The 72,089-nt window shown below is 43.5% G+C and overlaps 2 protein-coding genes and 1 long non-coding RNA gene across 3 annotated transcripts in view; 2 read left to right on the top strand and 1 right to left on the bottom strand.

The window, feature by feature from the left end:
• The window catches only part of tenm3 (teneurin transmembrane protein 3), a 380,000-nt gene extending 379,255 nt beyond the window's left edge, over positions 1-745 (top strand). The window contains exon 39 of the mRNA XM_031836697.1: positions 1-745. This exon is cut by the window's left edge and continues 4,665 nt beyond it. The gene's annotated coding sequence lies outside the window, so the exon portion shown is untranslated.
• Positions 746-30,611: 29,866 nt separating this feature from the next.
• Positions 30,612-65,389, bottom strand: LOC109901282 (deoxycytidylate deaminase). Its single transcript, XM_020497330.2, has 6 exons — positions 65,228-65,389; positions 60,900-61,017; positions 54,602-54,737; positions 47,485-47,601; positions 38,414-38,510; positions 30,612-31,139 (listed from the first exon to the last, which is right to left on the bottom strand). Exons 1-6 carry the CDS (start codon positions 65,293-65,295, stop codon positions 31,061-31,063), a joined length of 615 nt encoding a protein of 204 aa, XP_020352919.1. The 5' UTR covers positions 65,296-65,389; the 3' UTR covers positions 30,612-31,060.
• Positions 65,390-68,858: 3,469 nt separating this feature from the next.
• LOC109901283 (uncharacterized) lies at positions 68,859-71,589 on the top strand. Its single transcript, XR_002256710.2, has 4 exons — positions 68,859-68,970; positions 69,088-69,183; positions 70,732-70,847; positions 71,302-71,589. It is a non-coding gene; the product is annotated as an uncharacterized LOC109901283 (long non-coding RNA).
• Positions 71,590-72,089: the final 500 nt, after the last annotated feature.

The following is a 72,089-nucleotide window of genomic DNA, read 5'->3' as shown; positions in this document are numbered from 1 at the left end:
GTAACGCTGAGTTATGCACCAGCGTCGCTATAAATATTATATTACCGCCATTTTGGAGAATGATGTCTATAGTGATGTCACCACTAGCACCACCACAGCCACCTCTCTCACCCTATCACAAAAAACACACATCTGTTCTACGGTGTCACACAGTTTACAGACCTGAAGGGACAGCAAACACGGCGACGTTGAGACAACGTCGTGTGGTGGTTGTGTGTTAGCTGGAAGTCTTCTGTATTGTGTGGTGATGAGAATTTGAGCAAAGAAAATGTGTACTTTTATTTTTGTTAATTAAGACCCTGTTGTCCAGAGTCACAGGTTAGCTGATGTTTTGGGTTTGGAGATTGAGGGAATTTGATAAAGATTTTTCTATGTATTTTGTCATTTGTTTTCGTTCTCTGAAAATGGTACAGATGGGCGAAAAGGGATTTTAATTGTTGAGTCAGTCCTCTCTTTGTAAAGAAGGTACAACATATCTTTTTAATTTATTCAGAGATTTGTTCATTTTTTTCAATTCTTTTCACTTTCTTTCAATCGACATCCTCCGCGAAAGTTTCATCATAACGATGTTGTTTTTATATAAACAAACATTGCTGTTTTAGAGTGCAATTAAAGTGCAATTTTAATGTAAGTTCCCGAAAGGTCATTTCCGGGGATGCCATCCCTTTTATCTCCCAGATGTTAAAGATCCAACAGAGATCAATCATGATAACAATAAACATGTCATACTGTGAAGGTTTCTGAAGCTCGGCTTGAACTGCTCTTTATTTACTCTCAACGTACTGGATCGACACACACACACGCGCGCGCGCGCACCTATCCCACTCTGTTCCTCGTGCTTTTAGCACCTGCTAATCAATAGATGCAAATGCTTGCTCCATGAATCGCCTTCCCTATTACCGAACGTGATGGGCCGACCGGATCAATCTATCCAACTGAGTTTTAATGTATTTGTTGTAGGAAGATAAACATGTCCTCTCACCTGCTTGATTAGTATATCTCTTTGAAGGATGCTTTCAAAAAGAGAATTAGTGTATGACAGCGCAAACGTAATACATAAAGGTATGGCCATAGAAATTAAAAAGCAGAATGTATCTGACCTGTTCATTGGTTACATTGTAACGGCTTGGGATACACGGTGTGTGTTCTATTTTAACTTACTCACGAAATACACATACAGTGGCCAGTTTATTAGGTACATCTAGTAACCCTTTGCCTTCAAAACAGCCTGAATTCTTCAAGGTGTGGCGTTCAAACGTTGCTCAATTGGTATCAAGGGACCTAACGTGTCCCGGGAAAACCTTCCCCACGCCATTTTCCACTCCTCAGTTGTGCAGGGTTGGTGATCGCGTGCCCGCAGGAGCCACTTCTTTGTGTTTTTAGCTGATATGAGTGGAATCCGGTGTGGTCATCTGCTGCAATAGCCCATCCGAGACAAGGACCGGCGAGTTGTGCGTTCCGAGATGCCGTTCTGCCCACCACTGTTGTCCTGCACGGTTACAGTATTTGCCTGTTCGTGGCCCGCCTGTTAGCTTGCACGATTCTTGCCATTCTCCCTTCCACCTCTCTCATCAACAAGCAGTTTTGGCCCACAGGACTGCCGCTGACTGGGTGTTTTTTGTTTGCCGCATCATTCTCTGTAAAAAAAAAACTAGACACTGTCGTGCGTGAAGAGCCCAGGAGGCCGTGAAGAGCCCAGGAGGCCGTGAAGAGCCCAGGAGGCCGTGAAGAGCCCAGGAGGCCGTGAAGAGCCCAGGAGGCCGTGAAGAGCCCAGGAGGCCGTGAAGAGCCCAGGAGGCCGGACGTTTCTGAGGTACTGGAACTGCTTTATATAGCAAGCCACGGTCACGTGACTCAATGTCTGTAGGAGCGAACCATTTTAATGAACGGGAGGGTGTACCTAATAAACGGGCCACTGAGTATATATATTCATCAGTGTTATATCATTTACTGTTGGTTGCACATCATTTATTTCTAGTGTTGGTGGTACCACTGAGACAAAGCTCTTTCTCAATGGCGAACGTGCATAAAGATGGCAGAACTCAGATTTGACGTTTGGCACTATATCCACTGAGTTGTTAAAACTACAGCGTGTAATATGGTTCAATGTGCCAATTAATCAACAGAGTTTTATCAATTTTGGGGTGTTGAAGCTGAAATTTGAGTCTTGTATGCTGTGTTAAATACCGTACTAAAAAATTATAACAGAGAGCAATGTACAGTATGGTGAACTTAGCAGAACGAGGAATGGGGGCCGCCATCTTTATGCACCTCCTGTAATGGATCTCGTCCTCCTCTTCTGAGGAGGAGTAGCGAGAAGGATCGGAGGACCAATGTGCGGCGTGGTAAGTGTCCATAATGTTTAATCAAACAAAACAGAACACTGGAACAAAACAATAAACGTGAATAAACGAAACAGTCCCGTGTGGCAACAAACACTGACACGGAAGACAAACACCCACAACTCAAAAGTGAAACCAGGCTACCAAAGTATGATTCTCAATCAGGGACAACGATTGACAGCTGCCTCTGATTGAGAACCATACTAGGCCGAACACAGAAATCCCAAATGATAGAAAAACGAACATAGACAACCCACCCAACTCACGCCCTGACCATACTAAAACAAAGACATAACAAAGGAACTAAGGTCAGAACGTGACACCTCCGCTATTGCCTAAAAAGTCCTCTTCTGATTTTGAAAAACCAAAAATTGATCAGGTGAAAGCCAACCTAATGATGAGATTCCACCATTTTGTTTTCACCTGTCAAGTCTTTTTCAATCAGTGCAGATGAACTGAAGATGGGCGAAGAGGACATATTTTTAAGCAATTGAGCAGTGTCTGTGTCGTTCAGCAGGACCGACCGTTTCAAAACGTTCAGATAGAAAAATGCTATGTTGAGCAAATATGCCTCTCTGACATGTAGAATGAAAGGAATCACGTCGGCTCAACGTTCGACAACGTCTGGCTACTGAACGGGATCCTGAGCTGTGTAGCCCTGATAGGTGAAGATGCCTTGGATCAATCATACACTTTTAGAAAAAAGGTTATTCGGCTGTCTCCATAGGAAAAGTATGTTGGTTACAGGTAGAACCCTTTTGGAAAGGGTTCTTCATGGAACCCAAAAGGGTTCTACCTGGAACCAAAAAGGGTTCTCTATGGGGACAGCTTTAAAAAACGTTTTTAGGTTCTAGATAGCACCTTTTCTTTCCTAAGAGTGTACAGTATGCCTTGGGACCTCAAGAAGAAGAGAAAGCTGGACAACCCTACCAGGTAGGAAATCTTATGTCCAAGTAACTAAGGACTTTTTTGAAGGACTACGAAGGCCTAATGGTCTTGGAGGGATCATAATACAGAGTTGGAAGACAACCCTTCCAGGTAAGAGAGGGAACATTCTAGAAGATGAAACATAAATACTAGTTTCCCCATTGACAACCATACAACCACCAAAACTGACTTCACCCACTGCTATAGGTGAAGTTGTCTTGACTTGGGGCAGTCATATGCCTTGGGACCCCACTGCCATAGGTGAAGTTGTCTTGACTTGGAGCAGTCATATGCCTTGGGACCCCAAGAAGAAGGGAAAGAGTTTAGACAACTGCCAGGTAAGAGGGAAGACTGCAGATTGATTAGATGAATGATGAATATAGATTTTTCCCACTGTAGCTACTGAGGGAACCTGACAACCAAGGGACAAAAACTCTATAGCAACATACTCCTGGCAACTTCAGCCAGTAACTAAGCCAGCAACTTAGCCTCTCTGACAAGATCGTGTTTACTTGATAGCTACCTACACAAATAGCTAGAACAAAGTGTTAATAAGATTTAAAAAATTCATTTAAAAAAATAAAAGTTGTCAAGCTGTCTGTCAACTGATTTAACTTGTAATATATGCTGGCTCCTTTCCTGTTACCAAATGTGTTACGGGGAACGTATACATTTCCCAAATGGACCTTCTCCAGGAACACATGTAACCCTTTACTATTGCCCTTCCAGTTTGACAGCAGCTGTGTAGCTTTCTCTTTCGTTTCTCTTCCTGTTATTCGTATGCTAAAAGCTCTGACAAAGTGAACGCCTGTCTGTGAGAGAACCGCGGCCTACGACCTCTTAGCTCACGTCTGAGACAGAGCTAGGCTGAATCCCAAATGGCACCCTATTCCCTATAATAAAGGGCCTATATGGTGTACTACTTTTGACCAGATCTCTGTAGGTCCTGGTCTAAAGTGATGCACTAAATAGGATGCAGGCTCACAGCCCCAGGAGCTTCCAGTCCACATCACTAGCACGGTCTCTGGTTTCACGGGTGTTTTTATGTCGCGTAGCGGAGCGATGCGCTCCGGTGACTTTGTTTTCAAAAGGCGAAAGTAGAGACGCCAACCGAACGGCGTCCCCTGACCACCGTGAAGCAACCGGTTGTACTGTCCTAGAGAGACACAGTGGTGCAGTACAGGCCGCTGGTGTTGTAGTCACACACACTAGCTTTCCCGTGCACACACACACACACACACACACTGACACTCTCTCTCAGACATGCAAGTAAGAGAGGTACACGCTTGCTCTCTCTTACTCTCTCCCACTCATTATCTCTCGCAAAACACAACGCACGCACACACACACACACACGCACACATACTGTCCCTCTGTTGTAGTCTCTCAGTGCTGTAGAGAATATAATAGGTACTACTGGGAGGAAACAGACCCAACTCCAAGGCCGACGTGAACCTCATTAAACAATCCAACCCTGGTGAAATGGCTTTTCCAGACCTGGCCGTGTGTGTCATACCTCATAGTGCGCATCCCAATTGGCATCCTATTCCCTATTGTGACCAGAGCACTGTAGGCCCTGGTCTAAAGTAGTGTACTATAAGGGAATAGGGTGCCATTTGGGACACACCCATAGTGCAGCGATCCCCCAGCCATCATGTGAAACTACATCCATCTACCTTGTCATTTATTAGCCGGCTGTGAAGCATAAACCAAACCCACATGTTATTGTGTGTGTTAGACGCTTAGGGACGTTGGACGGGTTGGATGTTATGTTCCCCTCTCACCTGGTGTGTGTGCGTGTGTGTGTGTGTGTGTGTGTGTGTGCGTGTGTGTGTGTGTGTGTGTGTGTGTGTGTGTGTGTGTGTGTGTGTGTGTGTGTGTGTGTGTGTGTGTGTGTGTGTGTGTGTGTGTGTGTGTGTGTGTGTGTGTGTGTGTGTGTGTGTGTGTGTGTGTGTGTGTGTGTGTGTGTGTGTGTGTGTGTGTGTGTGTGTGTCTGACAGAAGAGCTTTATTGTATTGACGACATGTACGACATACTTTCTTTTGGGGCTGAGCATATGGCCTCAAGGCTTCATATCAGCCAGGTTCAAATGCCATTTGTTCTCTGTTTCTTTTCAAATAGTTTCCGCCCGTTTAATTGAGCTTATCACGAATACAAGATGTGCAGGGCTCGCACTTTAGGGGTTATTCCATTGGTTCTTTGAGACAGCACAGCGCAGTGAAACGGACGATCAATCTGTATCTGCATGGGAAGTAGAGTGTGACTGAAAGAAAGAAAGAGAAAGAAAGGGACTTTGCTGGCATGGTCTGGGGAGGGAGATGGAGGAAGGAGAGAAGGAGGGAGGTAGAGAGTCACAGACAGAAATAAAAGGATGAGGGAGAAAGGGAAGGAGAGACGGAGGGAGGGAGAAAGGGGAGAGAAAAGAAAACAGATTAGCATAATGCAGTCACAATTGTTTATTCCAGCTCAAGGGGACTGACTGGAGCCCAGCCAGGTACACTGAGTCAATAGGAAGAGACCTGACACACACACACACACACACACACACACACACACTAGGATGTAACTCAAAGATAGACACAAGCTAGCACAAACACACATACACGCTAGATTAGAATATTCAGTTTGAGAGGTATTCAGACACACACTAGTATTGACACTTAGAGAGATTATGTAAATCACAAATCAGCATATGTATGTCTGAGGATACTCACAGTCTGCCTCTGCACTGCATGGAGAAACGTGGGTACAGATACATTAACACCCATGGTAGCTCTCGAGGACTTCAGGTTAATAGTCCTGCTGTGACACACACACACACACACACGTTCTCTCACAAAGATAGGCGTACACACAAACACACACAGCACAAGCTTTATTTAGACTGTCAGACTGCTAGTGGGGCGTTTTGCTTGATCTCCATAATTCAATTTCACAAGTGTCACGTTGTGTCACTTTTATGTGGCTCTGCTACACACACACACACACACACACACGCACACATACACACACACACACAGGACCTGGTTGGGTTTAATCATTGTTGTGGACTGTCTGTGGCATTTTCTAAATCACAACCGTACTGTAGCGGAGAAGAGGAGGAGAGGAAGAGCAGGAAACAGGCATGTCTGATTCACCTCTGTGCTCTGAGCTGTAATTGATTAAATGTCACCGGTCTCTTTAGGTGATGCATATTTATTTTAATTTATGTGCAAAAACCACGACTGCTTCTTCTTCTACCTCAGTAATAATATTCTATCTCCTGTTCATCTCTCCAGGTGGGTGGTTCTGTGATGGAAATATTTATCTCTTGATATGTGCTCACATCAGCAGTTCATCAGAGGTCTGTTCAATACGGTTCCAGGTAGTTTTTTTTAATGAAATCATGAGTTACTTAAATCAATTCTGAGCGGGTGTTGAATAGGACTTAAACATAATGAATTATTTCGAGTCTAAGACGTTGGAGGAGAGGGGGGTTCTGAGCTGACATTTGGAAAGGTTTTAAGATGCTCATGTTATGGATCATTTAGCTATTTTATTTAGATTTTTAGGAATGTGTTTTGAAAATGTTTTTCAATAAATATTAAGTTTGACATTTACTACTAAACCCAATAGAAACATATTGAATAACACATTCATCAATGGCAAACAGGACAGTCAAAGAAATCAAACATGAGCAACAAGGATTTTATGTGTCTGTCCTAAATCTAGGACATGTAAAAAAAATAAACTCAGGAATTGTATATCTGTTTAAAAAAAAAACATATTTAACCACTTTTTTTATTTAAGCACAAACGTACCTTCATAGAACAAAACAGATAACACCTGTTCGTGGGAATTTCCTCTTTCCACATTGGGGTCTCATTAGTGTGTAGCCAAAATGGTTCAGTACTGTACCAAACAGAAGTTGGCACATCAACGGTAGCCGACTTCACACGTGTCTCCTGACACCTGTGGAGCAAAACAGAGAACACCACCATGTTCATGAGAGTCTCCCCTTTCATTAGAGTGGTCATAATAGTGGTATAACAAATACAGCTTTAGCTCTGCCACCTTTCACTGCAGATGCAGTGCGACACAGACGGATGCAGTGCGACACAGACGGATGCAGTGCGACACAGACAGATGCAGTGCGACACAGACGGATGCAGTGCGACACAGACGGATGCAGTGCGACACAGACGGATGCAGTGCGACACAGACGGATGCAGTGCGACACAGACGGATGCAGTGCGACACAGACGGATGCAGTGCGACACAGACAGATGCAGTGCGACACAGACGGATGCGGTGGATTGAGACGTGTCCATTGCAAAAAAACTGCTCTAGTTTAAACTGGCAGATTTTGATGTGGATATCTGTATTATGTAACTCAGATTGACGCAGCGGTGTGTCAATCGACTCTAGGAGGTTAAACCATCAAACCTTGGTATTGGGTATAAATAGATTAATTCTGAGAGGCAATATGCTGGCATTGGTTACTGTTCAACAACAAATCCATCAGCTCCCTGTTCTGGCTTTGAACCAAGCCAAGGAGGGACTTTGCTCGCATTTAGCTGAGACAAAGTCACTATATTTGTCACAGAAGAATACTTGTCCCCCTCTTTGTCACGTTTCGTCTACAGTTTTAATGTTTCGATAGCTTGGATAAGCTAGACTGAACGCTGTGCTCACAATGGCAGCACAATGGCTTGAGTCAAAATAGTTTAACCTGGCTAGCCTTTAACATCTCCATCGAGAAACTCGGCTCTCTTTGTCTATGAAGTGTTGCTGATAAATGCACCCTTGCTTGTGGAGGGAGACTGGGGAGAGTCGATCATTTAAAAAAGGCAAAGGTAATGACTCGGCAGTCCTTTTCATTCTCCTCCCCAGTCCCCTTGGAGTTGGCAACAAGCCAGAGTCGATGGGTGGCGGGTGGTGCTCTTGTCCAGAAACTCTTAGTTTGTGACACCAGGAAGATTAAAGTGTTTTTCTTGTAAGGCTCAGACCGGCTAAGCTTGATGATGTTTGCGCCGGCACGGACAACCCATTTCAGAGGCCTGGCAGTGAAGCTTGGGCTTTTTTGGCTGGCCGTAATGTTCTGTTCTCTTCTTCCATTCTTCCGTCTATCTCTCACTCTCCCCTTCTTTGGCCCTCTCTCTCGGTCTCTCTCTCTCTCTCTCTCTCTCGGTCCCTCTGTCTCTTTCTCTCAAAGTCCCCCTTGCGCTCTCTCTCTCTCTCTCTCGCTCTGTCCCTCTCTCTCAAATCCTGGTCATCGTTATATTGATGTATTTGTTTGGGCCTGTAGTTTAGATACATATAACCACATCTTGGGGGTGACAGGGGTGATTCTGTCTGTTCATGTGTGTTCATTGTCAGTCCGCACCTAACCTGCTTCCAATCAGCAACCTCAGCAACCTTTTAGTCTACACGTGGAGTAAATGGGCTGAGGCCTTCAAGGCCCAATAGATCTCTTTCGCTCGGAAACGGCCACAGCCACAGTAGCATCTAGCCATGACTTTGATTGAATTGACTAATTAAGTCGTAAAACACATACTTAGCAGTGATTTATCGATGCGTCTCACACTACATTGAGTAAACTGCCTGTCTGTGTGTGTGCGGGGGGGGGGGGGGGGTGGTAACGTTCTACATGGCTCATTCTAGAACCATTAGTTACCATGAGAAATTAGATCCCCAGAGCTACAGTATATAGGGGAGGACTGCTGAGTAAGGCTGTACTGCTGCTGCTACGGCTGCTGAGAATAGAGACACACGCAGGCACGTTCAAACACACCATTTGATCAGGTTATCATGTTAAAAGAGAGGGGCCACATTTGTCATAGTGTTAAAGCACTAGTTTAAAGCAAGTGGGGCATTAATAAAAGGAGAAATCTAAATGGCTGTACAATATATAGGCCTTTTTCCTCTCTGTCTCTCTCTCGCTCACAATTCAATTCAAGGGGCTTTATTGGCATGAGAAATATATGTTTACATTGGCAAAGCGAGTGAAATGGATCATAAACAATGAACAGTAAACATTACACTCACAAAAAGTTCCAAAATAATAAAGACATTTCAAATGTCTATATACAGTTGAAGTCAGAAGTTTACATACACCTTAGCCAAATACATTTAAACTCAGTTTTTTACAATTCCTGAATTTAATCCTAATAAAAATCCCCTGTCTTAGGTCAGTTAGGATCACCACTTTATTTTAAGAATGTGAAATGTCAGAATAATAGTGATTTATTTCAGCTTTTATTTCTTTCAAAACATTCACCGTGGGCCAGACATTTACATACACTCAATTAGTATTCGGTAGCATTGCCATTAAATTGTTTAACTTGGGTCAAACGTTTCGGGTAGCCTTGCACAAGCTTCCCACAATAAGTTGGGTGAATTTTGGCCCATTCCTCCTGACAGACCTGGTGTAACGAAGTCAGGTTTGTAGGCCTCCTTGCTAGCACACGCCTTTTCAGTTCTGCCCACAAATGTACTATGGGATTGAGGTCAGGGCTTTGTGATGGCCACTCCAATACCTTGACTTTGTTGTCCTTAAGCCATTTTGCAACAACTTTGGAAGTATGCGTGGGGTCATTGTCCATTTGGAAGAGCCATTTGCGACCAAGCTTCAACTTCCTGACTGATGTCTTGAGATGTTGCTTCAATATATCCACATAATTTTCCTACCTCATGTTGCCATCTATTTTGTGAAGTGTACTTGTCCCTCCTGCAGCAAAGCACCCCCACAACATGATGTTGCCACCACTGTGTTTCACGGTTGGGATGGTGTTCTTCGGCTTGCAGGCATCCCCCTTTTTCCTCCAAACATAATGATGGTCATTATGGCCAAACAGTTCGATTTTTGTTTCATCAGACCAGAGGACATTTCTCCAAAAAGTACGATCTTTGTCCCCATGTGCAGTTGCAAACCATAGTCTGGCTTTTTATGGCGGTTTGGAGCAGTGGCTTCTTCCTTGCTGAGCGGCCTTTCAGGTTATGTCGATATAAGACTCGTTTTACTGTGGATAAAGATACTTTTGTACCCGTTTCCTCCAGCATCTTCACAAGGTCCTTTGCTGTTGCTCTGGGATTGATTTGCACTTTTCGCACCAAGGTACGTTCATCTCTAGGAGACAGAACGCATCTCTTCCTGAGCGTTATGACGGCTGCGTGGTCCCATGGTGTTTATACTTGCATACTATTATCGTGTACAGATGAACGTGGTACCTTCAGGCATTTGGAAATTGCTCCCAAGGATGAACCAGATTTGTGGAGGTCTACAATTATCTTTCTGAGGTCTTGGCTGATTTCTTTAGATTTTCCCATGTCAAGCAAAGAGGCACTGAGTTTGAAGGTAGGCATTGAAATACCTCCACAGATACACCTCCAATTGACTCAAATGATGTCAATTAGCCTATCAGAAGCTTCTAAAGCCATGACATCATTTTCTGGAATTTTCCAAGCTGTTTAAAGGCAAAGTGAAATAATCTGTCTGTAAACAATTGTTGGAATAATTACTTGTCTCGTGGACAAAGTGTCCTAACCGACTTGCCAAAACTATAGTTTGTTAACAAGAAATGTGTGGAGTGGTTGAAAAACGAGTTTTAATGACTCCAACCTAAGTGTATGTAAACTTCTGACTTCAACTGTACTGTCGCTTTCTCTCTCTCACTCAGTCACTCTCACTTTTTCTCTGTCTTTCGCTCTCTCTTTCCCTCGATCTCTCTCTCTCTTTCTCGTTCTCCCCCCCCCTCTCTCTCTCTTTCTCATTCCCCCTGTCTCTCTCTTTCTCGTTCTCCCCCCCCCCTCTCTCTCTCTTTCTCATTCCCCCTGTCTCTCTCTTTCTGTTTTATTGACTATGCGTCTGGGCCTGCCAACTGGGATCTCTCACCATCACTCTCCCTTGTCAGGTCAATCTTAGCTGGTACAAATGTAGAACTTTCTCAGTTGTGTGTGTGTGTGTGTGTGTGTGTGTGTGTGTGTGTGTGTGTGTGTGTGTGTGTGTGTGTGTGTGTGTGTGTGTGTGTGTGTGTGTGTGTGTGTGTGTGTGTGTGTGTGTGTGTGTGTGTGTGTGTGTGTGTGTGTGTGTGTGTGGTGTGTGTGTGGTGTGTGTGTGTGTGTGTGTATCACTTTCATTAGGGAACCCAGAACGGGGAAAACAATCATAACACAAAAAACATCTTAAAGACTATGATTCCAGTCCGTAGGGGGAAATAGACTAACAACAATGACAAAAAGAACTATGGGATCTGACTGTATTGATGCATGATGTTTGCTCTTATTTCCCTGTAGGTTGTCCCGACTGGAAGTTTTGTAGTTTGAAGCAATTTTAAGGAAATCAATATGGTATATAACACTGGGTCCCAACTGTAACCCACAAAGTTCCATGGTTCCTTAGAATGTTCAGTACATGGCCAAAAGTATGTGGACACACCTTCAAATGAGTGGATTCTGCTATTTCAGCCACACCCGCTGCTGACAAGTGTATAAAATTGTTAACACAGTCATGCGATCTCCGTAGACAAAAATTGGCAGTAGAATGGCCAGTACTCAAGAGCTCAGTGATTTTTAACGTCATAGGATGCCACCTTTCCAACAAGTTAGTTCATCAAATATCTGCCCTGCTAGAGCTGCCCTGGTCAACTGTAAGTGCTGTTATTGTGAAGTGGAATCTAGGAGCAACAACAGCTCAGCCGCTTAATGGTAGGCCACACAAACTTACAGAACGGGACCGCTGAAGCGCGTAGTGCGTAAAAATGGTTTGTCCTCGGTTGCAACACTCACTTCCAAGTTCCAAACTGCCTCTGGAAGTAACGTCAGCACAATACCTATTTGTTGGGACCTTCATGAAATGGGTTTCCAAGGCCGAGCAGCTGCACACAAGCCTAAGATCACCATGAGCAATGCCAAGCATCAGCTCAGTGATGTAAAGCTTGCCGCCATTGGAGCAGTGGAAATGCGTTCTCTGGAGTGATGATTGAAGCTTCACCATTTGGCAGTCCGACGGACGAATCTGCGTTTGGCGGATGCCAGGAGGACGCTACCTGCCCCAATGCATAGTGCCAACTGTAAAGTTTGGTGGAGGAGGAATAATCATCTGGGGCTGTTTTTCATGATTCATGCTAGGCCTCTTAGTTCCAGTGAAGGGAAATCTTAACTCTACAGCATTCAATTACATTACAGACAATTCTGTGCTTCCAACTTTGTGGCGACAGTTCTGTTTCAGCATGACAATGCCGCCGTGGACAAAGCAAGGTCCATACAGAAATGGTTTGTCGAGGTCGGTGTGGAAAACTTGACTGGCCTGCACAGAGCCCTGACCTTAACCACATCGAACACCTTTGGGATGAATTGGAACCCCGACTGCGAGCCAGGCCTAATCGCCCAACATCACTACCCAACCTCACTAATGCTCTTGTAGCTGAATGGAAGCAAGTCCCCGCAGCAATGTTCCAACATCTAGTGGAAAGCCTTCCCAGAAGAGTGGAGGCTGTTATAGCAGCAAACGGGGGACCAATTCCATATTAATGCCCATGATTTTGGAATGAGATTTTCATTGAGCAGGTGTCCACATAATTTTGGCCATGTAGTGTATAATTAGGCTGTGGGCCCCAGTCACTCCCCAGCCAAAACCCTTAGTGGCTTCCTCGTTTACCTCGTCAGCGTCAAATAGGTAGTGGGGTGTGTCAGGAAGGAAGTGGGACAACTAGGAGAAATGCATCATAAATGCATGTGGTGTTATATTCATAGTTTATTCATCTGGACATCATGTTTAGACTCAGGCCATTTTATAAGGCTGACTGGATTACTTGGGGTATCTTTTTCAGATAACATCCCTCTGTCGTGAATTTACTTTCCTTTTGGGCTTATTTGTGCTTATTTGTGTGTGTGGGGGGGGGGGGTTAACGCTGAGAAACGGAGCCCCAAATCGGACATTGTCTCCATCAGAGGCCTCTGGTCTGGTCTTTAATGTCACCTACTGACACACCTCCTCAGTCTAGTGGGTAACTCTCAATTTAACGACAGATCACTGTTCTAGCCCTGTAGGGGCATGTAATACAGCTGTGTGTGTGTGTGTGTGTGTGTGTGTGTGTGTGTGTGTGTGTGTGTGTGTGTGTGTGTGTGTGTGTGTGTGTGTGTGTGTGTGTGTGTGTGTGTGTGTGTGTGTGTGTGTGTTATTGTATAAGTTCCATTAGGAAACCCAAACAATCATAACACAACCATTAGACTAAAAAACATCTTAAAGACTATGATTCCAGTCCATAGGGGGAAGTAGACAATGACAAAAAGAACTATGGGATCTGACTGTATTGATGCATGATGTTTGCTCTTATTTCCCCGTGGGTTGTCCCGACTGGAAGTTTTTTTATAGTTTGAAGCAATTTTAAGGGAATCAATATGATATACAACATTGGGTCCCTTGTTTTGTTTTTAACACCCCTGTGTCCCTCTGTGTGGTTTGGTTGCCTTGCTGGACGGGTGGAGGGGGAGTATAGGTACATTAGCATTGATTTCAGAGGATGAGAAGAAACTCTGTTACAGTTATCTGGGGATATTTTTTGCTGTGTTTGGTAGAGTTTAGGTTTGGCGTCCATCTTGCCTTGTTTGTTTACCATTCATTGATAGTTTACCATCCATGGGGTCTTGTCCTCTGAGGTGTTCTCTTTAATCTTTTAATGAGGGTGATGATTAGTAAAGCCAAGGCAACAGTGGAACACTGGACAATGTTTTTCCTGCGGCCAATTGGCAGGCCCTACTGATGTGTGAATTGATCCCAACATTGCCGTCTCATAATGAGCCGTTACTGGCATTGACCAAACAGGGTTCTAGGTTTGAGTGGCATGTCTTGATTTTTGTGACTAACTGTAACCCACAAATGTCCATGTTTCCTTAGAATGTTTAATTAGGCTGTGGGCCGCAGTCAATCCCCAGCCAAAACCCAGAGTGGCTTCCTCGTTTACCTCGTTAGAGTCAAATAGGTAATGGGGTGTGTCAGGAAGGAAGGGGGACAACTAGGAGAAATGCATCATAAATGCATGTGGTGTTATATTCACAGTTTATTCATCTGGACATCATGTTTAGACTCAGGCTGTTTTCTGAGGCTGACTGGATTACTTGGGGTATCTTTTTCAGATAACATCCCTCTGTCGTGAATTTACTTTTATTTTGATGACTTTACTGACTGAGTAGAACTAAACAGGTAAGATCAATCTTGTATGGTTCTTTGCTTCTGGTTTGTGCTTATTTGGGGGGAAACGGAGACCCAGATTTGGCATTGTCTCTATCAGAGGCCTCTGGTCTGGTCTTTAACTACAGCGTAATGTCACATACAGCACCTCCTCAGTCTAATGGGTAACTCTCAATGTAACGACAGACCACTGTTCTAGCCCTGTAGGGGCATGTAATACAGCTGTGTGTGTGTGTGTGTGTGTGTGTCTGTGTGTGTGTGTGTGTGTGTGTGTGTGTGTGTGTGTGTGTGTGTGTGTGTGTGTGTGTGTGTGTGTGTGTGTGTGTGTGTGTGTGTGTGTGTGTGTGTGTGTGTGTGTGTGTGTGTGTGTGTGTGTGTGTGTGTGTGTGAGATGACCAACGCACTAACCCTGTGAAGGCATGAAGTGCAGCGAGGCGATGATGGGTCTGGACAAACAGGTTTATCTTCAGTTTATCATCAAGTTTAGGAAGAGGGAAGTTCTAGGAGGGGACCATATTTCTACATTGTACTGTATGTGGCGGTGGTTCAGTGAAATGACCATTGAGTATGGATTCAATTGATGTACTCCATGTCTACTGCATTGCCTATGGAGTTGATATTATTAGAATAGAATCAACTGAGAGAAATGAATAGCTAGAAGAACCTTGGGACCACATCTCCATCTGTATCCTCTCACACATCCCACTGTGACATTAGAGCCAACATGGCCGCCACTCCACAGACAGACCATGTCCACTTAACTTCTAGTAGAGCAGATGAATGGTCACTGATGTCCATTGGCTGAACATGAGAGAGTCTCTGAGGCTCTGTGTTCATCCAACTGAGTGAGTGATCTCAGTGGCAAACATTAGAGACAAAATGGCCACCACAGACATGCCAAGGACTCATCCTACAGTCCAGCTGCCCAGTTTCACTACTGTAATCCTGCATCTGTCATTTCCTTCTGACTGAGCTTAGGCCAGAGCTGGAGTTCTAGTCCCACAGACGTTTCATAGAACTCCAGACACTGTTTTTATAGAACGTTGTCTGAGGTTGTGATTGATGGACTGATTGGTTGATTGATTTTATTTGAGATATGCCATAATGTGTTAGGGCCCAGGGGACATCAAAGCACTAAAACAAGTTTCCCTATGTGGTTCTCAGTTGTAAAGAATACAAAATCTCACATGATCATTACCTATGGACTCACTAGAATATATGGAGAGAATTTCAGAACATTGGGAATGAATGAAAGAAACCATGTAGGCCTACATTAGAAACAACAATATTTCATATTTTCTTTAACTAGGCAAGTCAGTAGACTATCCTACCGATCCTCGACTTCGGCGATGTCATCTACAAAATAGCTTCCAATACTCTACTCAGCAAACTGGATGCAGTTTATCACAGTGCCATCCGTTTTGTTACTAAATCACCTTATACCACCCACCACTGCGACCTGTATGCTCTAGTCGGCTGGCCCTCGCTACATATTCGTCGCCAGACCCACTGGCTCCAGGTCATCTACAAGTCCATGCTAGGTAAAGCTCCACCTTATCTCAGTTCACTGGTCACGATGGCAACACCCACCCGTAGCACGCGCTCCAGCAGGTGTATCTCACTGATCATCCCTAAAGCCAACACCTCATTTGGCCGCCTTTCCTTCCAGTTCCCTGCTGCCTGTGACTGGAACGAATTGCAAAAATCTCTGAAGTTGGAGACTTTTATCTCCCTCACCAACTTTAAACATCTGCTATCTGAGCAGCTAACCGATCGCTGCAGATGCACATAGTCCATCGGTAAATAGCCCACCCAATTCACCTACCTCATCCCCATACTGTTTTTATTTATTTACTTTTCTGCTCTTTTGCACACCAGTATCTCTACCTGCACATGACCATCTGTCCATTTATCACTCCAGTGTTAATCTGCTAAATTGTAATTTTGTCTACCTCCTCATGCCTTTTGCACACAATGTATATAGACACTTTCTTTTTTTTCTACTGTGTTATTGACTTGTTTATCGTTTACTCCATGTGTAACACTGTTGTTATCTGTTCACACTGCTATGCTTTATCTTGGCCAGGTCGCAGTTGTAAATGAGAACTTGTTCTCAACTAGCCTACCTGGTTAAATAAAGGTGAAATTTAATTTAAAAAAATTAAAGTTAAGAACAAATTCTTATTTACAATGACGGCCTACCCCGGCCAACGCTGGACGATTGTGCGCCGCTCTATGGGACTCCCAATCCCGGCTGGTTGTGATACAGCCTGGAATCTAACCAGGGTCTGTAGTGATGGGTTTCCAAATATCATCCTTGCAAGTTATAAGGCCAGCATTTCGTTAAGTCACTGTGGGAAAGGTGATATGTAGATATGCCTCAGTTTGCTGCCATGACTGGTTTTACATTTTTTTTTCTCCAGTAATCATAAGGTAAAAAAAATCTTGAACAATCGTCATTTATATTTACAATCCCCTTATCCAAACGGCATACTCATTTACCTTTCTTTTTTTTCTACTGTGTTATTGACTTGTTAATTGTTTACTCCATGTGTAACTCTGTGTTGTCTGTTCACACTGCTATGCTTTATCTTGGCCAGGTCGCAGTTGCAAATGAGAACTTGTTCTCAACTAGCCTACCTGGTTAAATAAAGGTGAAATAAAAATTAAAATAAATAAAAATTCTCTTATCAATAACTCTTTATCAATTTGTAAATTACAGAGCATGGAGAATGGCGCTATTTCTATTGGGGCAAACGGAAGTAGATGTTGTTTCACTAGGAACTGACAGGCTGCTTGACCTTGTTCGTGATGTCATCGCGCCTAAAGGTGGTAGAAGTAGGATGGAACTAAGCCGAGGTCAAAATACTGCAAATCTGTAGACACACCACCTCCACACCTTCATACAGTATCTTTGATCTCCATCCCAAATGAATAGTGGGTGTATAACATGCTATTCTCCAGCTTAAGTTCAAGGTCAGAATACGTGTAAAGGGGAAAATGGAATAAAAAGGGAATTATGTCCCATTCACTCAAGCTTAACTCGGGTCGGATATTCCACGATGCACGATTCCACAATGCACGATTCCACGATGCACGTTTACGCTGGATTGGTACTGTCAGGCACCTCGTGTTGATATGAAAAGGCATCTATCTACATCACAGCACTGAATCTCCAGGTATTTTCAGCATCACTCATCTAGCCTCTGGCAGGTGACATTGTGATTTAGCCATAGGGAGAGAATCCACATCATGGACTGTAAGGCAACAATGAGCATATCATGTACTCTCAGTCAGTGCTGCATCAATGGCTGCCTCTGTAAAGTGTAGTTTGTTGCAATTAAATCACTCACATATTTCCGAATTGCATAATCAAATAGTAAATGTACATAAATGGTTCCTCTTCTAACTGCCGCACGTTCTTTGAACTAATTTATGATGTAGCACAGGATAAACAAACTAGTACATCATATCGCTTTCCATACAAAATGGCTGCTGTCTTCCCTTTTAACAAACTGTTGACATTGATCATCCATCCAAGTTTCTCTGATGGCTTTTCCCCGTCCCATCACTCTGCATTGTCACGCGTCTAAGACAGGAAGGGAGGGAGGGAGTGAGAGAGCGAGGGAGACTGGAGAGAGGGACAGATTGTTTTTGATTAATCAGCCAGACTTTAATCGTTGTTTACCGCCACTTCCTCTGAACGCAAAGATCAATCAGAAATCTAGAAGTCAGAAGGAAATGTCTCTGTTTGTGACGATGCTCTTTAGTCAAAACCTTTCCAAGAGTGTGGAGTCAATCAGAAAACACAATTTTACAACCCAACTAAGAAGGTACAAAAGCAGCAAAGATTCTTGTTTTCCCAGTGGTTGGGTTTTATTGTAGTCTTGAATGAAGCCATACTATAGCGTATGTGCTAAGGCCAACTCTATTCTTCTATCGTAATAGTGCATGGCGATGGCACATCATATTTCCCTTCAAAATAGAATCTCCACTTGAAATTAGCTCAGTAAGCCTCTATCACGAATCCCTAACTTTTCAGACTGTGTGAGAAAAGTTCAGATTCTTGTGAAGAGTGCTGCAACAGCAAGATGTATGAGTTTGTCAGTGATCATGGTAGCTCTATTCGGTCATAGAGCTGCTAGGGGAGCAATTTAAACTCCCGAGCCCCCTGCCGCTGTCCAGATGCATTACAATGGACAGGACCATAGAGAGACTGGCTGGAGAGGAGTAATGACGAATGGACACACACACAATCACACACACACACCGCATATGTCCAGACCCAGACTCCTCATTACCCCCAGAGAGGAGAGAGACAGCAGATTGGTATGAAAGACAACAGCAGGTCCTTTCAGTCAGTTCCCACTGGGCACAGACATCAGTTCAACGTCTCGTTTGGATTTACATTTGATTGAGTGGTCAACTAACGTGAAATCGACAAGAAATGTCAACATGTCATTGGACACAGGTTACTTTTTGCAAATCCAATCGGTTTTCCACGTTGATTCAATGTCATCGTTTAGATTTTTGAGGTTGAAATAACGTGGAAACAACGTTGATTCAGCCAGTGTTTGTCCAGTGGCTTGTACTGATGCTGGAGGAACAAAATTAATGCCTTTGGCCCAGCAAACAGCAAGAAGAATGCCTTACCCAGACAGATGTCCCACTGGGCACAGACATAAATTCTATTACACTTTGGTTCAAAATAATTTAATTGAAATGGCGTGGAATCAATGTTGATTCAACCAGTGTGTTATGCCTGATTCGCGTTATAAGTCCGACCCGAACTGTACTGGCTCTGATATTTTCTTTTCACATTGTTCTTTCCAGTAACTATGGTGGATTTGTAAACAGGCCAACACCAGTATAGCTCGGCACAGCTCAGCTTGGTTTGGCTCAGTTGTGTTACAGTATTACTCTATTATAGGAATACTAAATGGCTCATTTTAATGGAGCCTTCACAAAACAATTGTGCCCATTTTTCAAGGTCTAATGCTAATAACTAACGTTTAGATTTAGTGTTGGTACAGTGTGTACTGTTTGTTCTGTGTGTTCTCAGTGAGCTGGAAGAAGTTGTTTCTCCGAGCGTTTTAGTCAGAGCTTTTTGTCAAAGCTGTGTCTTAATGTCGGATTAGAAAAAGAACCACCACTCAGGGCAGGTTCAGTGCCAAAATGTCTGATATCTCCCAAACGGGGTTTAGGCTTTCAGCCTTCAATGAGGTGCAGAGGAGTTTTGGCTTCTAGTGAAGAGAAAGAGAGTGGGGTGGAGAGAGAGAGAGAATGGAACAGAAAAAATAGCTAGAGAGAGGAAAAAAAACTGAGAAAAGAGATTGAGTGCAGATTATAAATCCCCTAGGGACACACAACTGCATTATGGGGACATTTTAAACCCCTGTTTCATTTATATTTCACTGGGTTTTTGGGTGACATTTTCTATAATAATTAAACACTGGGTGATCTAACTGACTGTATACAGTCTAAAATCTACACACCAAGATTACGAAGGAAACAGCTATTCATTTTGTTCTTCCATTTTTTCCTCAATGACTATCTGGTTTTAAGCTGTCAATCAAAGTCACTACACTAAGAGGAAGATGATGCCAAGATACACATTCTTAACTTTCCACTTCCATTCTTTTCTCTGTGTCTATCTGGGCCCGTATTCATAAACCGTCTCAGTGAGAGTGCTGATCTAGGATCAGTGTTTGCCTTTTAGATCATGATGCATAAGATTATATGGAAAGGAGAGGACCTGATCCTAGATCGGTACTCTTCTGAGACGTTTTATGAATACAGACCCTGGTTTCTAATCTGTCAATCACAGACACTATAAAAGGATGCCAAGCAACAGTCTGAAAGCTAGAGAGACTGTCAAGAATGTCATTTTAATGTTTTGCTTTGTTGTCCCCGTTTAGTTCTCGTGACAGGGAGGGACATGGCCTTACGTCTACATTGTGTTCAAACCAACGTCAGTCAAACCCGGCAGATGTAGGCCCAACTATCCCAATCCAATAAAGGAGTACCCACTGGGAACACCACGTCATTTCAACGTGGATAATTGGGTAATATTTGGTTGAGACGTTGATCAATGAGATTACCACCTATATTCATCCACTCAAAAAGACAGCCAAAAGTTAGTTGAATTTCCATTGTGTTATCACGATGGTTTTCACGATGTTTTCAACCAGCTAAAAGCACAACCAAATTCCAGTGGACTTTTCTTTTTTTCTTGATTTTTGGTTTAGTTGTCACCCAAATCTGTCACTGTGCTTTCAACCATTTTAAAACCACCACAGCAAAGTTAAAATGGGAATACAATGTCAGATATTTTGTTTATTTGTACAACAGATGAACATGTTATCACTGTGATAGCAGCAAAAAAATGACCTGGATTGTAGTTGAGATTACATTTTTTTTTAAATAGATGGCGCAGATTATTACAGCAAGTGTGAAGATCTCCACAGACCTGCAATGACCTACACATATTATCTTAAACATGCTTTATATGATTACATACAAGAAGAAATGTATAGTTATAGGAACCTCCAAATGTTACGGTTGGATGTTCCAATAGTTTGTAACATAGCCTTAACTGTAGGTGATTTATTGTATTACAAAAGTAATATTCAATTGTGTTTGTTTGACAATGCAACCAAATATCAACATTTTAAAGGAGATCTACTGCTTGGGTATTTCCATGAGCTGAGACATTGGCTTAATCACATTTAACTTTTATTTGTAGTTGAGTTAGTGAAGAGAATCCAACTTCTCATTTTGTTAACTTGTCGACCAGGTAATTTACAATCAAATGTTTACTAAACAAAATATATACGCAACATGTTGGTCCCATGATTCATGAGCTGAAATCAAATATCCCAGAAATGTACCATACACACAAAAAGCGTATTTCTCTCAAATGTGGTGCACAAATATGTTTACATCTCTGTTAGTGAGCATTTCTCCTTTGCCTAGATAATCCAGACACCTGACAGATGTGGCATGTCAAGAAGATGATTAAACAGCACGATCATTACACAGGTACACCTTGTTTTTTATTTATTTATATATTTAACCTTTATTTAACTAGGCAAGTCAGTTAAGAACAAATTCTTATTTTCAATGACGACCTAGGAACAGGCAACCTTCCGGTTACTAGTCCAACGCTCTAACCACTAGGCTACCCATTTGAGCAGGACAATAAAAGGCCACTCTAAAATGTGCAGGTTTGTTACACAACACAATGCCAAAGATGTCTCATGTTTTGAGGAGGCGTGCAACTGGCATGCTGACTGCAGAAATGTCCACCAGAGCTGTTGCCAGGAAATGGAATGTTCATTTCTCTACCATAAACTGCATCCAACGTCGTTTTAGAGAATTTGGCAGAACGTCCAACTGGCCTCACAACCGCAGACTATGTGTAACCACGTCAGCCCAGGACCTCCACATCCGACTTCTTTACCTGCAGGATTGTCTGGGACCAGCCACCCGGACAGCTGATAATTGATGTTGGATTCACGACTCCATCTCAAACAAAAATCTACGTGAAAGAATAGGAATAAATTAAATAAAAATTTAAATGCACTTTAAATAAAGTTTGATTTAATTATATTCACTAACTTAGATTTTTGGTTAAGATGGAGACGTGAATCCAACCTATCAATTTGTAGACAAACTGGAATTAAAGCCAGACTAAGTCAGTGGCTCAAATGGAACTATCCAAGCAGAAGATTCATCTCCTTTTAAATGTTGCTATTTGGTTGTGTTGACAACTAAACACAATTCAACATCACTAAATATCATTACATTTGAAATCCTACCGAGCTTGAAGCCCGAGGACTAGTCTATTTTTAGTTGAATTCCTTGTTGAGTTGAAACATTAGCTGTGGATGCTATACTGTATAGGCCTAAATAGTATATTTGATTATATATAAGTGGTAAAGTATGGATACATTTAATTCGCACTGTTTAACCTTCCCTTAGGAATGTCTTCGATAGCAACAGTGAATATATTTCATGTTTAAGTGGAGATCTCTCAACAATCATTCTGATGATGGCACATTGGTTAGTCAGTGACAAATATCATAGCTAAGCAGGGCTGGTATTGGTTAAAAAACCTTGGATGGGAGATCAAAGGGTAGCTGTACATCGATACATTCTCCAGTAGGAGGCCCTGCCCAGCATATCGTTTTTTTTCTTCTGATCTTGGGTATAACGTGGACAATCTGACGTATAACGTGGACAATCTGACGTTGTTTTAGAGGTTGATCTCTATTGACATTTGGTTACCATGATCCCGTGGTTGTAATTTCCCCCTCAAAAAAAAATATTTCTTTCAAATCCAATTATTTTCCACATCACAATACGTTGAGAAATGATGTTAAAACAACATTGATTCAACCAATGGGTAAGTGCCAGTTTCCCAGACACAGATTTTGGCTAGTCCTGGACTAAAAAGTATGCTCAATGGGAAATCTTAATTTAAATAGCCATTTAGTCCTACATTTAGGCTTATTTTGTGTCAGGGAAACTGGCCCATACAGAACTACTTGGTTTACCAGACCAATATACCTTGTGTTTTTCTTACTTCTCAGAAGATGGACCTAGTTAAGGCTGTATGGTTTCAAGAGGTGTAGTAATGATAATGGTTTGGAGCGGTGTAGTAGCCTAATGATGATATGGTCAACAAGAAGCATTTTTATCCAAAAGCGATTCGAAGTTAATTATTTCAAGCAATTTCACCATCTGGACCTGACAGTACAGATTAAGACCTTTTTATTTTCCAGTTCATTTTAGTTTCTTAATTCACACTAATGAGAGAAGCCGCTGAAAAACCCTTGCTTTTTTCCTTCTATTAGCCTAAACCTACATGAATTGGCAGTCTCCAAATAACCCCTCCCAAAAGTTGATGACATCTTCAAAAGACACTACATAAAATGAAATATATATCAAGGAGTTGTCTATAAAAAATGATCAACTTTTAAGTGTGGCACTATTGACTTCAATTTATCTTTGAGAAGGTCAAGCGCTGCTTGCTGAATGATTCTTTAATCCAAATGTCACAGCAGATAAGCATGAGCCACGGTACGCACATTAGCAGGAGAGCGTCCTGAGTGTTCCAAGCGAGAGACCCACACGAACACATGGACACACGGACACACACACCGCACATTAGCAGGATAGCGTCCTGAGTCTGCCAAAAGATTACCAGCAGGCCTCTTGGGTCAAGCTTTTAAACCCTCTCATTTCCTGACGTCGGCCTAGAGCGAGCGTATGTGTGTGTGTGCCGTCTTACTTAGAATCTAATTTACCAGCTTCCTTCTCGTGTGTCTCCATCCTGCAGCAATAAAGAAACTCATGTACTTGCTTCTAAGCCCATGGCAATATTAAATCTGCATGACGTTTTCTGGCTGGTCAGTTGTCAAGCTATCCTGAGGGACGATCTCTTTAAGGACATTTCAAGGTGACCCTTAACTGAAACCCTCTGAAGGTCACTCAGGGGTTAGGACGTGGTGACACCAAGTCCTTGGTGTCTAGTGTCATCGCCCATCTGTCTTATACACTGTGGACTGACTGACAGAAAAGGCAGTGAGACTGACAGGTTTTTAAAAGTATTATACAGTAGGCCTTCAGTCAGGCATATGTCAGGATTCTACATGGGGGGGTATATCTCCAGACTGACCACAAGATAAACTGACGGTGTGGTGTACTGTAGTTTAGTCACAGTGGGAATGTGTGTGGCCTCCTCCCCCGAGGCGTGTTTTGAGAAGGCAGAAATGAGTGAAATAACAAAGGCTTGGACACAAGCCATTCCACTTCAGAGCTCAAAAACTAAGACTAGCTGTCCTCTTTTAACAGCTCGTCTGTAGGAATTGACCAAGAAGGAACAAAATATAACAACAAACACCCACCCTGCCTAAAAACAAGATGACAGCCAGGCGGGCGAGGAGGAAGTTAAGGAAGGGCGGCTCGGACAATAATTGACGACTATCACAATGCAATAAGTGGGAGATTGTGGCACTTGTGTGTGTGTGGTGCGCGTGTGTTCATTCTCGCTGTGAACGGCATCGTGAAAAGCTTCTCTGTGCATAAACTGTATCGAGAGAACACTCAAGATTCCATCCCCATTGAATAACATTGGAAAAGAAGTCAGCGAGAATGACTGCTTTTTAAAAGTATTGTACAGTAGGCCTCAGTGGAGGCTGCTGAAGGGATGAATAACATTCCATTCACTCCACTTAGGGCATTACTATGAGCCGTCCTCCCCTCAGCAGCCTCCACTGGCCTTTAGTCAGCCACATGTCAGGATTCTACGTGGGGGAACAAAATGTATTTCACCCAACACCTCCAGTCAGTGTAGCCACAGTGGGAATGTGTGTGCTGTTTCCCCCTGAGGGGTGTTGAGAAAAAGCCTGATTAAAATGCAGTTGATTCTCTTTTCATCTTCTAAATGAAAACAGAAATTTGTGAAATAACAAAGACTTGGACACGAGCCATTCCACTTCAGAGCTAGTGCTCTCCCCTTGCCGAACAGCAACAAACGCCCACCCTGCCTAACAACAAGATGACAGCCGGGCGAGGAGGAAGTGAACGAAGTACCAATAATTGGCGACTAGCGCGATGCAATAAGTGGGAGATTCTGCCGCTTGTTCTATCTCTGCCGCTGAAAATGACCTGCGTGTATGGGGCAGACTCTCCCTGCGTGTGTGTGCGTGCGTGTGTGCGTGCATGTGCGCGTGCGCGTGCGTGTGTGTGTGCATTCTCGGTGTGAATGGCATCGGGAAAAACGTATTTCACCACCATGAACTACGTTGTGCATAAAGTGTATCACTAGAACACTCAAGATTCCATCCCCATTGAATTATATTGGAAAAGAAGTCAGCCAGCATTGCACCTTCCCACGGATAATAGGAAAGCTATTTAGCTTGACATTGTGCTGGAGCCCACTGTGTATGCATAGGCCATTACTCATTTGGGAGATGGACCAAACATAATGTGAAGAATTGGGCTTTATTTTCCCTTTTACTGTTGCATGGTGTAACTATTAACTGTACCCTGGATTCGTCCCAAATAGTACCCGATTCCCTATATAGTGTACTACTTTTGAAGGAGTTGGAGCTTCTGTAGTGCAGGGGAGGTTAAGGGAGGACATGATAAATCTGTGTACAGTACACACACACGCACACAGAGAGAGCTGTCAGAAAGAGAAAGAGTGTGTGGGTGTGTAGGCCTTTGCACACGTGTGTGTGTGTGTGTGTATTTAGGAGTTACTTATTATTTAGCCCATGGCCAGCTCAGTCTTTCATTAGTAAAACGCACACTCATCACTGCTTCTGACCAGCTCCCACAGCAATTAGAGAAGCTCCGTGTGTGTGTGTGTGTGTGTGTGTGTGTGTGTGTGTGTGTGTGTGTGTGTGTGTGTGTGTGTGTGTGTGTGTGTGTGTGTGTGTGTGTGTGTGTGTGTGTGTGTGTGTGTGTGTGTGTGTGTGTGTGTGTGTGTGTGTGTGTGTGTGTGTGTGTGTGTGTGTGTGTGTGTGTGTGTGTGTGTGTGTGTGTGTGTGTGTGTGTGTGTGTGTGTGTGGGAGCAGAAAATCCCAGACCTGGGGGCTCTGCTGGCCGACTGTGACACATCCTGATTCCTACAACCTGTAATATAGAAGGGATACATAGATAGCCCTTCCCTCTTTCTCTCTCTCTGTTTCTCTCTTCCATCATTTCATTCCTCTCGCTTTATTTCTCTCCCTCTGTCACTCTATCTAATTGTCTTTCCTATTCTTAGCTGAAACAACTCTTCCCCTCGACTAGATTACCAATAATGAATTACATGTTGGTGCAGCGAGGAGAACACTGACTATTAAAGAAAAGCAACTCTATCTTTCTTCCTGTGTGTGTGTGTTGTGCGTGAGAGGTCATTGAACCTCTCCACAACATTGTTTTCTTGAGATAAGATGTTATCTCTGGAATCTTCACGGGAATGTTATATTATTCCCAGGTGGGAGTGTTGAGATTCTATTTTTACACAGGCACCGTGACAGGACAGCTCTGTGAATAGTCAATTACATCTGCTCAGGTAGAGAGAGCAAATTGTTACTTTGATAGATTTATCCTGTGAGATATCATTAGGACCCCACAGAAGGACGGATCTCATCATGTCTCTCATTCATCTCTATTCATTTCCTGAGTATTAGATGGAGTCGGCTGTCTACTACCGGTGGGAATAGGTTTGTAATGCAGGAAGGGGGATATTCTCTACAACAGCGATGTTGACGTCCCACCGACACCAACCATGCATACCTCTGACCATGAACACAAACTAAGATGTCTTCCGTTTCTCCCCAAAACGCCTGATTGACATCTACAGAACCGTGAAGAAACTTCCTGTCTCTCTGTCTAATTGGCGTGCAATCACATACCATTTCCACAGCCACCCAGGATATTTGTCAGCTAGCTAGGAGACCGGCGTGACCCTCCTTGTCGGAGAGAAGCAGTAGCAGGTTGACTTCAACCAATCACATGCGTTTTCCTTCGGGGCAGAGCTGCCTCCAGAACATGATTCATCCCAAAAAATGTCAACCTGCGAAGCAGTAGTTATTTCCGCAGCGGTTATTAGTCTCTTCCCATTAAGTCAGTGTGTTAGACAAGTGTGTAATGATTATTATTTGGCCACACTCTCCTGTCCTGTCTTTCAGCAGAGGAGACAGCTATGGAGTGTGTCACAAATTGCCCGTCCGTCCTAGTCGGAATGTAAGGAGGGCGGTGGATGGATGAGTCTTTGCGTTTGTGCGTATGTGTCTGCTACAGATTGCCTGGATCATCTTATCCTACACTCTTTGAAAAAAGGTGTTATCTAGAACCTAAAAGGTTTCTTCGGCTGTCCCCATATGATAACCCTTTGTAGAACCTCTTTTGGTTCCAGGTAGGAACCCTTTCCCCAGAGGGTTATAAATGGAACATAAAAGAGTTCTACCTGGAACCAAAAAGGGTTATCCTATACAGACAACCAAAGAACCCCCTTTGGAAGCCTTTTTTCTAAGAGTGTAAGGTAGATTTTTTTGAACACCATCAGTGCTTTGCCTTGCCATTTCTGAATTTCTAGATAATAGATGGGTAAATTGATAAATCGATTGTTAAATAAATCGATGGGTAAATAGATATATAGATAAGGAGAGTATGAATGTTTGGCGGATGAAAAAGGTTTACATTGCAGTTTGAGATTAGATGTGGTTTTACCTGTTTGAAATGGAATAAATATAAGACCGTGGGAAAAAGTAAATGTCTAAACATAAATTGAAACTCATCTCTTTGTTCTATATTCAAATCGGGTAAACAGAATGAATGTGATATCTTTAAATATAGTCCGTTTTCATTAAGCTGTCAACTATCCTCTTTGAAATGAAACGTAAAACTACTTAAACATATTTGACACATTCAGCACACAGCTGAAGACGTCTTTTGTTTCTAGCCATGTTCAGTACACTCCAGCTGCTGTAATATACACTGTAAATCTATTTCAAGGTGCGCGCAAATCGTCTCACAAAACTATCAGCGTTTGCGCTCTCGTGTGTTGACATACAGTGGAGTGAATATTAAACAAGACGCCTCCGGTTAAAAAATTAACGTATTGTCTTCTGTCGTTCTCCACCCTAGCCCTTATTTTCGTTGTTCTTAATCAAAGATAGTATGTCCAGCTGTGAACTATTTAGCTTGTTTCCCACTCGGGAAAAGCAGATGGGATGTGAGGCATCGGGATCAGTAATATGCTATTTCCCAGAAATCCACTTCACATCCCTTAACGGGCCCAGCTGTGATTTGTCGTGAAGTATCACGTCTTTTAGACGTTTGTGGATGATCTGTTCTTTCCAATCAGAGGCTTCGGTGGTGATCTGTAGTCAGCGAATGCAATCAAAGGCCTGTCGAGGTAGCTTTTGTTGATTGTGTGTGGGTGCTTGCTTGCATGTTTTTCCATCAACGGCTTCTGTTACTCATCTACCAGTCTCTTAGCATGTGTGTATAGCTCATTTATAACAGAGCATCTATGTCAAGCAGGAGGCTCATTCTACACTGAATTTCCTGTTTCTGTCCCTATCGCCAAGGTGACAATTTCACACGTTGTTGACAAGCCCCTGCATGGTGTCATATCTGTCCTTTCACATCGGATTCAATCGTCCCAGACTGGCATGCACACGGATAGGAAAATAATGGCTCTGTAATGCTGATATGCCAGTGAAGAGTGAATAGGTGACTCCGGGATGCTGGCCTTCTAGGCAGAGTTGCAAAGAAAAAAAACATATTTTAGACTGACCAATAAAAAGAACAGATTAAGATGGGCAAAATAAGACACTGGACAGCGGAACTGTCTAGAAGGCCAGCATCCCGAAGTCGCCTCTTCACTGTTGACGTTGAGACTGGTGTTTTGCGGGTACTATTTAATGAAGCTGCCATTTGAGGACTTGTGGCGTCTGTTTCTCAAACTTGGATTAGCTAACACGTGTTATTGGAACATTGGAGTGATGGTTTTTGATAATGGGCCTCTGAAGCCTATCAGCAGTTTCAGGCTACAATAGTCATTTACAACATTAACAATGTCTACACTGTGTTTGATGAATTTGATGTTATTTTAATGGAAAGAAAATGTGCATTTCTTTTAAAAAATACATTTCTTAGTGATCCCAAACTTGAACATTAGTGTATTAAACACATTTACAAATGTATATTTTTGTATTCTAAAATGCATCCCCCTAAATATATTTTAAATGTATATTTTTCTTTAATCAAAGTGAGAGACAGGAATTGACAAAACCAGAGTGATTGCTTGTTGGCTTGTCCACCTGTACCTCCACATGGAGCTAGCTATAAATGTGGGTCCACTACGCACCATGCTCCCCCCCCCCCCCTCTCTCCCAGCCCTGGCTGGTCTACAATGACTGCAGCAATCACTCATGCCGTCCTCGCTGGTTGGCAAACCTAAAGACACTCATGTCAAAATCAGATGTGAGCATGCAGGACAAAAGCAGTTCAGGTAATACTAGTAAGGCGATTCGGGGAAGATGAGATGTAGACATGAGACAGGCGATTGTAAGTGGAGGTATCCAACAAAACGTTTAGTGGCTGGGTTCAGGGTTTATTGGCCGACAGAGGCCCAGACAAGCTGGAGGTGGAGAGGGAACCAGGGTAAGATGTGCATGCACTGCCTTGCTCCTTTTCAAAGCTCTTGAACTCACAGGAGTCTCTCTCGGTGTACCTCCGTCAGGAGTCTTTCCCCGTGTTTATCTGTGGAGGATAGAGCACCTCAGAGGATGACACCTATTAAAGAGCATGAAGGGTAGGGAGGAAGAGAGGTCGGGGGAGAAGAGAACGGGGGGAAAAATGTGTTTGAGTGTGGTGTCCCACAGACCTCTCTGAACACTCCGAGACTCACCATAAACACCCTCTAGATCAGACGCAGGCTAATCAATTACCTTCTCATTCTACCTTCCTCTTCATCACACACACACTTGTTTCAAGGCTGGGGAAAGATGGAAATGCCAGGTTATTTTATTACCACTACACTCGCTGCCTTTTTGTCAGGTGTGAGTGGGAACGATTTCAAATTCTGTATACATGTCTACATGGAGGCTGTTATGAGCAGCACACCTAAAAGGCATCTAATATGGAGTTATCCTTCTATTCCATTTCTCTCCCACTTTGTCTGGGTCCAACCACCAGCTCGATTTGTTTAACTAGGCAAGTCAGTTAAGAACAAATTCTTATTTACGTTGACGGCCAAACCCGGATGACGCTGGGCTAATTGTTCGCCACCCTATGGGACTCCCAATCACGGCCAGAAGTGATGCATCCAGGATTCGAACCAGGGACTGCAGTGACGCCTCTTGCACTGGGATGCTGCGCCACTCGGGAGAACGTGGGGTCCAGTGAAATTGAACAGCATAGTTTAGTGTGGGGTATTGAATTGACCTGCATATTGCATATTCACAGTATTACACACATGCACCACTTCATGTCCAGCAGATCTATGCTTGGATATCACCCAAAATATTATGTCTGTACTTTGACAAAATCTCCAATTCCTCGAAGTAGAGAGTACTTCTACCAGCCGATTGCTCTTCTATTCAAAGTTATGAGACAAAGCTACAGCAGTTTCTATATTTTTGCATAAAGACTGTACACTTGAATGATTTGAAAACATTCCTCAGTTTTATTTGGTTGACATTGCATGTGCAGCACACAATATGATATGGTTTAGTGTTTCAGTACCCCAACATTTGACCTAATATGGTACAAATACATTTAGTCTAACACTTAGAACTACAAAATCAGTAGTTGGCCTAAAACCGTAAAATTCAGTAGAAGAGTATCCTGATTGATATTTTTTTTAAATAAATGTTTTTAACGAGACCACAGTAAAAGTAACTCCATGAAATCCAATGTAAATTCTCACAATTTCACAACTCAAATCACTTTTTGCACTGTAAAAAACAAAAACCTTTCCAATGAATGTTTCTACATGATTTAACATTTACAGTAGACATACTTGAGTTCCTCTAGGTGTGGTAGGTTGAGGGGAGGAGTAGACATCAAAGCACCCACTCTTTCCCTCTCCTCTTTCTCAAGGTGAGTGTATTCAGCCTGTTCCGTTGAACATCCCAGAGTTAATAGAATTAAAATCGATGACAAACTTGCTTCGCTTGGGCTTGAACTGCCTGGGAACAGACAAACAGCGTGATGAGAAAAGGAGAAAAAGCAAGTCACTCTTTTTGTGAAGCTATGAACTTTTCCTGGAACTTTTTCAGCACAGGGACTGGTTTTGAGTGAGAGACAATAGGGGGAGAGGCAGCAGGGACAAAGATGAAGGGGAGACAGTTAAGAAACTCATAGCTTTCAGATTTCTCCCCACCCTTCAACTTCATATCATCCTGCGCCCAGGAAGGAGCTCTGGGGGGGGGGGGGGGGGGGGTCCAATTACCCACAAGTCCCCTGGGGAAAGGGGGTGTAGGGTGGAGCGGCCGCCCACTCTAGGAGGTAATGACCAGGAGCGCATTCTGCCCCCCTATCGCCCCTCGCCTCAACCCCCTGCCAAGGTCCCCAACACCAGCAGAGAGCAGACTCCTCCTGTCCTAATCACTCTTATGCCTCTGTGGGTCAAGCGCAATAGAGTATCACAGGCTCCATCCCAAATGGCACCCTGTTCCCTATGTGGTGCATTACTTTTGACCAGTGCCTAGGGTACCATTCGGGACGTAAACAAAGTTTTGTATCATAACAGCTACCATTACTGCAGTGAAATGGCAAGCCACTAACCTTTCTATAAAGCAGTTTCTTAACACCTTGTCGTGGCGTACGTGCCCAAGCAGAAGAGAAGAGGCACTGTAGCGTCACAGTCCACCACTGCACGACACACTAAAAGCCTTGCTGCCTTTTAAAATGCCATCAATAATAGCATTCCAGGACACCTTTCTTTCTGAAGACAGACCCACCGTCCTGCACAGACACACCCTTAGCCTGTTCAGTCGCGCACACACGGAATGAATGCTGCTTGCAAACCTGCTTTTAAATCCCAAGGCCAAAGATGTTCTCACTAAAATGTCATTTGTCACATGCGCCAAAATACAACAGGTGCAGACCTTACCGTGAAATGCTTACTTACAAGCCCTTAACCAACAACGCAGATGTTTTTTAAAGAAAGAATGACCTAAAAAAAATTAAATTAGGCTATATACAGGGGGTACCAGTACCGTGCCAATGTGCAGGGGTACAGGTTAGTCGAGGTAATATGTACAGTACCAGTCAAAAGTTTGGACGCACCAAACAAGGGTTTTTCTACGTCTTCACTATTCTACAATAAACTATAAAATCATGTAACCAAAACAAATTGTTAAACGACTTAAAATATATTTGAGATTCTTCAAAGTAGCCCCCCTTTGGCTTGACGACAGCTTTGCACACTCAGCTGTCATCAAGGCAAAGGGTGGCTACTTTGAAGAATCTAAAATATATTTAAATTTGTTTTGGTTACATTAGTTATTTTATAGTTTGTCTTCACTATTCTACAATATAGAAAATAGTACAAATAAAGAAAAACCCTTGAATGAGTAGGTGCATCCAAACTGACTGATACTGTACATGTAGGTAGGGGTAAAGTGACTATGCATAGATAATAAACAGGAAGTAGCAGCAGCATAAAAAAATGTGGGGGGGGGGGGGGGGTCAATGCAAATAGTCCGGGTAGACATTTAATTACCTGTTCATTAGTCTAATTGCTTGGAGGTAGAAGCTGTACCACTTGCCGTGTGGTAGCAGAGAGGGCAGTCTGACTAGGGTGGCAGGAGCATTTGACAATTTAAGGCCTTCCTCTGACACTGCCTGGTATAGAGGTCCTGGATGACAGGAAGCTTGGCCCCGGTGATGTACTGGGCTGTATGCAATAACTTCTGTAGCACCTTGCGGTTGGATGCAGTGATGCATGATGGTGCAGCTGTATAACTGAGGACCCATGCCAAATCTTTTCAGTCTCCTGAGAGGGAATAGGCATGGTCTTCCCCTCTTCCTAACGTGTTTGGACCATGATCATTTGTTGGTGATATGGACGCCAACGAACTTGAAGCACTCAACCTGCTCCACTACATTCTCGTCAATGAGAATGGGGGTGTGCCCGGCCGTACTTTTCCTGTAGTTCACAATCAGCTCGTCTTGCTCACATTGAGGGAGAAGTTGTCCTGACCTCCTCCCTGTAGGCTGCCTCATTGTTGTCGGAGATCAGGCAGACCACCGTTGTTGTTGGCAAACAATGATAGTGTTGGAGTCGTGCATGGCCACGCAGTCGTGGGTGACCAGGGAGTACAAGAGGGCACTAAGCATGCACCCGAGGGGCCCCCGTGTTGAGGATCAGCGTGGCAGATGTGTTGTTGCCTAACCTTACCACCTGGGGGCGGCCTGTCAAGAAGTCCAGGATCCAGTTGCAGAGGGAGGTGTTTAGTGATGAGCTTTGAGGGCACTTTGGTGTTAAATGCTGAGCTGTAGTCAACGAACAGCATGCTCACATAGGTGTTCCTCTTGTCCAGGTGGGAAAGGGCAGTTTGGAGTGCAATGGAGATTGCGTCATCTGTGGATCTATTGGGGTGGTATCCAAATTGTAGTGGGTCTAGGGTTTCTGGGATGGTGTTAATGTGAGCTATGTCCAACCTTTCAAAGCACTTCATGGCTACAGACATGAGTGCTACAGGGCTGTAGTCATTTAGGCAGGCCACCTTGGCGTTCTTGGGCACAGGGAATATGGTGGTCTGCTTGAAACATGTAGGTATTACAAACTCGGTCAGGGAGAAGTTGAAAATGTCAGTGAAGACACTTGCCAGTTGGTCAGCGCATGCTCTGAGTACGAGTCCTGGTAGGCCGCAGGGCTTGTGAATGTTTAACCTGTTTAAAGGTCTTACATCGGCTACAGAGAACGTGATCACACTGTCGTCCGGAACAGCTGGCGCTCTAATGTATGGTTCAGTGTTGTTTGCCTCGAAGCAAGCATAGAATACATTTAAATCGTCTGGTAGGCTCGCGTCACTGGGCAGCTTGCGGTTGGGATTCTCTTTTGTATTCCGTAATAGTTTGCAAGCTCCACCACATCCGACGAGCGTCAGAGCCGGTGTCGTAGCATTCCATCTTAGTCCCATATTGACGATTTGTCGGATGGCATAGTGTGAAAACGGTCTTGTAGCTTAGTATCTGCATCAGACCACTTCCGTAATGAGCTAGTCACTGGTACTTTCTGCCTGAGTTCTTGCTTGTAAGCAAAAATCAGGAGGATAGAATCAGGGTCAGATTTGCCAAATTCAGGGAGAGGGAGAGCTTTGTATTCATCTCCACGTGTGGAGTAAAGGTGTTCTAGAGTTGTCCTCTGGTTGCACATTTAACATGCTGGTAGAAATTAGGGCAAAAGGATTTAAGATTTCCTGCATTAAAGTCCCCGGCCACTAGGAGCACCGTTTCTGGGTGAGCATTCTCGTTTGCTTATGGCCTTATACAGCTCGTCGAGTGCGGTCTTAGTCCCTGGGTCGGTTTATGATAAACACTCTTGGTAAATAGCGTTGTCTACAGCTTATCATGAGGTACTCTACCTCAGGCGAACAAAACCTTGAAACTTAATATTAGAGATCACGCATCAGCTGTTAACAAATTTGAAAAATCACCATCCCTCGTCTTACCGGAGGTTGCTATTGTCTTGCCGATGCGCAGAAAACCCAGCCAACTGTATATTATCCATATCCTTGTTTAGCCATGACTCGGTGAAACATAAGATATTACAGTTAATGTCCCATTGGTAGGATAGTCTCGAACGGAGCTCATCCACTTTATTCTCCAGGGATTGCGCGTTAGCCAGTAGGAGATGATAAAGGCGGATTATACATTCGCAGACGAATTCTCAAAGGCTACATTTCAGTCCACAACATTTGACAAATTACAGTAAATGTTGTTTCTCTAATTCCTATCTATGGCAATGGGACGGCGCTCAACCAACGTGAGTCGAGGTTCTACCAAAAAAAGTAATCATAATTGAAAAGGATAAGGCGTAACACTTGCTCAACACAAAAGTGTTTTATTTAAGTGGAGTTAAAAGATAGGAATTATTGCCTTCGTCGAAGGCTGAAACGTTCATCTGCAAATACTAAGGGCAATTTCAACTGGTTATACTCCGTCAACACTGATTCAGACATTCGTTCATTGATTTTCCTCAAGGTCAAAAATGTCCCTTGAAACTTCTATTGCGTATGAGATCCAGTTAACAGTCCAATTTAAATACACGCTTTCGGTCCAAACGCCAACGGACAGAGAAGATGGATAGCGACGGAAAGAAAAAGGGAGGTCGGAAAGGAGAGGAATAAAATAGTCATCGCAAACGTGTAGGAGGAAGTACATGATCAGCTAGCTCAGGGATTTGGCCTAGTTTCCCAAACTCGGTCCTGGGGACCCCCTGGGTACACATGGTTTTTTGCCCTAGCACTATACAGCTGATTAAAATAATTAAAGCTTGAGTATGGGAAACCCTGAGCTAGAGGACAACCTGAATAGGTGTGTGTGCGCATGTAGAGGACATCCTCAAACCAGCTAGTGGAGTTAACCTCTACACCTCCATAGACTGGTATCCCATATGAACAAATCTTCAAATATTGCTATATTAATTTAAAAAAATAATTGAATCAGTGTAAGTGCATCTCAAATGGCACCCTATTCCTTGTAGAGTGCACTACATTTGAACAGAGCCCTATGGGTAGCGCCATAAAGTAGTGCACTACATAAGGAATAGGGTGCCATTTGGAACACAGCCTATTTCTTGTCTTCTCTGGCTTCCTGTCTCCAACAGTAAAAGTCTTAGTTGATCTGTCGAGGATGAAGTATTAAGACTATTTAAATACCTGAGCTGCAACCCTGTGTATTTAATGTGGCTCAGTGGGAGATTTCCATGCCTACTGTGTGTGTGTGTTAAGTAGCAAAGGACATTTCAATGGGAATCAATTATAAAGTTCTGTTTATTCATGTACCTGCAGATAGACGTTTGTGGGTGAAGTTTTATTTTTCCCAGTGTGTATGTGTATCTAGAGAGTATGAATGTGTTGTTTGGGGTCTATACAGTGTGTTAAAGTCATGCAACGGGTCGGATACCTACGGTTCCGCAAAAAAAACATTCCTAATTTGTCGACGTGCAGAGCTTGCGTTTCCTTCTGCCACGTGACATTACGCTGCAAAGTTTATTTTCCCTGACTACTAGCTCACGTGAAAATGGGTAACATAACAGGAGAAATAAAAACAAAGGTTACGATGGTGAAATACACCTGGTGCTGCTCGACTGAAATCGGCAGTTTGGAGTCATTGTGGACAAGGAGGACAACCCAGTAGATGGATGCACAGCCTGCAAAAAGTGCAACAGGTATGCGTTTCCGATAATTCAGTTGATTAATTCAGACTTCGTTCAATTCGACCGTTCACAGCTAGTTTAAACCTGTGCATCTGGTAAAAGTAGCCAATAGCCTACTCAATAAATTAAGGCTATTTTTATAGCCTATTTGATTCTGGGAATGATTTAGGTTTCAATTCAACTATTTGATTATCTAAACAACATTGAATGTAAAGGTTTTCTCCGCACTATTGGTTAGAGCCTGTAAGTAAGCATTTCACTGTAAGGTCTACACCTGTTGTATTCGGCGCATGTGATAAACTGATTTGATTTGTCGGCTATAGGCTTTCATTTGGTAATAAGAATGCCAAAGAGCCTTCTAAAGGCTATGTGCCGCATCGCATTGTAAAAATATGAAGATATAATTCTTAAAGGGGGGCTGAACTTCATGATTTGGCCTAGTTTTGGGGCTTGGTCATTAAGAAATGCTGCAGCCATGACTGATGCCAAACGAGAGTTGTACATTTGTCTCATTAAATGCTTCCAATGTTTGTATATGAATTTCTAAAATGTATACACTGAACAAAAATATAAATGCAACATGGAACAATTTAAGATTTGACTGAGTTACAGTTCATATAAGGAAATCAGTCAATTGAAAAACATTTATTAGGCCCTATCTATGGACTTCGCATGACTGGGAATACAGATATGTATATGTTGGCCACAGATACCTATACATAAAAGGTAGGGGCATGGCTCAGAAAACCAGTCGGTATCTTGTGTGACCATTTGCCTCGTGCAGCGCAACACATCTGTTTCTCATAGACTTGATCAGGAGGTTGACTGACTCTTCTTCAATGGCTGTGCGAAGTTGCTGGATACTGGCGGGAACTGGAACACGCTGTCGTACACATCAATCCAGAGCATTGCTGGATATTGGAGGAACTGGATCACGCTGCTTCACATCAATCCAGAGCATCCCAAACATGCTCAGTGTCCGAGTACGCAGGTCATGGAAGAACTGGAAGACATTTTCACTTCCAGGAATTGTGTACAGATTTTAGCAATATGGGGCTGTGCATTCTCATACATGGAGGTGATGGCGGTTGGTGAATGGCATGACAATAAACCTCAGGATCTCATCACGATATCACTGTGCATTCAAATTGCCATCAATAAAATGCAATTGTGTTAGTTGTATCTAGTTTATGCCTGCCCACACCATAACCCCACCACCACGGGGCACTCTGTTCACAACGTTGTCACCAGCAAACCACTTCCCCATAAAAGGCCTGTTGGAGTTACTGACAAATTCTCTAAAACAGAGGCGGTTCATGGTAGAGAAATTCTGGCAACAGCTCTGGAGGACATTCCTGCAGTCAGCATGCCAATTGCCTGCTCCCTCAAAACTTGAGACATCTATGGAATTGTGTTGTGTGACTAGAGTGACCTTTTATTGACCCCAGCACAAGGTGCACCTGCGTAATGATCATGCTGGTTAATAAGCTTCTTGATATGCAACACCTGTCAGGTGGATGGGTTATTTTGGCAAAGGATTAATGCTCACTAACAGAGATGTAAACAAATTTGTGCACAGAATGAGAGAAATAAGCTTTCGTTAGTATGAAACATTTCTGGGATATTTTATTTCAGCTCATGAAACCAATACTACATGTTGTGTTTATATTTTTGTTCAGTATAGAATATGTAGACAGAGACAACATTACCAAAATATCTACCTGCTCCTTCCATCACACCACTCACTCCGCCCCTTCTCATCCCCTCCCCTAACAGCCATCTCTCCACTGCTGACCCCCCAGTAGTCCCAGGACAGGTAGTTAGTGGGTAGGTTTACACCCCTGAAACAACCATATCCAGGCACTAACCCCACCCCGCAAACCCTCTGAAATACAGGTTCAAAGACACATGTAACTCTGAGGGGAGCGCCATCTAAACCCCAACCCTGTTTGTTTGGAAACCTCTTCACACAAAACTGTCAGCCCTCTCTGGCTGGCAGATGTCAATTAAGTCATCATAACATCCTCGTCCCTCCATCCAGGGGCAACACACACGGCGGCTCAGAAGACTCACTTGTATTGGATCCCTGCCAAGTTAAGCAGCCGTCTGGAGGCAGTCATTTCAGGGATGTCGTGGTACTTGTCTGACAAATAAATCACGTCCTTTATACCTGTAGGTAAGAGACAGCGAGGGGAAAATAAAGGGAGAGAGAGAGAGCAAGTCAATTATCTATCGGACAGGCTCGGGATGATGGTGAGCGGTGACTAAGGGAGGGAGGGAGGCCTCAGTAAACCCTGCGGAGTGATGAGGGGTGCAATTTTGAGTGTGTGTTCACACACACACACGTACGTACTGTATGGGGGCGGTCGATAAACCCTCAACAGCAGGCTGAGTCCAATACCGAGAACTAAAGACGAAACAGGAAATCTACCAACTCCAGCTGTCATCTTTAAAAGCACCCCCTTCCAACTTAATGGAGGTGTGTGTCTGTGTGTGTGTGTGTGTGTGTGAGAGAGACACTAAGCACTATAACAGGGCCTGGCTCGATTAGTATATCTACCGTACCATCATGCTTGGGAGGTCTGCAGCTCCCTACACAAACACACAATTTCACTCTGGCAAAAGGTCACATACAGCGGGTGCTCGCCTTATCTGCCAACACCCCCTGAAAACCCCCTAAACTGCAGAGATAGGATTGGTTGTCCCCCATGGCTCTGTGCTGAGCCCGCCTGATATCTTCCCCGCATCATCAGAGCTTTAGGAGCCGCTGGCTCAATCCGGCTCAGCTTTACCCAGCATGGCTTCCCAGTCTCACCTGCCCTGTATTATCGGACAGTTTCATCTGCGGGAAACTGTGAAAGAGCTGGTATTTATTCTGTGATCCGCTGAGGGGAGACCACGCAGAGTGAATTCTATTCACCACAGTAGATAAAGAGCGACTGACTATAGGGCTGGCTGGTGGTGTTACTGTTAGCAACACCAGCTCTACAGGGAGTGAAAGACAGGCTAGCCTCTAGCATAGTGGTTTACCCCTTCTAGTAGACAAACGGTGGTGATAATATCCACTCACCTGGTATGGACTGGAATGCTCATCATATTCTCTTCACTTCGTATCACACCAGTAATTGTACAGTTACTACTCCGATCGCTGATGTTAATATAAGGGTGAGAAATGCCAGCATGTGGAGCTACTGAAATCCAACTGTAATCACAGTAAAGCTACAGCCTGATCCAGTGGTTCTTAATTCTGGTAATCCAGGGTGCATGTGTGTTTTTTTGCCCTAACACAACACACCCGATTCTACTCAACTCATCGTCAAACCTTTTACTAGTTGAATCAGGTGTGTAGTGCAGAAATGCACCCCTTTGAGTCCCCAGGATCTTTAAAAAAAAAAAAAAAAAAATGGTCTGAACAATTACAAGAGTTTAGCCTACTTCACAACAACTATACAGATGACTATTCAAAAGAATCATTAGCAGCAAATAAATATGTACGAAAACAAAGCATATCTGAATGTGTGCAGCGATGCTGCCTGGGCTAACAATGGATCAGATAAATAAACAAGACGCAAGGCGTCACTTCTCCCAAGTGGAAGTAACAAAGACCTTTATGGTCGGATTGTTTGCAGCCGTAGAAGGCCACAGAGTGCAGAGACAGTACGTGGGGCGAGCTCCTTTATTCATAAATCACCCGCTGAAAATAATATCTCTGATATTTAGATTTGCATACAAGGTATTATCCTTATTCCTAGGTGGATTGGTTTTGAAAAGCACAGATGCAATGAGCGTGAATCTACATACATTAACACACACAACCTATGACTTTCTGGGGAAGAACTTAAATAACTGCAAATAAACACATTTAATCAAACTTGCTTACTTATTGAAGTAATGTCCGGGTGTGAGTTTACATATGGTAGCAGTCTGAAAGGGGATAATGACAGTGTTCCAAATGTATAGCCACTAAACAAACCATGAATAAAAATGCATTGTCAATATTTCCTGGTGAGGGCTCTGCAGGATTTGGCATTAGCGCTTGGCTGAACTCCAAGGGATATAATGATTGGTTTGTGAAGATGGTAAAGGCGGGGCTCCAGCAGTAGGTGGTGCTCATGCTGTCAGACCAAAATGAGTCTTAGTAGCACAGAGGGGGAAATCAGGGAGATGGCTTGAAATTACACTGGTTTATTTTGGCAGAAAAATGAGTGTGTGTGTGTGTGAGAGATGTCCTTACTATGTAATTGGGCAACTGGGCATTTCGTTTTGATGTGTGTAAGGAAGGCGCAGGTTGTGTGTGAGAGTGGGATTGTGTGTCGTTTGGGGGTGCAGTGGTTATGAAGTGGGGCTTCACAGCCTCACAGCTCTAATAAGAAGGAAAAGCATGTAGAGGATCCAAGATCAGCCCAATCGACGGCCTTGAGTTAACAGGCTGTAGCACAGAGAAGTGGTGTATTTCCTTTTGAAAGCGCTGCTTCCAAGAGAGAAAAGACTCAACATCCACACTGCTTGAGACAGTTTCAGATAACCTTCTGCATCAAACGGGGAGCTTTACAAGTCGCCAAGGACAAGACCTTTAGTCTAGTGTACGATAGCCGACACACAATTTAAAAGCAAATGGGATGAAATTAAACTAGTCCGTCTAAAACACATCCTTCAGAGCCAAGTTGGGGGGGGTTGCTTAACGACCATAGAGATGGGGATCTGAGTGTCGGAATCTGGTCAAGCATTAGTGGTTTTGACTCAAACCCCCACCCCCCGGCGAGCCAGCCCAGTCTCAGCCACCTTCTGCCTATGCTTCTACTATCGGTCTCCCTTTTCCCAGGTACTGTCCAAAAACAGACAAAATCTGAAGTTCCTAGATGGGGTTCTGAGTCTGACAGCTTGAGACTCCAGTAGTAGTCATGTTTTTTTTTTAAGTGCGGAATTGAAGAAATGTACTATTGAAAATCACCCACAACGACTTGTCTTTCCACTGATCTATAGTGAAGCAACAGAGGAAAACAGATCCATATTTTAAATATAAAAACATAACAAAGAAAATATCTTTAAATAAAGCAAATTTGTTCTCTCTCTGCATCTGGAAGATATCTATTTATTGTGAAGTATACTGAAGGTGATGTGCACATCCCAACCTTTTAGAAAACCGATGCCTCTGTAGATACTGTCAAAAGAAAAGGCCTGCACGGCACACTGTAATTTATCATGTCTATCCATCTCTAGCCGTTGCCAAGACAACACTCGCAAAAAAGAAAAAACATTTTGTAGATTGAAGACTGAGAAACAATACATTTGAACTGATAACCGACCGCAAAGTGCTACAGAAGGTTGTGCGGACTGCCCAGTACATCACTGGGGCCGAGCTCCCTGCCATCCAGGACTTCTAGATCAGGCGGTGTAAAAGGAAGGCCTGAAATTGCCAAAGACTAAAGTCATAAACTGTTCACTCTGCTAACGTCTGGAAAATGTCAACGGATCATCGGATCTCAGACCAAAAGGCTCTGAGACAGCTTCAATCCCCAAGCCTTAAGAACGCTAAATAGTTACCCGGACTATCTGCATTATTTTCTACATTGTAGAATAATAGTGAAGACAACACATATGGAATCATGTAGTAACCAAAAAAAGTGTTAAATCAAAATATATTTCATTTTAGAGATTCTTCAAAGTATCCACCCTATGCCTTAACAGCTTTGCACACTCTTATTTTTAACTCTGCATTGTTGGGAAGGGCTCGCAAACAAGCATTTCATTGTAAAGTCTAGACCCGTTGTATTTGGCGCATGTGACAAACATTATTTAATATTGTTATCAAACTACCAGAAACACTGGAAAACTAGTAAACAGTTATGCTGGGATGGAAAACTAGTTGGAACCAGAGAGACCGTTTGAGTAGTTAAAAAAACACACCATTCTGGAACGTTCCACAACAGTGACTTGTCCACTGAAGACAGCTTAACTTTTTATGGCTGCAGGGGCAGTATTGAGTAGCTTGGATGAAAAAGGTGCCCATTGTAAACAGCCAGCTCCTCAGTCTCAGTTGCTAATATATGCATATTAATAGTAATATTGGATAGAAAATACTCTGAAGTTTCTAAAAAAAAAACCTGTTTGAATTATGTCTGAGTACAACAGAACTCATATTTCAGGCAAAAACCTGAGAAATTCCACTTCCTGTTTGGATTTTTTCTGGGGGTGGCAGATCATCAACCAAGCTCTCATTGAAATTACAGACATCGTTTGACATGTTTCTACTGACGGAACTTTTGGACATTTCGTCACGTTATAGTGGACAGGCTTAGACTTTGGAATTGTTTACCAAACGCACTAACCAAAGTAGCTAATTGGACATAAATGATGGCCATTTTCGAACAAATCAAGCATTTATTGTGGACCTGGGATTCCTAGGACTGCATTCTGATGAAGTTCATCAAAGGTAAGGAAACATTTATCATGTATTTTCTGGTTTCTGTTGAATCCAACATGGCGGCTAATTTGGCTTCTGTTCTGAGTGCTGTCTCAGATTATTGCATGTGTTGCTTTTTCCGTAAACTTTAAAAAAAAATCTGACACAGCCGTTGCATTAAGGAGAGGTATATCTATAATTCCATGTGTATAACTTGTATTATCATCTACATTTGAGACGATGTGGCTATGTTTTTGGAACTAGTGAATCTAATAAACCAATGTAAACTCTGATTTTTTAAAAATATAAATATGAACTTTATCAAACAAAACATGCATGTATTGTGCAACATGAAGTCCTAGGAGTGTCATCTGATGAAGAAAATTCAAGGTTAGTGATTCATTCTTTATTTCAGCTTTTTGTGAATGCTATATTTCGCTGGAAAATGGCTGTGCTTATTGTGGTTTGGTGGAGACCTAACATAATCGTTTGTAGTGCTTTCGCTGAAAAGCCTATTTGAAAACGGACACATTGGGATTAACAACAAGATTACCTTTAAAATGATATGACACATGTATGTTTTAGGAATTGTAATTATGAGATTTGTGGTTTGAATTTGGCGCCCTCTAATTTCACTGGTAGTTGTCATATCGATCCCAGTATTGGGATTGCAGCCATAACAAGTTAAGTAATTCAGAAGAGAGGAAGGAGGGGGTAGGGTAGCTAGCCATTTGGGACCAGACTAAAACTTTAGAACATTTCAAATCATCCTACTATCACAAGAGTGGTAGTGGAAGTTGGTGTGTGTGTGTGTGTGTGTGTGTGTGCATGCCTGTGAGAGCATGTGCCTGTGACAGACACATCCCAAAGTGACAAGATGGCAGAGATGGATGGCAGGCAGGCAGGCACTGGGGAGTCAGTCCAAGCCCAGTAGACTGAGGAGGCTCCCATGAATCCATGTTTTAAGCATCCGTTTGACCAGCTACGACGGAGAGGAAAGAGCCCAATATCAGGCGAGGAAAGCAAAAGGAAAAAAGGAGAGGGGAGACTAATACGTGGCAGTCGAGAGACCAAATGAGAAAGAGGAGTGAGAAGGCAAGGGAAATCTGAGGTGAGGAAGAACGCAACCTCTCATTATTTATGGGATGAAATTAAACTAGTCCGTCTAAAACACATCCTTCAGAGCGAGTTTGCTTAACGACCATATAAGGTCAGGGCTCTGTGCAGGAAAATCAAGTTCCTCCACACCGATCTTTGACAAACCATTTCTGTACGGACCTTGCGTTCTGCACGGGGACATTGTCATGCTGAAACAGGAAAGGGCCTTCCTCAAACTGTTGCCACAAAGTTGGAAGCACAGAATCGTCTAGAATGTATGGTGCAGCTTTAAGATTTCCCTTCACTTGAACTAAGGGGCCTAGCCCGAACCATGAAACAGCCCCAGAACATTATTCCTCATCCACCAAACTTTACAGTGGGCACTATGCATTTGGGCCATGGAAACCCATTTCATTAAACTCTCAAAAAGTTTTGTGCTGACGTTGCTTCCAGAGGCAGTTTGAAACTCTGTAGTGAGTGTTGCAACCAAGGATAGACGATATTTACACACTACGAGCTTCAGCACTCAGCGGTCCCGTTCTGTGAGCTTGTGTGGCCTACCACTTCGTGAGCTGTTGTTGCTGCTAGACATTTCCACTCCACAATAACAGCACTGTATATATAGTGCATCTACCTCAAATACCTCCTACCTCTGCACATTAATCTGGTACTGGGCCTCCCTGTATATAGCTCCATTCTTGTATTTTATTCCTCGTGTGTTACCATTTAATGTTTCAACTCTGCATTGTTGTGAGGGGTTGTAAACAAGCATTTCACAGTTAAATCTACAAGAGTTGTATTTGGCAAATAAAATGTTAGATTTTTTATTTGAAGTGACTTACAATAGCAGGTCTTGTAATGGGCCAGTGATAAACAGGAGAGGGAGACACTATGGAGGAGCATTCCAATGGGATTAGGAAAGCAACAAAAGTCCTCCAGATTAGCTAATGGGAATACAATGGGAGCGGGGCCACTGGGAGGAGAGGGGTGAAGAGGGGCAACCAGTGAATTAGCTACGTAGACTCAGACGGATAACCTGCTAGGTTGTAATTACATTGTTAGGACAGTGCGTCCGCTTGTCAACATAAATATTCTTCATTTTCTGTACAACGACCTTAAAATGGATAATGATTCCTCAATTCAAAGTCCCATACTGAGGCGTTAAGGCTAAATGCACCAACGCATAACTGAACTGAGGATTGAGAAGAGATAGTTTTGCGCACTTCACCAAGACAGCCTTCAGGACTAAAGACACAGCACTACCGGCGCGGGAGTCAGGCCAGGCTACAGCACTACCGGCGCGGGAGTCAGGCCAGGCTACAGCAGCAGCTTCCTCACATTAGAACTGAGACTGGCTGAGAATATAATAGACGAGGCTGATTTTGGAGGATTTATACTGAAAATAGTTACGTACCATTAACTGTCTGGTAACGGAGGGGTGGAGGAGAGAGGGGTGAGTAAAAGTAAATAATTGGGTGAATAAAAGAGCCAGTGAAAATGGGAGAAAAACAAGATAGAAAAAAGCCAAAGATAAAAAGGTAGAAAGAGATTGGAGAGAGAGTTCTGGGTGGCTCCACACGAATTGTGCTGCTTCTCAGTAACCATTTGAACTCCAGTCCAAAAATAAGCCAACAGAGATTTGTTCAAATGTTGATTGAATGGGTGTCCTGCTGGAGACTGAGAGAAAAGGAGGGGGAGCGGTGAGAATGATAAGACCACAGTGCCCCCTAAAGCCAAAAGAGTACACCTCTTTTTCCCTCCATCTCTCATCTGAAGAGCCTATGTATTGAGAGGCCAAGAGGGTTTCGTTCAAGGCGCGCACCAACACACGTTGAGGGGCCGAGAGGCTAACGTTCAAGGCCTTGCAAACGTTACTTAAAAAAGGACTCGGAGGATCCCTTACCGTTCTTAGAGAGCTGAGCTGTTCGTCGGTACGTGAGGCGCATTTATTAAAACACACAAACGACCCAACAGCCAGGCAGAATGGCGCACAAACACACAGAGAGCAGCCCACACTGTAGTTTAACATATTCCCTAGATTTCAGAGGTTGAAATGCACTCTTTGACACCACACATGGAGAAGTTCTAATCAAGGCTGAATGGAAATAAGCCCATTTCTAGAGTGAGAGACTAAAACCAAACGAACAGGTGCAGCGCTAAGGAGCGCTGTGGAATTGAGCCCAACTGCCTTCCGTAGGCCTATCGGATTCACTGACACGTTTCACGGTAAATAGCAAACACATCTAAACACATCTATTGCTAAATCCTCTGATTCTCCTCATGCTGTTATAACAGTGAGACGCATAGATATGAGAGAGAGAGTTGGGGAGAAAAAGGGAAAGAAAGAGAATTAGTAAGAGATCCAGAGAGGGAAAAAGCTTTTTCTAGTGGCGGGGCGGAGTGAACAGTCATCACACGCCACCTTTGTGAAGCACGGCACTTCTTGCCGTTAAGTTTCTTCCTCTTGAAGGTGCAGGTGAACGGGAAGTGGTGTATAAACTCCCTCCTTAATGAAGTAGGAGCCTGGAGAAGGAGCTTACACCCCACTGTGCCGGGGAGAGGAGAAGGCCTGGCAAGGTAATCAGAGTGAAATAGTGTGAGTAGGAGAGTGTCGGAGCTATGAGTATGTGTATGCATGCCTGCATACATGTCAGTATATATAGCTCTGTGTGTGTAGGAGTTGTGTGTGTGTGTGTGTGTGTGTGTGTGTGTGTGTGTGCCTGTGTGTCTCACTTCCTTCCGTATGCAGCTCCAGGAGGGCCTCTCGCCTAAGGAGCAACAGCAGGGGTTTGTGGGAAGATAACGGGGGAGGGAAAGTTTTTCGAGCAAGGGCAGAAAGCGGTAGAGAGGGTGCGAAGGAGAAAGAGGAAAAAGATGCTCCGCTTGCTGTTTGTATTGTTTGAAAAAGGCGGAGGCTGTGGAGTATAATCATCTCGCTTTCTATCGTAGGTGGGAGGGAGCAAACGAGGGGTAGGGGTACGGGTTGTACCCCCCCTTGAAACCTTGTGCTCCGTTAGGGGTCGTCCCCAATCCCCCGTGTGACGTCGCTCCCTCGCCGAGCATACTGTCGGAATCACCTTGACACACAGACTGTACCACGGCACATGCACGAGGGGCGTCGATGATCAAACGCACCCAACACACTCTGCTGACAATCTGTTGAGATTGCTCTGGGGACAATCACCACAGTTGAATTAGTATTCAAAAAAATAAAAAATAGGACTGCCATTTGGTAAACAAACACCGGTACAGGAGGAAGCTAAATCAAAAAGGGAAGACTAGCAGATATCTGTCTGTTGTGTGTCTGCCCATCCATCAAAGCTATCCCGTCAGTGTTAGTCGAACACCTGCATAACTGATACTGTACAGAGTGAATACTGGTATGGTACTTCGGCTAAATACAATGTCAGGGAAGCTAAACAGCTATGCATTGTGGTTGTCAACCGGGATGTATAGAGAGAAAAGATAAAGGATGTTTGGTGGAAGGAGGAGAGGTGTCTCGCTGTGAATAGCTGAGTCAAGGACGAGAGGGAGGAGTGTGTGTGTCCGAGAGAAGAGGTATAGAAAGATAGGAGGAGTGTGTTCATCTGCGCATGTGGTCATCTGCGCATGTGTGTGTGTTCATCTGCGTGTGGGGTCTCACCTGCTTGGATGATGAGCTTGGCACACTCGTTGCAGGGGAACAGAGCCACGTACATGGAACAGCCCTTCACGTCCGCTGAGTTCTTATTCATGATCGCATTCAGCTCCGCATGGCACACTGGAGAGAGGGGGAGGAAAAGAGGGAGAGTGTAAACCCACCAGGGGTGGCAGTGAATCAAAAACTGAGACGTATTAATATGCAGATAGAGGTTTCCTAGTTCCAACAGCCACATACAACTAATCAACTGGTCTAGGATCAGTTCCCCCCCTGTCCATATAATCTCATTCATTCATTGATCTAAAAAGGCTAAACTGATCCTAGTTCAGAAATTACACTTTTCAACTCAGCACATTACTTTCCAAAGTGGACAGATGCCTCCTCTCTCTCCTCCACCATGGCAGACATAAAATGACTCATTCCTAACGTTAATTATGGGAAATTAATTGCCCCATCAGCGACGGTGGCCGATTATGGAGCACCACCACCACCCCTCAAACTGTAGTGTGATTACCATATCCCCTCACTAGCCCCATGCCAGCCAGCCAGCCTCACCGATTTGCTTTGGCACAACAGAGCACGGCACGACATGCACGTTGGTCCACTGCTCTCACAGCAAGCAGGCAGAACTCATACGATCAAGCCCATTCGAGAGAAAGAGCCATGGGATGGTTCACTTGGAGAATTTGTGCAAATCGGTTGTCATGGCAACATGTATTTGTTGGGGAACATAAGATATTATCCTGAGCACTGTTTAATGTTACAGTCACTGGTCTCAGTTACTATTAGAGCAGTGGTAGTTACCATTACCACCACTGGTGAATAGCGTTAATGAACACTGATCCGCACTGTGACCCAACAGCCAACCCCCCTTTAAAACTGCTCCTGAAACTGACTAATAATGTGAACCTCACAAAAGCCTTCTCTGGTCCCAATTAGCTGCAGAGTCAGTTACTTGAAAACAGGTAATTAAATGACCCATTTGTGCTCGTAAAAAAAATTAAATCAGCTGAGGTTTACCAGAATGGCCTTCCCAGGTAGAGGGCAATTATACCCAGTAACCATGAGACCTTCTGGACAAGAGGGATGTTAAGAAAGTGTGTTAGTGTGTGTGGTCTTGGCTAACAAGACTGCTGTTCCTTGTAATTGCAGATTACAGCCTTTATTACAGCCAATTATCTCCCTTTGAAGATGATTAGACATCTTCTACAAGGTTCTCTCTCCCCCCCCCCCCCTTTACCCAGTTTCACAAAGAAATGGCTATATAAAAAAATATTTTAAAAAACATTACATTGTGCTATGCTATGACCTGGGCAGCAATTTTCCGCAAGGACCTGGATAGTGGCAACCCTAAGAGGGCTTTAAGGATACCCCTGGATGGGGTGAAGAATATATCCTGTGTTTGAAGATAAAATAATGAGATTCTTCCTTCTAACGAGAAGAGGATACAGAGCAGAGAGCGAGTGCATGAAAGAGAAAGAGCGAGGAAGAGGGGAGAGAGACACCCATTGGCCAGAAAGAGTGGGTGAGAAATAGATTAGGGGAAATAAGTGATTCTTCACCAAGCTTTGCTAACAGCACAAGACGACTTGGGCACAACTAAGCACAATATCTTGCCCAATATATTCCATCTGCAAAAACACAAACATATCTTTATAAAAGAGCTTGAGAGAGGCAGGGAGAAACTAGACAGCAAAGACTAGGGTGTTTCTCTAAACCCTTCTAAAATTATTCCGAAGTGGACTGGAGGAAGAAATAGGTCTACATCCTTTGAATGTAAAAAAGGGCTGTCTGGAGGTTCGCCAACTCATTTACTTTCGGCGGTTCGCTCTCCCTCTCTGTCCTCCAAACTAAGCAACCCCCCCCTACCTCTGCATATTAACTGGAGACATCCTTAAAGCGTCAGGTATCTCCACACACAAAGCTTCAGGTCTTAACTCAAACTGCTTTCAATTACCGATGAGACAAAGAATTCGAAAATAACTCCTTCAAAAATTAACTGGGCAGTTAGTTTGACTTTCCATATTCTTCGTGGAACCCTCTCTCCTGAACTCAGGAGATTAATTATCTGGTTCCCGTGGCGATTAGAAACGGCTGTGATGAAACAGTGACGCGTCTTACGTACAGTCTGTCTGGGAATGTTGGAATGGAATATTCTGGAACACCTGTAGCTAATTGCATGTGGATGTTAGGCTGCCTGTGACCCAATAGAATAGTGTATAGGGTTTCTGTAGGAAGACAGAGGGAGGGGTCTGGAATTGAAAGGATAGACTGGAGTGCACTGAAGGGTTAGGACTGTACATTGCCAACCTATAAAGCCCTGCAGAAGTTTCTATAAGGCTACAATTGTATTATCTGTAGTAGTAGTAGTAGTAGTAGGCCTTGGGCTATTAGGTAAAATAAAAACTGTACACATGCAGTGTGTGTGTGTGTTCTGGTAGATGGTCAGTTGGGTGCTCTCTGACCACTGTAGCCAATTAAATAAGCTATTGAGAGGTCAGAGGTCAAGATTGGCCACCTGTTAACTGACATGGAGTCTTGTATTTGCATGCACCTTAAAAAAAAAACGCACCATTTCCGAATACCTATACTAGCGTACTACTTACTTAAACTGCATACAATGCATGTACTCATCGTCGCATACTATTTAGCGCACACAGTTTAGTAAAAAGTATGCAGTATGCCACGACCGCAACGCAGTAGCAGCTCCTGACTGGCTGAGTAAGTGGGGTGGGGCAGAGTGCGGGTGGATTTTTAAAAAAAATCAACAAACATGCATCACACTAACCAGGATGATAATAGCTCACTTCTAATTTGATTAATTTCTCTAAACTCTGAATGGAATAGGTATGGAGTTATAGGCCTACTCAGGCTGGTTATAAGCAGACCATCACATTCAACCTATACCGTAGGTAAATATTTTCCACTTGAACATATTTATTAGTGAAACCAAAGTGCTGTAACATATTCAATTAAATCAAATAGCCTAGTATAGCTTACATTTGAAAACCGCCACAGAAGCTTCGCTATTCGGCATCTTCCCAATTAAGTAGCTTAGTTCTGTTGTTTGGCTACTCAAAGAGAACGGGGCCCATCACTCGCTTTTCACCTCTTCCAATGCATTGTGGAAAAGTGTGCATCTAATTCTACTAGATAAAGAGCTGAGATGAGTATAACATCCTGGCATTTAAACCATCAAAATGGTTTAAAAAATTCACACACTATAAAACATTCTATTTTCGTTTACTGAGAATGTGCCTTTGCGCAGTGTCACGCTATTCGGTTTTGGGTAGCGCATCCCCTTATCTAATTGATCAGCGGTTGTCAAAGCCAACACGAGTATCTGGACATTTAAAGTATACTCGATTTTCAAAATGTCCCATACTATTAAACTTCATTTTTTTCCCTGCATACTCAAAACAGACAAATATTTAGGACACAGCTATGGGTATTCAGACTATCTCCCAGAGTCAACACACTCACACAAAAAACAAATGTGCTAATATAACCACTGCAGCACAAATAGAATATTGCAGCACTACAGCCTATGGCCTATACAGCCAGTCACTCTGATTGAGACGCATGTCTTTCCTGATTCCCACAGGCTTGTCGAGTCATGTGACTTCTAAAGCTCCTCTAGATTCTGTCTACGTCTCAAACTGCACGCTATTCCCTATAGGTCCTGGTCAAAAGTAATGCACTAAATAGGGACTAGGGAGTCATTTGGAACAGATTCTGTCTCGGCTGCCAGGGAACACCAGAGAGAGTGCCTGGCCCCTAGCCAGAGATATCACAACCCTGAGGAGACTAGAGATAGGGAGGGGGGAGATGGAGAGGGCATAGGGAGGGAAGGCAGAGAAAAGAGATGGAGGGAGAGAGAAAGAAAGAGGGAGATCAAAAGCAAAAGAAGAGTGTGCCCGGTGGGAAAGAGGCTGTAGAGCCAACCGACACAGCAGACAAATAGAGGGCCGTTAACTTTGCTACATCGGCTCAAGCAATTACATGGCTATTCCTGTGTGTTAGTAGGGAATGAATGGGTCCGAATAAGGCATTAGGAATGAACCGGGTCGGGAGCAGGACAGAGCTACGGGCTGAGGACCGAGTTTCTATTATTCCTGGATAGTTTTGCTGAGGGAGGGAGGGAGTGTGTATGTCACTGCCAAGGGAGCGGTTTAACTTCCTCTCCTCTCACAGTCTCTTTATTAACAGTACTTAAAGAACGATTCATCTACAGAACAGAGAGACAATAGTTACTGAGGAAGAAAAGGGTTTTCTGAATGAGCTGTTAGAAAAGGTAGAAAGGGTGGACGCAGTACTAATCGTGTTAAATATACGGTCCTTCTCTGTATATTACAGTATGATCATACATTCCCTCTAGGTAAACAAAGTGGGACAATGCAACATATTGTGATATAAAAAAGGTAGAAAGTCATTTCTGAGAGACACTATTTGTAAAGGGGGGGGGGGGGGGGGTCAGGAAGAGTTTAAAAGATCAACCCCCCCCCAATTTTTTTTTGACAAAATGCTCTTAGTGCTTTGCCTCTTCACACCCTCACCATGGCAACCGCTGATAGTCTCCCACGCTGGCATCTGCTGCCCACAGTCTGCCAGCTGTGCCCTCAGCCCTCTCGATCACTCTTCCCCCACCCCCCTTCTCTCTTCTAAACTTCATACCTAAACCCATTCAGAATCGTCTAGCTTTTCCCCCCCAGAGTGGCCTACACTGTATATAAACAATTCAAAAGTAGGACTCTGAAAAGCCCTAGGTAAAGAGACCGGATTTAGGACATTAAAATCTGGGAATGTAATTATTTATTTTTACGGGAGGGTGTTGGGTATAGCTGCGCAAAAATAATTGTGAAAAAAAAAAAAGTGGCATGCCCTGGAACTATATTTAACTATCAATTTTCACTGTAGTTATTTCCAATACTTTTATTAATTATAAGACACAGGATTATCCCTCCAGTTCTCTTAATCTTAGCCCATCTAGTAATTCAAAAACCACCCAAGTCTGTTAGCCTATGCTGTTGGAGATACTTTCTAGCCATGGTTATTCATGAGATGGTTACAGTGCATCACCAATCAAAACGTTATAAAAAGGTCCAACAAGGACATTTATCGTGGACAGGCCACCAAAACCGGGGACTGGCTGTGGAAAACTGGGGACTGGCTGTGGAAAACTGGGGACGTCTAGTCACCCTAGGTATCTCTAATAGGTTATAATTGCATATGATTAGTAAGTACTTATGTACTAGGGATGTACTCGTTTCACTTCAAACTAACTGCCCCCATTGGTCCGATTACCTATCATGAGCTCTCAAGGCTTACAAGTCAAACTTTGAAAATACGGCAGTCATGGTTGGCAGAGTCGGGTCTAATATCATCAATATCAGAAGTTGGGAGAGAAAACACTACTAGCAAGTTCCCTCTAGGTTGTGTGTGTACATTCACTCTGAGTTTTGAGTGGACAAGGAGACTAACTGGAAGTTGGTGTCCAGCGCCCTCTTCAGGTGAAACTGTGTCACTTCTAGTTCAGACTTCCAAGGACTGAGACAAGAATCAAGATGTCCTTGTAGAACAGAGGTATAGCTACTGAATCATTTCACTGTAAAAGCTCTTTCTCTCACAAGGACACGCTCTCTCTCAGAAGTAGAAACCGATAGTACAAGCAAGCAGTTGGAGACAGGAGAGCATTCCACCTTCCATCCAGCTATTCTATCGTTTTCCCAGAAATGCATTTATTTTCCAGTGTGCCACCTGCTCTCATTTCACCCTCAAACTACCTGGTTTCCATGACAACTGCACAAAAACATCTCTTCTTTCCTTTCCCGTTCGTTGGGGTTAAGAGCACCTGGCCTCCATCTTCGGTGTTACATTAAAACCCCATCTGTGCTGCCAGGTAGTCTCTCTCTTCTTTGTTGGCCTCAGCTGTGTTGTCTGCGCGGGTGATGCTTGTTTCGACGTTAAACAACAACTGCCTTAGCAACAACAGGGGATTGACTACTGCTTATTGTTAAGGGCTTGTCTGGTTTGAAAGAGGTTATGCACTGTAATGAGAAGCAGCTATGAGGTGAGGCGAGAGAGAGAGAAATGAGGATGAGTGTGAAAAAGAGCACCATGTGGTCTTGAGAGAAAAAAAGCAGGCCCAGACAGATGGAGCCTAGAGTCTGTGAGTGCGAGAGAGACCGGGCATCGGGGGGTGAGAAAGCAGGAGTCAATCACCGCACACACTTCACATGTTGGACTGGCTAGTACTGTTCAAGTGGCTAGTGCGATTATGGCCTAGCAGCATGTCAGTTGGGGTTCACAGTTCACGAGCTGCTGAAATGGCCGGCATATTGCCCAGGCCTGGGTTCAACCCTTCAAATGCTTTAGTTAAGATTGATTGACCTTGTTTGGATCATTGGAACCAATGGAATAGACCCAAAAATGCTAACATCGCTCATATGGCACTCCAGAAAGGCTCAAATGCTCCAAGTATTTCAAAGAAAGCTCATGCTGTTTTAACCTAGTTCCGACTTATATCAAGTTATGGAACCAGCATACACTGAGTATACAAAACATTAAGAACACCTGCTCTTTCCATGACAGACTGACCAGGTGAAAGCTATGATCCCTTATTGATGTCACTTGCTAAGTCCACTTCAAAAATCTGTGTAGAGGAAGAAAGGGGGACACATTATAAAAGGATTGTTAAGACTTGAGACATGGATTGTGTGTGTGTGCCATTCATAGGGTTAAATGGGGAAGACAAAAGATTGAAGTGCCTTTGAACAGGGTACGGTAGTAGGTGCCAGACGCACCGGTTTGTGGGAAGCATTAGAGTCAATATGCCTCAACTAATTGGGTGGGGGTGCAACCCAATATTAGGAAGTTGTTCCTATCATAAGGTTACTTGGTAGTGGACTGTGGTACTACAGTGATGTTCCTAGGTAGATCCTACCATAAGGATACTTGGTAGTGGACTGTGGTACTACAGTGATGTTCCTAGGTAGATCCTACCATAAGGATATTTGGTAATGGACTGTGGTACTACAGTGATGTTCCTAGGTAGATCCTACCATAAGGATATTTGGTAGTGGACTGTGGTACTACAGTGATGTTCCTAGGGAGATCCTACCATAAGGATATTTGGTATCCAGTCTGTCGTCAGCAGAGCGGGACCAGGGCAGCAGGTCATCATCACAGCCGTTGGGCATGCCGTTGTAGCCGATGCCCACTATCTTATTCTCCTGGTTAACAATACATGCTCCAACCTAGCAGAGAGAGAGATCATTTAAAGTTCAGACAGTGTGCGCATATTATTTCTCAACTGTGTTGCATCTAGACTAGAAGATGTGACTGGGCGTATCATTGGTCACCCTCAAACAAATGGCAAATCATTATGTATTTGGGTAAGAAGATATTTTTATACCCTAGCATGTAGGCCTAAGAGTTTAACATTTATGCAAGTATACAGTGGGCTCCAAAATTACTGGCACCCCTGGCTGGCAATGCACAAACAATACATTAAAATTAATTAGATATACTCAAATTCCAACGTGAGAAATACTGTACTTTATTAATGTTTCAATGGAACCAACCAAAATCATACAATTATTTAATACAAAATGGCCATGGTGGAACATTGATTTTGCTGTCACAGAACCATTTCTGTGTGGATCTTGAGGTACGTTTTGAGTCATTGCCTTGTTGGAAAGTCCACCTACGGCCAAGTCCCAGCCTTCTGGCAGAGGCAACCAGATTGTCAGCCAGAATTGTCTGATACTTGGTGGAATTCATTATGCCATCAAATCTTAACCAGTGCCCCTGGACCTCTGGAATTAAAACAGCCCCAAAACATCACTGACCCACCACCATATTTCACCATGGGTATGAGGTGCCTCTCCTTGTATGCGTCTCTGTTGACGCAAAACATGCAGATGCTGTATCTGATCAAAACATTTTATTTTGGTCTCATCTGACCAGAGCACCTTCTTCCGGTCATAACTTAAATGACGTTTGGCAAACTCCAAGCGCTTGCATCTGTGTCTTGGGGTCAGAAAGGGCTTTCTTCTGGCAACCCTTCCAAAGAGCCTGTGGATGTGGAGGTGGCGTCTGATGGTGCTTTTTGAAACCTGGGTGACCCCCAAGACACCACCAAGGCCTGCAATTCTTTCACAGTGATTCTGGGGGTTCTGTTGCTTCTCTCGCCATCCTCCTCCCTATCCTGGGGGGGCAAAATGCATTTGCATCCTCTACCGTAAGGTTGTCAAGTGTTCCATATCTTCTGATTTTTTTACATTTTTATAACTGCCCTGACAGTGCTCAGTAGTTTGTGGATCTTCTTGTAGCCATTACCAGATTTATGAAGGTCTACGACCATCTGTCTCTCTTGAACTGCCAGTTCTTTTGTTTTCTTCATGGTGTTGGATGACAAAGGGATATTGCATGCGTGTTACCTCATTATACCCTAGTGAAACAAGTGATGTAATGGCTCAATATAGTTCCTTGAGACTTAAATGAATTAAATTCAATTTCTGGTTTAATTTTAGAAGATGCAATTTACAATCATCTTTAAGGGTGCCATTAATTGTGAAACCTTGATTTGGAGGACAACTAAATCAATAAATGATTTTGGTGGGTTCCATTGAAACATTAATAAAGTACAGTATTTCTCACATGTTGGTATTTTGAGTTTCTATAATTATATTGTTTTTGCATTGCCAGTAATTTTGGAGCTCACTGTGTATGTAAGTAGAGGCAGAGCAACTTGGCATGAAGGGTGGAGGTCAATGTTCAGTAGTTTAGAGAGTTGGGAAAGAGAAGAGAGGGCTCTCCAGCTGAGAGCTAGGCCAATTAGAGATGGAGCGAGAGAGGAGAGTGGGGGAGGGGGGGCATCAACTTATCAGGAATCACATGAAAGCACAAAACCTCTACTCCACCATAACGAACACAGTGGAACAACCAATCAGGAGGGATTCTAATCTAACTCACAAAAACATCGAAGTTTTCTAACCACTTCTTGGCTAATAATGATCGGTCATCTAACCAATGAGGGTGCAACCGTACCGTATGCCCTTCACTGTACTGTTAGTTTTCTCCAGGTGAACTGGCATAGCTACAACACATCAAACGACCTAGAGAGCCCACCCCCCGCCATGGCTCTCCCCAGGACGCTGTGCTTTGATCAGGGCTAGAAACGCTCCGCCAGGCCCCTTATCACTTTAAAAAGACCCACGCACCCCCCCCCCCCACCCCATCCATCAATACATAAAACACCCCCCCCCCCCCCCCCACACCCAGCTCCATCACTCATATTTTAGAATGATAAAAGTGTGTCAGAGAAATGTGTGAAAGACGAAGTCAGCCAGAGAGGCCGAGAGGGAGAGACAAAAAGACGAGCGAGAGAGCGAAATGATAGAGGGTCCTTCTCGGTGTCATAGGACTGACTAAGACAAAGTCAGACGAAGCTTGAAGATGATACGTAGTGTAGCTGTTCAGATCACAGATCAAATTAAGTTCAGTCTCGACTCGCGTCCCCTTGGATTTGTGCTGTGTGCACACATGCGCCTGTCTAGAGAGCATTGCTGAATTAATGTAGGGGGCTTATTTGAAGGATACATCTGAAGAGGGAAGAGGGTAGAGACTAGAGAGCTGAGCTGAGCCTTAAAACAGAGGCTGTAGCGTACACACGACCACATTAACAGAGGGAACTAAAGGGGGGAGGGGAGACTAAGAAACAGTGGCTTCTTGAGAGAGAGCCCACTGAGGGACAAGCTACCATCCTTTCTTGTTGGTGGACTGCGTCAACTAAGGTGGTCAGATATCAATGGGGGAATTGTGGCAAAAGCGGAAGGCGGAAGCTTCGTCCTTCGGCCCCCCTGTGGCGGTCTGTAAACAGAGGCCTCGCGAGGACCCGTCGCTGAAACATGAAACGGCGCCAGATATCCCTTTCTTCCGAGAGGGAAAAAAAGAGAAAATAAAGGATAGACGACTAAAGCTCCAAACCCTCTGTTTCATCCTCACACTGTTTTGATCAGGGAAGGCTTGGCTGGTTTAAAAACTTTTGTCATTCTTCTAATCCCCATCGCCTCCACCTCTCTCTCTCCCCCGAGGTGGAGACAAGACAACATCCTGAACTAGTTTAGAAAGGAGAGGTCATTAGAGAAGACTTGTTGAAATTTCCTCCCTTTCTTTCTCGCTCTCATTCCCGCTGTCTCTTGATCTCCATCACCCCCCCTCGTTCTTTCTGGGCTGGTTGGTAACTAGTGCAGAAAGAAAGTATTCACACCTCCTGACTTTTTCAACATTTAGTTGTGTTACAGCCAGAATTTAAAATGGATTATATTTAGATTATCGGTCACTGGCCCACACACACACACACACACACACAATAATCCATATTGTCAAAGTAGAATTCCAAATCATTAAAAAAGGAAAAGTTGAAATGTCTTGAGTCAATAAGTATTCAATCCCTTTGTTATGGCAAGGCTAAATAAGTTCAGGAGTAAAATGTTACTTAACAAATCACAATAAGTTGCATGGACTCAATGTGTGCAATAATTGTGTTTAACGTGATTTCTGAATGACTGCTTCATCGCTGTACCCCACACATGCAATTATCTGTAAGTTCCCTCAATCGAGCAGAGAATTTCAAACACAGATTCAACCACAAAGACCAGGGAGGTTTTCTAGACACGCATCTCATGTGCACTCACACACACACAGAACAAAGCCAAGGGGACTTTAAAACCAAGTTGAATGGCTGTGATAGGAGAAAACTGAAGATGGATCCACAACATTGTGGCAAAGAGATATACTTTGGGTCCTGAATACAAAGCGTTATGTTTAGGGAAAATTCAACATCTCCGAGTACCACTTCATATTTTCAAGCATGGTGGTGGTGGCATCATGTTATTGGTATGCTTGTCATTGGCAAGGACTACTGAGTTTTTGGGGATGAAAAGAAATTGAATGGGTGAGTGAAAAAAATCTATTTAATCCAGTTTGAATTCAGGCTGTAACACAATAAAATGTGGAACAAGTCAACAGGTGTGAATAGTTTCTAAAGGCACTAACTCCCAGCAGCAGGTGTGGAGTCAGAAGGAGGGAGGGATGGAGGATTACTGGATCCGTAGACCCCCTGCTGTGCCCCACTGGCCTCCCCCACCCCTTCCTTCCCCTGGGGTTGAGCTTATCACAGAGGAGCAGAGCCAGCTCTCATCGGGGGCTGGACGATATGGCCAGCATATAATGGTATTTTTCTAATGTTTGACGGTATATTTTAGTATTTGGTATTTTATTAGGATCCCCATTGTTGCAAAAGCAGCAGCTACTCTTCCTGGGGTCCACACAAAACATGGCATAATATAGAACATTAGTCGACAAGAACAGCTCAAGGACAGAACATGTAAAAAAAAAATGTATAGGCACACGTGGCCTACATATCAATACATACAACTATCTACGTCAAATAGGGGAGAGATGTGCCGTGAGGTGTTCCTTTCTGTTTTTTGAAACCAGGTTTGCTCTTAATTTGAGCAATATGAGATGGACCGGAGTTCCACTCAATAATGGCTCTATATAATACTGTATGCCTTCTTGAATTTGGAGACTGTGAAAAGACCCCTGGTGGCATGTCTGGTGGGGTAAGTGTGTGTGTGTCAGAGCTGTGCGTAAATTGACTATGCAAACAATTGGGGATTTTCGACAATGTTTTTTTAATAAAAAGAAGTGACTCAATTCGTAGCCAAGAGAGACTGGCATGCATTGTTTTTATATAAGCCTTCTGATTACAATGAAGAGCAGAACGTGCCGCTCTGTTCTGGGCCAGCAGCAGCTTAACTAGGTCTTTCCTTGCAGCACTCGACTGGACAATAATTAAGATTAGATAAAACTAGAGCCTGCAGGACATCTCTATCACGTACAAACCTCTCCCCATCTTTACAACCATTGAATCTATACGTTTCGACCGTGATTGTAAACTATCTAAGGTAACACCAAGTAATTTAGTCAACTTCCTCAACAGCCACACCATTCATTACCAGATTCAGGTCTAGAACTTAGGGAATGATTTGTACCAAATACAATGCTCTTAGTTTTAGAGATGTTCAGGGCCAGTTTATTACTGGCCACCCATTCCAAAACAGACTGCAACTCTTTAAGGGTTTCGGTGATTTCATTAGCTGTGGTTCATATGTTGACGTTATTTTATGGTTTTGAATAATATAAATATTTGTATTTATTTATGAGTAGTGCATGACCCTAGGGTGGAAACACAAGTGATTTCAATGAGTCTCTCCATTCTGATTGTTTTTTACTGTTCAATTAAACTTCAACTCTGAATTTTTCATAAATGTCTGCCTTTCCTGCACTAATTTGAGATCATATCCACACTCCACACTATTGGCAAATGTTGCAATTGCGTTTTTTAACCAAATGTTGCAATTTGACTTGCGATTTAAACACTTGAATAGTTAGTGAATAGTTAGAATATTCTAATGGACATAGTGTTTTACATGACAACGAATGAAAACGCCAGGGAGGAGTTATTGCGACAGGGTAGGAACCAAAGTTGCTACATTAAAAATGTTATCTTCGTTACTTCATGTAGCTTACATACTTTTATATTTACTCACTTTTATATTTACTCACACACTAAAGTGCACATACACACTTCCATACATCTGTATCAAATAATTTATTGATTTAAATTCCCTAATAAACCCTGCGTAGTCCAGACTTCCCTCAAGACATCTCTTTTTGACCAAATATTTTTAGGATTGAAAACCTGTAGCCATTTCCCCCCCCCTCCATTTCACTGATATCCCTCACTCCATCCATCCACTTCTGTGGGTCAGAAATCCATTTCAAAACAAGCTCTAGGTTGATCATCAAACTAGACAGCACAGTGCAGACAGGGTGTATAGGTGTCGAAACAAATCAAAACAGACATCCAACTTGGCGCTTACAGGCCTACACCAGACAACCAATCCCTGACTAAGGCAGACAAGGGCTAAGGCCTCCAACTGCTTGAAACACACACACCCCCACCACCCAAACCAGGTGCTCGACCCACAGCCGGGAACTCTGGGAACTCAATCAAATACCCGCCGCCGCCTTGACCGGCAGTGTCAAAGAGAGGCGTCCGTGCCAGGGCCTGATCAGAAAAGCAGGGAGGCCTTATTGAGGGCGAAGGGCCTGGCATCTGGATGAATATTTAACAACAGGTGGGGCTGTGGACGCCTTACACAGCCGTGGTAGAGAGAGAAATGGAGAGAAAGGTGGTTGCAGGGCCAGGATCAATGAAGAGGGGGGTAGGGTGTGGTGATGTTACCTAGGATCTTGAATGCTTCTTTGAGTTGTGTGTGTGTGTGTGTGTGTGATATATATATATAGATATATATATATATATATATATATATATATGCGTTTACCTGTGAGCTGGGATCCTTGCTTCTCTGAGCTGAAAGGAAAGCTACAGCCATGAAATATTCAGGCCACTCCAGGTAGTCCTCACGCTTTTTCGTCTGAGCAGGATCAGAGGCCGGGGTCCTGATGGAGGGGAAAAGAGGAGAGGGAGAAAGGACAGAGAGAAAAGAAAATGGAGAAAGGTCAGAACGGGAGGATAGAAGGAGAGAGACAAAACATGAAGACAAAAGAAAATAGAGGTCAGAAAAATGGGCAAAAGAATAGTGAGAAAGAGAAGAGGAGAAGGGGGAAAGAGAAAAGGAGGGTAGCGTTAGAGGTTGAGAAGGGAAGGAGAACGGGGGAGTCAGAGGGATAAGACAGAATAGAAGGAAAGTGACAAGGTAGTGAGGGATGGCGTAAAAACAAAAATAGAACCTTTAAAAGGCTCGTTTGTCAAAAAGGAGCAGTCAGTGGCATTGGTCGCGTGTTTCACTTGAGGTCAGCATGATGTAGTCTCGGTCTCCGTCCTCTTGCTTTACAAAGGAAAACACGTGCTGGCGTGAACGCAAACACAAGTTCAGTCGGACACTTCACACACACACATCCTCACAAGGCCACCAGTGCGACGATTCAAAGGGCTTCAAACCTGGGTCTTAACCCCACGGAGATCAGACACCCACTCCCTATAATTACAACACCCCTGTCTAGAGACCTCACTATCTCAGCGTACATTCTTTGTGTTTTGAAAACCATTATATCCTCTTTACTGCTGTGCTCCAGGCCACTCACCCACCATTACGGATCCAGACACAGGAACCGGGAGCTATTATGGGTACAGTCGCAGAACGTCCCACTGGGTCAGGCTGGAGCACCTTGGAAACTGAAGCAGCAGTACCCAGCAATTAAATCCTACCCATCTGGCTGTCACACCAACCTAGGGCGGATCGTGCCATAGAGCTAGGCCTAGATGCCACGTCTGCCTGTCTACAAAGCACTCTCTAAAGTGGATCCAAAGACAAAGTGATGGCAGAGGAGGAAGGGATACTTTGAACTCCTCCACAGTTTGGAGTGTGATCTCTCGGCCGTGCGTTTTGACCTGGTAATTAAACCCTACCCACCTGGCTGTCACATGACAAAGAAATGAAAGAGTGGCCCCATTGCCCTAGGTTGGCAACCGAGACCCATTGTTGTCCGGCAATGCACGACGTCTGCCTGTCTACAAAGACAAGATCGGTGACGTCTTTCGCCTATACCCCCGCAGACACGACTGGACTAGAAAGAAATGAAGGGATCAAAGAGAGAGGGAGAAAGAGGGATGCGCTTGGAGTCCGACCCTTTGAACTCCTCCACAGCTCGGACTGTGAGATCTCTGGTCCCTACGTTTCAAAATTGGCTAATGGTTGACAGCATGCGGAGCAAGACTGCCAAACGGGGACAAACTTTAAAGTGAAGTGACATTTCCAGGCGTTCGGACGCATTAAGTGGCGCACATCATAGGGCAGAGGGGCCGTCGTTGCGCAAAAGACAAAGAAACTGCTCGTTTGTTTTTCATTGTGGCTTGATCAAATGTGGCATATTGCATTTAATTAGGCCTAAAGAATCTAGTTAGAGAGGCTGTTGTAAAATCATTTACAGTTGATGTAGAGATTTGATTTGTTCAAACTGTTTAATAACACAAGATGAGAGGAATAAAACATGAATTGAAACACATTCGGTTGAGTAGGCCTCCACCTTCCAATACAGACCTTCAATTTGATCCAGCTTTTTAGGGAGTGTCTGAATCTTCCTTGATACATCTAATTAAGCATTGGTCTCCGGGGAAGCTTTGGTAGCTTAAACGTCTTCTGTTATCAATTTGTGCAGAAGGGCCTTCCTTCTCATTATTCATTAAAGCATCACTGAACCGGCCGCAAACCTTAATATCTCCCCACCGGAGACCTGACACCTGGTGGTGTTCACACGGTCATTCAGAAGCCTGGAATCTTCCTGCTGTCATATGTTCAAATGCTGACATAGAATTACAATGACTAGAACAGTCAGACATTCCATTCCCCAATTGCATGCCGCTCAAGTTCAATTCATTGTAATTATATGGTTCTCCTATACTGCTCCAATGGCAGCTGCTGCTGTGGTCTCAGTGTCACCCAGGACATTAGTCCTTTAATGAGACGCAGATGAGTGTGTTCGCTCCCCTGGGCTCTACAGGCTTTCCCAGGCACCAGATTGTCATAGAGGTCCTACACTCTGCAGAATGGTGGTCGGCCTTCCAAAACAGGATTTTCAACCGTACAGCTGCTGGGAGAAGAGATAACATGACATGGGGTAACATGACATGGGGTAATTCTTCCTGGGCGTTCTCCCTTCTGGGGTTTATTATTCCCGCAAATGCCTATTCCTTATTGGCTTAATGAGCTGGAGGATTAGGCTATCACGCTTCCAAGCAGCACGTCAAAATAGGACTTTTCCTGGCTATACTCTGCCCTATATTCGTAGGCCCTATCTGGGAACAGAATGTAGAAAATGAAGGCATTAGGCTACCTAGTTTAGTGAAAGTGCACAAAGCCGGTCAGAAAGGGATGCTCAACATAGTGAGTGGTATTAGGGAAGGCAGGAAGGCCCTTCAGAATGCCAAGTTTGCCAACATGCATGTTGCGCGGGGATGGAAATGTCAGAGGTACGCGACCTAACTCAATACATGCACCCTATGGTTGCTACCATTGAATTAGGAATTTAATAGGACATTTATGGTTGCAACCAGTTCAGAGTTGATATGGAAAAGACAGGCCTATATGCCTAGCCTTCAGCACCAGCATTCTTCACAGCAATGATGAGAATGCAAACTCAGAGCTTGGTCAGAAGAACATGACCAAACTGTCAACTCGATGGCAAGCAACTGTTACTCTGAAGGCAGCCTAAAGAGTTCAGGCTGAGGGTTGACATGGAAAAGGTATAGGCCTTCAGCCAAAGCATTCTTCACATCAATGAAGGTGATACAAGTGTAAGCAGAGCAGAGAGCCGAAAACATTTGAAGGCTGAACTAGTAAAAAGAGAACAGCTCTGTGCCGTACACTAAAAAATATTTATGATGAAGGCTAAACATGATGCAACCAGTCTCAAAATGCCATCCAGATTTCAATCAACCACATCCGGAATTCAAGCCTTCATAACAGCGTGAAATCACGGTGGAAAGAGACTGTTATCGAGCTAGGCCCTGGGAGGCACCGGCTCATTTTGGGGGATCAAAACAGCCAAAGTGGGCCCTCAGCCAGCTTAAAGTGGTGGTGAAGAGGGCCAGGGGACACAGGGGTTGGCCCAGGTCCTCTTCACCTTTCTGGGCTCCTGGCACTCTGCTGGGTGTCGGGAATCCCTCCAGATGTGTGCGAGACGATTGAGGGCATGTTACGGGTGGAGCTAGAGTGCTCCTTGTGTTTGACATTTGACACAGAGTCAGAGTGACAGTGTGGTTGGGACTAGGAGTAGTGTGTGTGGGATGTGTGTTTGTGTCCTCATTGCCCTCCTGCGCATTAGCTTATTCCCTGTGCCAACACTGCTGCCATTCCATGGGCACACACTCAAGGGTGGGGGGAGACACGTCCTCCCTTTTTGAGGGCCACAGATTCATATTGCACTCGTTTCAGCTGAAGAGAAACTGTGTGTGTGTCACAGCTTATGCAGTATCCATATTCAACATCTTACACATCCCGCCCCATGTCTTTCACCAAGATGGCATAGGGAACTAAGGGGAGTAGATAGAATATTACCTGACGCTAAATACAAATCAGACAGGGGGGGGGGGGGGCTAAGTGATAATCATGTCTGAAGAGGATAGGATGATATTTTATCTTGAGAATGGCTACAGTCGTTTCTAAGGTGTGAAGTCCTTTTCTGACTTTGCGTCGAGACACACACGGAATGTGATGACTGTTGAAGTTGCCAACCTTCCTGTGTGTCTCTCTCTCACACACACACACACACACACACACACACACACACACACACACACACACACACACACACACACATTCCCAATGCAGTTAGTCGTTTTTTGGCAGGTATACATTAAGTGCCTAGCTTGAATGTGACCTTATTTCAATACACTGTACAGTAACTTAGCTAGCTATCCATCTTACATGTCTAATGCCTTTCTGAAAATGCTGCTAACAACAAACGCGAGCTATGTTTATATATTGACGTTGTAGCGTTGTGTGTTATCAAAGAACTGAAAGAGTTGGCTAGCTAGATACTACTACTTAGCCTAGCTAGCTAGTCCTACCGTGAAACGCACGCAACCAAACAACTGACAATTCGCTGCTAACTTCAAATTGAAAAGTAAAAACAAAACAAAAAAAGTTACCCATTCAGTTGAGATGTCTCGTTCTTCATTTCATGGCTCATCTTTGCTTCTGTGTTGGCAAGCTGCATGTGAGGTGTCGCCTAGCTGATACTGGCATACAGCGTCACAGGACAAACACAAGGCATGAAAATCTCCCGCGCTTGAAAATGTCACGTGGTCCAACCACCAGCCTATATTAGGGAATGTGTAAATCCACGTAGTTGTCTTGTTGAACGAACATCTGTAGAGCGCGTCAAAATACAGTTAGCCTTCCAAGGTGGACTTCTGTGAACAATATGTAAAACCTGCGGAATGTGTGTGCTCTCTGCCACTGTAAACTGAAGATGAAGCTGCATAGGACCAAAAACAGTAAAGTGAGTGACAGAATATATCCTCCTCCCCGCCACTACGTGGCAGTCATGTGTTTTACTAAAACCACAGATAAAAAAAGGGGAGATTGTACCATAATTCTGTTACCGAATTTTACATCTGCATCAGGGAAGAACAGTTACAGTAACACCTCTGACTCTCTGTGACAACACACACAGCCACACACCTCTGACTCTCTGTGACGACACACACACAACCACACACCTCTGACTCTCTGTGACGACACACACACAGCCACACACCTCTGACTCTCTGTGACGACACACACACAACCACACACCTCTGACTCTCTGTGACGACACACACACAGCCACACACCTCTGACTCTCTGTGACGACACACACAGCCACACACCTCTGACTCTCTGTGACGACACACACAGTCACACACCTCTGACTCTCTGTGACGACACACACAGCCACACACCTCTGACTCTCTGTGACGACACACACACAGCCACACACCTCTGACTCTCTGTGACGACACACACACAACCACACACCTCTGACTCTCTGTGACGACACACACACAGCCACACACCTCTGACTCTCTGTGACGACACACACAGCCACACACCTCTGACTCTCTGTGACGACACACACAGTCACACACCTCTGACTCTCTGTGACGACACACACACAACCACACACCTCTGACTCTCTGTGACGACACACACAGTCACACAGCTAGCTTCTTGTTCTATGTGGCTAAGTTTTCCAAAAACTATGTTAAATATCTGCCCTGAATTAAGATTCAAAGATGTCTGCAGAAAGAATGGGGTGTCAGCTATGACATGACACCTTGAGTTTGAAAAAATATATTTTGGTTATTGAACTGATTCATCTTACCTGGTAAAATACCTGGTAAAATACCTGGTAAAGTCAGTGAAGTGGATTTCACTTGGTAACTGAATTACGGTAACAGAATTACATCATGGGTCCCAGATCTGTACTACACAGAAATTCCTAATTATAGAATTCTCTGCATTTTATTTTACCCTTATTTTACCAGGTAAGTTGACTGAGAACACGTTCTCATTTACAGCAACGACCTGGGGAATAGTTACAGGGGAGAGGAGGGGGGATGAATCAGCAAATTGTAAACTGGGGATGATTAGGTGGCCATGATGGTACAGTATGAAGACCAGATTGGCAATTTAGAGTGGTGATGTATCCTGAATAGGGACACAAAGGGAGAAATATGCAATATCTTCCTTTGCATATATGGGTATTATTCTACAAACATGCTATTGTTGTAATGAGTTCTGCCCCAAAAACAAGACCACATTTGTTTTATTTTATTTAACCAGGTAGGCTAGTTGAGAACAATTTCTTAATTTGCAACTTCGAAATGGCCAAGATAAAGCAAAGCAGTGTGACACAGACAATAACACAGAGTTACACATGGAGTAAACAATAAACAAGCCAATAACACAATAAACAAATCAATGACACAGTAGAAAAAAGAAAGTCTATATACAGTGTGTGCAAAAGGCATGAGGCGGTAGGCAATAAATAGGCCATAGGAGCGAATAGTTACAATTTAGCAGATTAACACTGGAGTGATAAATGAGCAGATGATGATGTGCAAGTAGAGATACTGGTGTGCAAAGGAGCAGAAAAGTAAATCAAATAAAAACAGTATGGGGATGAGGTAGGTAGATTGGGTGGGCTATTTACAGATGGACTATGTACAGCTGTAGCAATCGGTTAGCTGCTCAGATAGTTGATGTTTAAAGCTACTATGCTGTGCTGTGATGTCCAAACTTGTGAAACATAGACGTCTATGATTGGTTCAGATTTGATCTGGTCCGGACCAACCAAATCTGTGTGCCGTCATGGTAAAAAATAATTTGTTCTTAACTGACTTGCCTAGTTAAATAAAGGTGAAATAAAAAAATAAAAACAGTATAGTAGAATTCAGTACAGGACAGTAGAGTAGAGCAGTGGTTCCCAACCTTTTTGGTTACTGTACCACCAACTATTTTGCTCTGCCTGGAGTACCCCTGATTGACCCCCTCATGTGCATTTTACCAGTAGACCTATGGTCTCATGAGTCTTCTCAAGTACCCCCTGTGGATAGGCCAAGTCCCCTTAGGGGTCCTAGTACCCCTGGTTGGGAACCACTGAAGTAGAGTATAGTACAGTAGAGTACAGTACAATACGTTATGCTGTACTCTATTGTGCTCTACTGTACTGTAATGAACTCTACTTTACTGTAGGCCTACTGCACTGAACTACACTCTACTTTTCTTTACTTTACTGTATTGCACTCTACTGTACTCCACTGTGCTTCCCTGTACTGTACTGTATTGTGCTTTCCAAACGTATGAAACATAGAGGTACATGATTGGTTCAGATTTGGTCTAAACCAATCTACGTCTGTGGACGTTGAAATCAAGGCGGGTCCGGACCAAAACAATTATGTCGAAATGAAATTAAGGCCAGGGTGGACTGACCAAATTTCACCTACTTTTCAACGTCCATGGATGTCCGTGTCGGTCGGTGCTCAGTGGGTGCAGATGCTGGTTACAGTAAATGGAAAGCGAGGGTAGGCGTTGGTAAGTTCCGGGAGAGGTCAAATGAACTGGATCTGAACATAACAGTATGCCAGTGGAAGGGAAGACAGTAGCAAGTGACCTAGCTATGGTTTGTGACTACTATGATTTCTCATTGTAGCCAATTCAATAATTACAAGTTTTAATCACTTAATAATTCATAAACAAAAATGTATATCAGTAAAAACACTAACTAATTAGTATGTCTATCTTTACTTGTTACTTCTGTGAACTTTGCCTCGTGCCTTGAAATGAGAAAATATCTTAAAGATACTGTATGTGGGTTTTTGAAAGGAATTTCGAAGCACAAGGCATTGTTTCTTAAACTTGCAGACGGCAAATAATTTATCCCAGACTAAATATGGGTTGATATTAGTTGGCAGGGGTCTTTACTTACTTTACAACATTATTGTGTTTTGATGTATTTCTACTTCCCTTTAATTAAAGTACAAAAGGGAAAATAAATAAACATATATATGGGTTGTATTTACAATGATGTTTGTTCTTCACTGGTTGCCATTTTCTTGTGGCAACAGGTCACACATCTTCCTGCTGTAGTAGGCACACTCTCTTCTCTAACTCTCTCCGCCCCTCTCTCTCTCTCTCTCTCTCTCTCTCTCTCTCTCTCTCTCTCTCTCTCTCTCTCTCTCTCTCTCTCTCTCCGCCCCTCTCTCTCCCTCCCCCTTCTGCCACTTTCAGGAGGAATGGATCTCCAAGAGATATTGGCCAGATGCATTGAATTCCACTGTTGCTAAACCAATTAAGATTAAAATGGCTTTTTCCTACGGAATGCATCAGTCATGCTGTTGTTGATTACGTAAATATATATTTCAGTAGTTTGTTTAGGTGTTTGTTTGAGTTGAATAGTGAGTGTATTGACAACTAACTTTTTCTCTCTCTCCATGTCAAACTCATGATGGTGCCCTTCTCAAAGTGGTGTTTGACTGACTGGTTCGAAAAGGTAGTCTCACTTGGCCAGACTTACACACAGGCATCGGATGGGAACGAGACTTCTAGAAGGGTAACAAAGGTATCAACTTCAATCCAACTACATCATACCTTAACCCCTGACGTCATGTCTTAGCACCGTACCATAGGTGTCTGTATCTGTAAAAGTGCTCGAGCGATATCCTATGTCAATGTATAGTGTGACAGAACACTGCTAAAATAGACGTCATCATTATGCAACTTACTGTTGTATTCTAGTACGTTTGAGTACGTTCGAGCTAATTCTGCTGTAGTAGAATTGTTCAATGGAATGTTTACAGTTAAAGTGAGTTTAGGGGATAAAACAGGTAACTTTGAGATGACTTTGGCTTTGAAGGGGTCGCGGGGGGGGGGGGTGATTTAAGTCGGGAAAGACGGGTGGAACTGCTCTCAGCAACATCAAAGCTCTACTTACCATTAGAGCAATTTTAGCAGCTTAGCTAATAGCGGTAGAGGACTGTACCAGAGGTAGCATCTGAAGAAAGTCATGTCTGAGTGTCAAATGGCACCCTATTCCCTATATAGTGCACTACTTTTGACCAGGGGCCCAATCATTATCTCACCATGTAGGGAATAGGGTTCTATTTGGGATGTAGCACATGACTACCGACGACAAGAATGCTGCGGAATTCTCGTGTTAAACCACAAGTAGAGCGGAGAGCCCACTGACCTAACTCCCCAGAAATGTGCTTAGCAGCTAAAGCTTCACCACCACCACACAATGAAGTCTATGGAGAACTCTGAGAAAACTGATGAACAAGTGTTTATCTGTATTTTCCTGGAAATATTGAAATGAATGGAAGATACTGTATTTCTCTGTCTTGGTGGTTTAAAATGAAATTCTTGAAAGGGTTTTGTGTGACCCTTAAAGAAGCGTCTGTTGGTTCATTAGAATATACAGGTAATTGCCAAATTAAAGGAAACACCAACATAGAGTGTCTTACTAGGGTGTTGGGCCACCACAGGCATTGGCTTAGATTCTACAAGTGTCTGGAACTCTATTAGAGGGATGCGACACCATTCTTCCATGAGAAATTCCATCATTAGGTGTTTTGTTGATGGTGCTGGGAAACGCTGTCTCAGACGCTGCTCCAGAATCTACCATAAGTGTTCAATTGTGTTGAGATCTGGTGACTGAGATGGCCATGGCATAGGGTTTATATCTTTTTTATGTTCATCAAACCATTCAGTGACCACTCGCACTCTGTGGATGGGGGAATATTTCATCCTATGAGGGCATAGCCATGGTAGCCAAATAATGGACCAAATCAAATGACATTTAACTGGTCACATACACATGGTTAGCAGATGTTAATGCGAGTGTAGCGAAATGCTTGTGAATAATAATAATAGTCCGCACAGCATTTTTATACATGACCCTAAGCATGATGGGATATTCATTGCTTGATTAACTCAGGAACCACGCCTGTGTGGAACTGCATGCTTTCAATATACTTTGTATCCCTCATTTACTCAAGTGTTTCCATTACTGTAGCTGTATGACACAAAAGGAGGCTACAAATAAAGTATTATCATCATCATCATTTGTTTGTGGGAGTAGATCTCATTGATGACATTCTCCCCTCTCTAGAGAGTACCCAGCTAGAGGACCCCCGGGCGGAGTGGAGGAAGGAGCAGGAGAGGATGTTGAAGGAGTACCTGACAGTAGCCCAGGATGCCCTGGTCACCCAGAAAGAGCTGTCCCAGGTAAAATAGATGGATTAGTGAATGGATGGAAGGATATATGGATGGATTGATAGGTGAATGAAAGAATGACTGAATGGGTGAGTGGGTGGGTGAAAGGATGGATGAATTAACAAATATGATGAGTGAATGGATGAACAAACGAACACATGAACAAGACTTATTTCCATTGTGGTCCTCGTTACCAGGTCAAAGAGCAGTGTTTAATTGGGAGATCGGGTGACTAAGACACACCCCCTATGCTCCTTTGAGACCCCTCTTTCAAAGTCACTGATACCTCTTCTTCCAGCCATGGTGGCCAAAAAAAATGGGCAACTAGGCATTTTTATACATGACCCTAAGCATGATGGAATGTTAATTGTTTAATTAACTCAGGAACCACACCTGTGTGGAATCACCTGTTTCAATATACGTTGTATCCCTCATTTACTCAAGTGTTTACTTCATTTACTTGTAGGACGTTGCTATTCCACCCAAAACTACGATGGCAGTCAGTCACCATCCCTGAAGTATCCATCAGCGGAGGCTGGCGAGGGGAGGACAGCTCATAATAATGGCTGGATTGAGCCATCCTCTTCTCAGCAGCATCCACTGGTATCCATTTATCAAATGTGACAGAAGATATGGAAGGAAAGTAGAAGCTTGATTCCTGCCTCGGTCAGCAAATCAGATCAAAAGGTCGGGAATGTCCCTGATCTACCAAATTGAGTTTGGAGATAGTCGGAAAAAATAAAAAGACAAAGATGTTTACCAGCAGCGATGTGAGAATGATTTATTTCATCATATTGCGTAGTCAGCAGCACTGCAGAAATGGCAGTCTTTCCTGAGCTATTCTCTCCTCTCCTCCTCCCTTGCTCTCTCTCTTCCTCCCTCTTTCTTCTCCAACTCTTCTTGATCTATTTCTTGCTTTCATCATCTATCAAACTTCCTGTCTTATTTACCACCCCACTGGGCTCACCACGTCATGGATGGACATTTTTGGTTGAGACGTTGATCAATGAGCCTTTATTCACCCCCTCGAAAAGACTGCCATAAGTTTGTTGAATTCCCAATGTGTTATCACTATGCTTTCAACTATCTGAAAGCACAACCAAATGACCTGGATTGTAGTTGACAATACATTGAAAGGTCATTTGCAAGTCATCAGTGCTGTTCGAGATTCTGTGACAGATATTTATATTGTGAAGCTCTCCAAAGACCTGCGACCTACCTATCTTGAACATACATACTTTCATAGTTACAGTA

The sequence above is a fragment of the Oncorhynchus kisutch genome, linkage group LG12 (genome assembly GCF_002021735.2).
Source record: "Oncorhynchus kisutch isolate 150728-3 linkage group LG12, Okis_V2, whole genome shotgun sequence".
Taxonomy (NCBI): Eukaryota; Metazoa; Chordata; class Actinopteri; order Salmoniformes; family Salmonidae; genus Oncorhynchus; species Oncorhynchus kisutch.
Note: the sequence above shows the minus strand (reverse complement) of the source record. Positions and strands in the feature narration are given on the sequence as shown.

Bases quoted from the DNA above. Each gene is read 5' to 3' on its own strand.
- LOC109901282 (XM_020497330.2), bottom strand. From the start codon at position 65,295: ATGCAGCTTGCCAACACAGAAGCAAAGATGAGCCATGAAATGAAGAAC. The intron at 61,018-65,227 runs GTAACTTTTTTT...CCCCTCCATCAG, and splicing joins GAGACATCTCAACTGAATGG to GACCCCGGCCTCTGATCCTG. The intron at 47,602-54,601 runs GTAGGATCTCCC...CCCTCTCTCCAG, and splicing joins GGATACCAAATATCCTTATG to TGTGCCATGCGGAGCTGAAT.